The 72,089-nt window shown below is 34.4% G+C and overlaps 3 protein-coding genes and 2 long non-coding RNA genes across 6 annotated transcripts; all 5 read right to left on the bottom strand.

Annotated features, from left to right (window-relative positions):
• Positions 1–21,808: 21,808 nt before the first annotated feature.
• On the bottom strand, positions 21,809–22,503 carry LOC142238816 (uncharacterized). The gene is made up of 2 exons (XR_012722825.1): positions 22,138–22,503; positions 21,809–22,069 (listed from the first exon to the last, which is right to left on the bottom strand). It is a non-coding gene; the product is annotated as an uncharacterized LOC142238816 (long non-coding RNA).
• Positions 22,504–25,902: 3,399 nt separating this feature from the next.
• On the bottom strand, positions 25,903–27,874 carry LOC142221064 (protein MBD-R2-like). Of its 2 annotated transcripts, XM_075290583.1 has the most exons (3): positions 27,006–27,874; positions 26,504–26,898; positions 25,903–26,441 (listed from the first exon to the last, which is right to left on the bottom strand). In XM_075290583.1, the coding sequence occupies exons 2-3, from the start codon at positions 26,631–26,633 to the stop codon at positions 26,272–26,274; spliced, it is 300 nt and encodes a 99-aa protein (XP_075146698.1). In that variant the 5' UTR covers positions 26,634–26,898; positions 27,006–27,874; the 3' UTR covers positions 25,903–26,271. The 2 variants fall into 2 exon arrangements, with proteins under 2 accessions (XP_075146698.1, XP_075146697.1); XM_075290582.1 differs by having other exon boundaries at positions 26,504–27,874.
• A 2,250-nt stretch (positions 27,875–30,124) lies between these two features.
• Positions 30,125–38,058, bottom strand: LOC142221065 (uncharacterized). Its single transcript, XR_012717949.1, has 2 exons — positions 37,667–38,058; positions 30,125–30,367 (listed from the first exon to the last, which is right to left on the bottom strand). It is a non-coding gene; the product is annotated as an uncharacterized LOC142221065 (long non-coding RNA).
• A 1,171-nt stretch (positions 38,059–39,229) lies between these two features.
• On the bottom strand, positions 39,230–43,065 carry LOC142225489 (protein MBD-R2-like). The gene is made up of 4 exons (XM_075295267.1): positions 43,049–43,065; positions 42,421–43,001; positions 41,199–41,331; positions 39,230–41,135 (listed from the first exon to the last, which is right to left on the bottom strand). The coding sequence occupies exons 1-4, from the start codon at positions 43,063–43,065 to the stop codon at positions 39,743–39,745; spliced, it is 2,124 nt and encodes a 707-aa protein (XP_075151382.1). The 3' UTR covers positions 39,230–39,742.
• Positions 43,066–43,997: 932 nt separating this feature from the next.
• Positions 43,998–49,692, bottom strand: LOC142221063 (protein MBD-R2-like). The gene is made up of 6 exons (XM_075290581.1): positions 49,293–49,692; positions 48,187–49,233; positions 47,389–48,120; positions 46,167–46,299; positions 44,599–46,103; positions 43,998–44,536 (listed from the first exon to the last, which is right to left on the bottom strand). The coding sequence occupies exons 1-6, from the start codon at positions 49,378–49,380 to the stop codon at positions 44,367–44,369; spliced, it is 3,675 nt and encodes a 1,224-aa protein (XP_075146696.1). The 5' UTR covers positions 49,381–49,692; the 3' UTR covers positions 43,998–44,366.
• Positions 49,693–72,089: the final 22,397 nt, after the last annotated feature.

Below are 72,089 nucleotides of genomic sequence, written 5' to 3' on the forward strand. Positions count from 1 at the left end.
ATCAATTGCCCAAGGAAAAATAAAATGTTAATTTTGTAATAACAAGCAACAACCACCAACTTAATTTAATATCGCTCCCTGTTAAATAGCGCTCCAAGCTACTAAACACATATATGTTTATAGGCTATTTCTAAATTAATATATGTTTGCATCCAAGCATATTATATTTACAAACATTTTATGTCCCAAACATAATATGTTCTAACATATTAACATATATGTCCCAAACATGTTATGCTAGTTTATGAACATTATATGCTTGCACTCAAAAATATTGTGTTTAAAAATTTATGTTCCAAACATATAATGTTTATAGCCAAACATATGAAAAACAGTCTTTTTCATCCGTGCAGAAACCACAGTTTTTCCCTGATTTGCTTTAAATCTTGCACAAGGAGTAGAATTAAGAATCTTACTTTACATGCCGAATTTGGTTGAAATCGGTTCAGATTTATATATAGCTCCCATATACACGATTTTCCGATTTGGGCAAAAACGCCCAATATACCCACATTTCTTTATAAAATCGCCACTGCTAAGCACACAACACATTTGACGGATTTGATATGGGGATCTACAAAGTCGTTCAGGGTATAATATAATCGACCCGGCCAGGCCCGCCTTTCCCACAGGGCACTTTGGGCACGTGCTCAGTGCCCCGCGATAAATAAGGGCCCCTTAGCTCCCGCCAGATTGCTGAATTTTATTATGAAGATGTTAATGAGAAAGAGTTAGAAATGGAATGTTTGCATTTAACAAAATGCTTGAAAATTATGGCCAGTGAAAATGAGAGAACCAATTCTATGTTACAAATATATCATCTTTTGAAAGAAAACAACATTGACGACACATTTCCAAATGTAGAATTCGAAATGAGAATCTTTTTAAGCATGAAGGTTACTAACTGCAGTGGAGAAAGTTCCTTCTCCAAACTAAAAAGAATTAAAAATGAATTGAGAAGTACAATGCTTCAAGAGACATTAAGATTAAGAAGATCGCTCATATCCATAGAATCCTAGCAAAAAAACGTAGCCAAAAAAGTAGTGAAAATGTGATTTTTGGATCCGGAAGTGATGAAAAATTGGCACATAAGCGATGAATTTAACATGGACTTGTCTTAGAACGGATGTCCACACTTTCCACAGCCGTTGCACTGTATTTGCTTCACTTCTTAAGGTGTGATCCGAATTCAGTGTTTTGGATGTAAATTAAAAAATGTGATATTTTGCCAAACGACATTTTTTATAATTTTTAATGCTTTCCAACCTTTGTTTTGTACCATTTTATTAATCCTTACTCTGTTTTTAAACTATTTGAAACAAAAAAAGTTCAAATTACCCTTTAAAAATATGAAAAACGCGAGTTATAAAAAATTGAATTAAAAGAACTTCCTGAGTAGTTAAAATAAAGAACATCCTTGAAGGACATTTTTTGGAAGTGCTTTTAAAGTTCTGCCCTTAGAAGTGCTTCCAATTTTTTCTGGGATGTGATGTGCTAAAAAGCATAGAATTTGAAGAAGTGATTCACGATGTTGCCTTATCACAATGGACTGAATAGTTTAAGTGAGCCTGAAACTTTATCGGGCTGCAACTTCAACCTAACCAAACGATTTTGCCTGTCTCAAATCTGGAAGGATTCCTCTTCAAACGGCATAAATTAGACGGCAACCCTGATGCCAGTTCCCCTAACGCCAACTTCTGATGTCCATGAGAAAAGATGATTGAGTCGTAAAAAGTTATAAAAGAAGTAAGTCGTTTAAAGTTGCTCTGCTGTTTCGTGTATTCTAGTCGATTTTATTTTATCGTTACAGTTGTCGGTTTAAAGTGCCATCAACCATCCATCGATTATTATTTAAAATTTTGAATTCTTCCTTTGCTCCTAATGTTTCGTATTTTGTACAAAAGAATTAAAAAACTGATTTTTTTTGAATTTTAATATAATTGAATTCTTACATAGATTTTTAATCACTAACCTGTGAATGCTAACGGAGTTACGTTTGTGGCAAATATTACATTTATCTATTCGCTTAATGCGAGTAGCAATAAAACCCTTGTTTATCTATTGTTTTTTTTTTTTTTTTTTATTATAACAAAATAATGTTCTGTCAAAGTCATAGGGGCCCCATTATACTAATATGCCCAGGGCCTCTAAAAGGTTAAAGACGGCCCTGGAAACTTACAATGAAACTTCAAAATGTGTCTTATTGAAGACTTAAAGTCACAAAAGAACAGTGCTTGATATAAACAAAATGGACAATGTTTTTGATCAACAATTATTTTTTGCTATAGCAAAAATAAATATGTTGTAACAAAAAAGTTTTTTTTGACGATAAAAGTTTGAAATTTACGAAAAACTCTAATAAAAGAAAAACGTTTTCGGTACAAACGGGCAGCACTGACTGCACGGAAAAAAATTTTTACTACGAAACTGTAAAATGTGTCTTATTAAAGACTTAAAGTCAGAAAAGAACAGTGCTTGATATAAACGAAATGGACTGTATAGTAGAGGTGTGCACATGAGTAATATTTTACTCACGCTCACGCACATTCACGACGTAAAAATCTTATTCACGCACACTCACGAAAATGTCGTGACTAACGAATAATACCGTGACTCACGAAAAATATCGTGACTCACGAAAAATGTCGTGAATCACGAATAATTTTATGAGTAATTTAAATTGGCGACGTGTCGGAAACATGAGCATGATGAAAATCGAGAGCGTTGTCAAATTCTTAACATCTCAGGTCACTAAAATTGTAAATGAATTTAACTTTAAAACTTTCGCAGCAAATCAAAAAACTCTAACAAAAGAAAAACATTTTCGCTACACGTTTTCCAAACGTTTTTTTTTTCTTTGCGTGTACCATGCATAAATGGGTCCATATCGGAACGAACGTGGCTTACATAGCTATTTATTTAATCTGCCTTTTTATACCCCCCACCATAGGATGGGGGTATTTTAACTTTGTCATTCCGTTTGTAACACATCGAAATATTGCTCTAAGACCCCATAAAGTAAAGGGTGATTCTTTTGAGGTTAGGATTTTCATGCATTACTATTTGACAGATCACGTGGGATTTTATATATATTCTGGGTCGTGGTGAAATTCTGAGTCGATCTGAGCATGTCCGTCCGTCTGTTGAAATCACGCTAACTTCCGAACGAAACAAGCTATCGACTTGAAATTTGGCACAAGTAGTTGTTATTGATGTAGGTCGGATGGTATTGCAAATGCATATCGGTCAACTTTTACGTATAGCCCCCATATAAACCAAATTGGGCTTGCGGAGCCTCTAAGAGAAGCAAATTTCATCCGATCCGGCTGAAGTTTGGTACATGGTGTCAGCATATGATCTCTAACAACCGTGCAAAAATTGGTCCACATCGATCCATAATTATATATAGCCCCCATATAAACCGATCCCCCGATTTGGCTTGCGGAGCCTCTAAGAGAAGCAAATATCATCCGATCCGGCTGAAATTTGGTACATGGTGTCAGCATACGATCTCTAAAAACCATGCAAAAATTGATCCACATCGGTCTATAATTATATATAGCCCCCATATAAACCGATCCCCAGATTTGGCTTGCGGAGCCTCTAAGAGAACAAATTGCATCCGATCCGGCTAAAATTTGGTACATGGTGTTAGTGTATGGTCTCTAATGACCATGCAGAAATTGGTCCACATCGGTCCATAATTATATATAGCCCCCATATAAACCGATCCCCCGATTTGGCTTGCGGAGCCTCTAAGAGAAGCAAATTTCATCCGATCCGGCTGAAGTTTGGTATATGGTGTTAGTGTATGGTCTCTAATGACCATGCAGAAATTGGTCCACATCGGTCCATAATTATATATAGCCCCCATATAAACCGATCACCAGATTTGACCTCCGGAGCCTCTTGAAAGACCAAAATTCATCTGATTCAGTTGAAACTTGGAACGTGGTGTTAATATATGGCCTCAAAAACCCATGCAAATATTGGTCGAAATCGGTCCATAATTATATATAGCCCCCAGATAAATCGATCCCCAATCACACAAAAATTTTTCCATATCAAGTTCATACCGTGCAAAAGACCATATCGATTCGTAATTATTTGTAGACGTACCTATACATACCTTTTTTGTCTAATATATACCACGTATGGACTAACTCACAATTTATAAAACGATGTTAAGAAGTTTTAAGATACCACAACCCAAGTAATTCGATTGTGGATGACAGTCTTCAGTAGAAGTTTCTACGCAATCCATGGTGGAGGGTACAAAAGTTTCGGCCTGGCCGAACTTACGGCCGTATATACTTGTTATCTTTTGAAGACGTCATATGACTACAAGTGTTGCCTTTTATATTTCGGGATTGAACAACCCTAGTGTTGCAATCTGCCAAGTGACGGTTATAGTTACTTAGAACGTTTTGTCATACGAGCTCATGTCGAAATAAATGCTCTAAAAATTGGATCGGGACTCGTCAATGGACTTATATCTATAACAACTACTTGTGCTAAGTTCCACAACGATAGATTGTTTCGTTCGGAAGCTAGTTCGGTTTTAACAGACGGGCGGATTTCGCTAGATCGACCCAGAATTTCACCATGACTAATCTATCTATCTAAAGTATGAATTCGAATAAAAGCGTGAGTTAAATGTAAATATATTCTGCAATTTCATTAAAAATTACAAAAAGCATTTGCAAACTGTATAATTTGAAATAAAAAATGTTTCATTTATTTAAAAAAATTTAATTTTATGTAAACAAGGATTCATTTGATTTGAAAAAGGTTTCATTTGTTTTGAAAAAAAGTTTATTTTATGTGATTTGAAAAATGTTTCGTTTGATTTAAAATGAAAATGCAATATATTTTTTATAAATACGAAAAACTTCTTCGACTACCTAAAATATATGAAAATAAAAAAATTTATTTTTTCTACTTAAATTTAGTTTCTAATTCGCATATAATTTCATCTAAGATTGATGCACAAATAATTTCCTTTTACCATCAAAAGAAGAGAAAAATTTTCTTCTGTGCTACCTAATCGGATATTTATGTGAAAACATGTACTTGTGACCATTATTGAGGTATATAACTATTGAGTACACTAAAAAATACCAATCGATATAGAATTGGCATTTATAAAATTTATTGAATTGGATGGAATAACATATTAGCTACAAAAATGTCCTTTGAATGTCCTTTCATCCTTACATATCGCCATACAATTTCACTCACTTCAACCACACAAATACATGCATATGTAACCGGAAACACTGACATTTTCCACAATTGCAATAAATTTGGTGTTTTTCTCATTTCCTTTTTCACGATAAGGACCAGCAACTTTCCAATCTCCCCACATAATGTCCTTTTTATTGCATTTCAACTTTTAATTCCAATGGAATGAGCAAGAATTCTCCCAAATAACATCTGGTGGATTTCCTACAGCATTTTTTTGTCTTTTTGGAAAACTTATAAAAAAAATGCATTTGTAGAAGGTAAATATTTTCGGCACGTACAATTGCAACAGAAAAACGGATAGAATGACGATGGTTACTACTGCTCTACCATTAAAATGAAGCAACAATTCACCTGTACCAGTTTTCCCCCACATCTTCTTTTCATGGAAGAAATAGGAAGGTACACTCTAACAACTTTTGGACTTTGGCTGCATGGTGTGCGATAACTTTTGGGTGGTTTAGACTTCCCGGCACAAAGGCGAGGCAGCACATCAAGAAAACATCAACAACTTTTGGAACCACAAAAAACACACAACATTTACGTTTTTGGAAAGTGCAAAAGCTCCTACAATGAAGCCACTGTCAGCTCCAAGCCCATAGTATGGAAGAAAATGCAACTTAATAATAATGCCGGCAAACGTATTCAAGTGGTTTCTATTGCATTCTATTACCTTTCCTTTGGCTTGGTCTACATGGTGCAATCACTCATGCTTATACTCGTACATAGATGGAGTTCTCGTTTCGTGGTGGTATGTTGATTGCTCCTATCGAAACATGAGCAGTGATTTGCAATTTGAAATATTGCTTTGATGTTATAGCAATGGACCACTCACTAAAGGTTGAAGTAACGACATTCATTGTGTATAGTAAAATTCTATTGAATATAATTTTTAAAAAATTTTCTATGATATAAAAGAGCCGAGGAATTAGTGAGGAATGAAATATTTAGGGAGTAAGTAATAAAAGAAAACAGGGGTACACAAAAGTAAAATATGCGTAGTACAGATATATTTCCACGAACATTTAAACTACTCCCATATTAGGGAATTTAGTCAAATGATTTTTTATATACAAAAATGTAAATAATTTTCTTCTTTTTCGAGACACACAAGCTGGAGAAAATTTCTTTAAAATTTTTAAAAATAAACTAAAACAAGTATATACGGCCGTAAGTTCGGCCAGGTTAGGTTAGGTGGCAGCCCGATGTATCAGTTGCTGCCCGATTCCATGTTAAGCTCAATGACAAGGGACCTCCTTTTTATAGACGAGTCCGAACGACGTTCCACATTGCAGTGAAACCACTTAGAGAAGCTTTGAAACCCTCAGAAATGTCACCAGCATTACTGAGGTGGGATAATCCACCGCTGAAAAACTTTTTGGTGTTCGGTCGAAGCAGGAATCGAACCCACACTGAAAAACAGTGAACCCACCAGGAAGAAAACTTTCGGTTGATTTTATAAAATTTTAACTAAACAGTATTACAAACGTTGGCATCACGCCGATGTAGTAAAAATAAGTAAATAGTTTTCGACAAATTCAAAAAATTTATTAGACATAACTAAGTTTTTTCACTTCCCAGCAAAAACTAGGTAACCACATCTCATTACAATTGGCATTACCAGGAGTAAAGCTGTCATTACACGTTGTATTGCATTGCGGCGAGTTATAATGACTAACTTGTAATGACAAAAATAAATACTTCTCGGTAATTTTCGAATTGTTATTCTCAAATTTTTAGGCAGTTGTAGTTAATATAATTATTCACATAATCGAGCACTTACATAAAAAATCAAAAAGAATATGTAATGTAACGGTAATTCTGAAGATTTTTCCGTTAAGAATTTTTTTATCACAAATATTTCATAATAATTGTGTTTAATGACATTATCATATTATGTTTTAAATAAATGCTTTCTTATACCTCATTGACATTACACTTCCAAAATGCGCTTAAACTAAATTTCAAATGTCATTTGCCTTATAAAAAAGAGACTTAAAATCCACTTTTAGTAGATTTCGAACCTTATGTGAATTGGCTATTGGATATATTATAACGTAATTCACGAATCCAACTCCCTTAAACAACCTACATTTATTTCTATTTTAAGTGTGACATTAATTTGAGTGTAATCTTATTTAGATTATTTATTAGATTTTTTGTTTATTTATACAATATTCTATTTCTATTCAAGTAGTTCTCCTATTACAGCACCACTCGCCATATTTTGATCCATGTAATCGGCGATAGAAATCAATATTTTCGAGATTTGGTTGCCCAAGACAATAAGTGGCTATTTTGCAAGCTTTGGTGTATCTACGAATAAGTCATTACATATTAGGTGATTATATGCTTTAAATGCACTACTTATTTTATGGCCGAAAGTATGCCTGGGGAGAAGTACTTTCCTCCTAGGACATGCGTATGTAAATGTAATCCGAAGCGATGCCAATTAATAAGTGGTTATTAATTTTTAAATAGGCTTACCCAGCAAAAACTCTCATTACCCGGTAATCTTGTAGGTAAGCCTATTTAAAAATTAATAACCACTTATTATTTTGCATCGCTTCGGATTACATTTACATACGCATGTCCTAGGAGGAGAGTACTTCTCTCCAGGCATACTTTCGGCCATAAAATAAGTAGTGCATTTAAAGCATATAATCACCTAATATGTAATGACTTATTCGTAGATACACCAAAGCTTGCAAATAGCCACTTATTGTCTCAGGCAACCAAATCTCGAAAATATTGATTTCTATCGCCGATTACAATGGATCAAAATATGGCGAGTGGTGCTGTAATAGGAGAACTACTTGAACAGAAACGAATATTGTATAAATAAACAAAAATTCTAATAAATAATCTATATGAAATTACACTCAAATTAATTTCACACTTAAAATAGAAATAAATGTAGGTTGTTTAAGGTAGTTGGATTCGTGAATTACGATACAATATATCCAATAGCCAATTCACATAAGGTTCGAAATCTACTAAAAGTGGTCTCTTTTTTATAAGGCAAATGGCATTTGAAATTTAGTTTAAGCGCATTTTGGAAGTGTAATGTCAATGAGGTACACACAAAAAATATCAATTAATTTGATTGTCAATACAATTAAAATTATGTTTAAATTTGAGCTAACAACGTAATTTGTAAATACAATTACGATTTTAGTCACTTTAGCAACTAGTTTTGTTATATCAACAAACATTTTGTTATATCAACAAAAATTTTGTTGAACTTAAAAATTTTCTGTAACAAAAATTCATTGTTAGCTCAAAAATTATAATATTATTTTGTGTGTATAAGAAAGCATTTATTTAAAACATAATATGATAATGTCATTAAACACAATTATTATGAAATATTTGTGATAAAAAATTCTTAACGGAAGAATCTTCAGAATTACCGTTACATTACATATTCTTTTTGATTTTTTATGTAAGTGCTCGATTATGTGAATAATTATATTAACTACAACAGCCCAAAAATTTGAGAATAACAATTCGAAAATTACCGAGAAGTATTTATTTTTGTCATTACAAGTTAGTGATTATAATTCGCCGCAATGTAATGCAACGTGTAATGACAGATTTACTCCAGGTAATGTCAATTGTAATGAGATGTGGTTACCTAGTTTTTGCTGGGTACCTACAAGATTACCGGGGTTTGAGAGTTTTTGCTGGGTTGTTAAAGAAATTTTGTAGTTTGAAGGAAAAACTTGGAGTTCAAAATTGCAAGAATGTCTTTAGTGACATACGAATGCTAATGGCGACGCACAGACAGGAGTTGAGCCGTTAACAGGAATCATAACAGGAAATATACTCTGTGGTAACACATGGTAATGATCGGTTTAACGAATGATGATATTTCTAGATAGTATCTGGACCTTGAAGCTATGGAAGGTCTTATGTTAATATTTATCTTTTAGGAAAAACAAGATAATGGTCCTTATTTCTTTCAGATCAATGGAGGATGGAGGACTTAGGCAAATCTGAAGGGAGCCACCGTGGTGCAATGGTTAGCATGCCCGCCTTGCATACACAAGGTCGTGGGTTCGATTCCTGCTTCGACCGAACACCAAAAAGTTTTTCAGCGGTGGATTATCCCACATCAGTAATGCTGGTGACATTTCTGAGGGTTTCAAAGCTTCTATAAGTGGTTTCACTACAAAGTGGAATGCCGTTCGGACTCGGCTCGGAGGTCCCTTGTCATTGAGCTTAATATAGAATCGGGCAGCACTCAGTGATAAGAGAGAAGTTCACCAATGTGGTATCACAATGGACTGAATAGTCTAAGCGAGCCTGATACATCGGGCTGCCACCTAACCTAACCTAGGCAAATCTGAAAGACATTACCTAACCTTATTTTATTTTGTTATTACGAAAGAAATTCCTTTGTCTTATGGTGAAACCAATCATTCCTCATCTTATGTGAAACGTAGTATAAAAATTAATTTCATTTCTTCTAGGGCTTGTTTTCCTTTTCAGAATGTTCAAAAAAGGTTTATTATTGCTAATAACAATTTTTTTTGGTTTACAAATCCACATTTCTTTTCCAAGAACTATGCAACTGCATAAAGTTAGGGTTGTGCTACGGTTAGAATGGTTAATTTCCAAATTCTATTGCTCAGGTATACAAAATTCGTAGTCTATATCAGAAACACCAAAGTTTGTACCAAAAACGTTTGTGTCCTAATTTGTTTTTGGCTGATATTGTACGTGCTGGGAGAGTTAAGCTATTCTCCATTTTGGGGAAACACATCAATTAGAGCCCAATGGAATATACTACAAACATTCAAACTCTATTACAACAAATTACAATCCAAAGCATTCGAGGGTACAATACAGTCACCCACTAAGCATCATTAAATGCCTCCGTGTTTCAACATAATGGAGCAAATTAAGGTACATCCGATATAATGTCGTCATATTTTATGTTGTTTTACGTGGATACACATAGGAAACTAAATATACTTTTAGAAAGCAGTCTCTCATTAATAGTAAATTCTAAAGGAGTAAGATAAAAATTTTTGTTCTAGCAACAAACATTTTTAGTTTGGAATTTGGAAATGAAACCAATAATTGTTTTTAGACCTTTCACTACCACTGTGATAGAAGGTATAATACGTTTGTGCGTTTGTATGTAACGCCAAGAAGGACCAATCTAAGACCTATCCTTTAGTATATCGATCGTTTTAGAATTAAATTCTGAGTCAATGTCTGTCTGTCTGTTCATGTATTTTTGTGTGCAAAGTATAGCTCGCAACATATATCCGATCATTGTCAAATTTGGCACAGGATCTTATTTTCGCTCAAAGACAATCGCTATTGGAAAAAATCAGTTCAGATTTAGATATTTTTATATGAAAAATTTCTTTTGGCCTTATCTCCTTAAATATGCGTCCAAGAGCGAGACGTTAATTAGTGACCACCCCTAAAAAATTGAAAAAAAAAAAATTACCCAAATCCTGACGTGTTTATCAACAGATCTACTTCAAATTGCGTACATCGGAATATTTGGTGTGTCTGGGAAAACTTGCAAAATATCAACCAAATCGGTTCGTATTTAGATGTAGCTCTAATACAGCCCTAGTCAAATGTTAGTACACATTGCAATTTTTTTTTTCGTTTTTGTCGTACTTCTCTGATTGTTGTTGTTATTATTTCGAATATAAAGCATGTTTGTTGTTTTTTGGATAGAATGAGGTGTGTGGAAGACGCGAGCAAAAATTCGCAAAAAATAACGGTACATTTCCCGAGAAAAAACACATTTGTCTGATGCTTTTTAGCGTCAAAAATTATTACACACTATTTTTTCAAATCAAAAGTAATTACACATGACTTAGTTTTATGTTTTATAAAAAGAATTATTTATTTTTTATTTTTTTACTTATTTTAAAGAGTTAATATTTAGTAATTCCACCATTGGCATCAATTACTGCTTCAGCCTGGCAGGGATAGACTCAATCAAGGTTTGGATAAAAGAAAGAGGTATTTTAGCCCAAATATTTTTAATTTCTTCAATGGTGTCATCCAGTTTTCGACTTCTATCGATTATTCGGTTTTGTTTAATGAAACTCCAAACATTTTCAATGATGTTAAGATCCGGGCTTTGAGGGGGCCATGCAAGAACAGCTTGATCTACCTCCTTTAAAAACTTTGTTATTAACCATCCTTTATGGCAAGGAGCATTATCCTGTTGTAGAATCCAGTCGTTGCTTGGAAATAGGCTGTTTGCTGAAGGAAATGCATGATCGTTTAGCACATTGATATACCAAGACTGATTCAAAGCTCATTTAATTGGTACGAGCTCTCCCAATCCATAGAATGATATGCATCCCCAAAACATTACAGATCCTCCGCTGAATCTTTTCAGAGTCTGTCATGCTTTGCTTTTAAGAGTTGGGGCTAGATGCATATACTTTCTTCCAAAAGTGCCCTGGAACTCAAAAGAAGACTCGTCAGTCCACAAAACGTTGTGCCAAAACTCTTTTGGCTTATTAAGATGTTCTCGAGCAAAAGCAAGCCGTTTGGCTTTGTTGTTTGGCGTTATGTCGATCACTTTGCGGACTACATAGGTTTTGATTTCCATGCTCTTCATCTTGCGACGTAAAGTAGCTTCACTTACTTTTTTTCCAATTACTTTTTCCGAATTTTCTGCAATGCGAATAGGGCTTGTTGTTGGATTTACCATAAGGACTCTCATTAATCTTGTTTTCTCCCTTTGTCCAATAACAGGTTTTCGTCCACTTTTCTTTTTATAAATTTCCACAAGTATCCTTTTTTACTAAATTGTACACCGTTTTTCACAAGATCATACATTTTCACAAGATCTAAAGCCGAAATTCCCATTTTAAATTTTGTCACAATCTCGGATCTTGTTTCAATATTTAAATGCTTTCTTTTGACCATTTTCGTATATTAAATTAACAATGTTAATATTTTGCGTAATGCTCTACAAGAGTAATGTAAAACACAACTACTCAACTCACAAGGTAGCAAAAAACTAATGATATTGCTATTGTTTAATTACTTTTGATTTGAAAAAAAAAGTGTGTAATAACTTTTGACGCTAAAAAGCATCAGACAAATGTGTTTTTTCTCGGGAAATGTACCGTTATTTTTTTGGGAATTTTTGCTCGCGTCTTCCGCACACCTCATTCTATCCAAAAAACAACAAACTTGCTTTATATTTGAAATAATAACAACAACAATCAGAGAAGTACGACAAAAACGAAAAAAATTTGCAATGTGTAATAACATTTGACTAGGGCTGTATATCATGTCTGTTCTGGGTCACACCGCATTGTGCACCACACTATACACTTTCTACACACCACACACAAAGTTAGTTGTTCTGAGTCACACGTGTGAACACTTTTTTCGGACTTTTAATCGAAAAATGTGACAGCTGATTTTTTCTGCAAGCCATATTATTTGCAGACAGAAATTATAAACAAAACATATTTTGCCGGTATAAACATAAAAAATTAAAAGTAAGTGCGTAATTCAAAGCCATAAAATGCCTGCCGGATTTTTGTTAGCAGTGAATAATGTAAGGACAAGAGCAATTTATCAAGAAAAAGGAGACAATTGCGTGATGCTTCAAATCTATCCCTCCTCAATGTTACTCATGAACAAACGATCGCCGTGTCGTTCTCGTTTTTGTTTTTGACGGCGGAGAAGTTTTTATTTTGGTTTTGGTCAAACAGTTTTTAACATCCATACATTAAAGGAAATTTAATTATAGTGGGCATAATTAACTATTCTGTTAAGGTTTTTCTCATTTGTATTGCTTAAATATTTACAATAATATTGCAAACAAATTTTCTATCGTGGCGGCCTCCATGTGCAGAAAGATATTGGCGGTGTTAGTTTTTTTTTGTAATTTGCTCAGTGATTTGTGCACCAAGAACACTTTGCAGAATTGAAGATGCCATATTTTTCATGCAATAAATTTGGTAAAATTCACTTTTCTTAGCCCATTGATTTTGTAAAAGTTATAATTTAATTGCCTTATATTTTCAAAAAGACCTTTGATTTGTTTAGGAAAGCGGATAGTATTCACAAAAATCAAAGATAATTTTGCTTAAAACTTTTTTGTGTTAACTTTTAAAAATTGTGGCAACATTATGCTTTCGAACACACTGAAAATCAGTTGATTAAAACAACCCCAAAATTTATACACCAACCAGAGGAAATTTCGGTTCAAATTTTAGATGGATTTTTAAAATCGTGGTTTCTGACATATATAAGTGACTTTCCCAATAAAATTTGCAAACATTTATAAAAAACATATTAAAGTTTCAGAATCTGTTATTTATTTGTTATAAAAACTTCTAACTTTGCATACGATGGCTGTACACTAAGCCTACACAAAAGAAATGTTCGTGTACATTTTTCAGGTCTATGACGGTGTATAGTGTTGGCCAGAACACCTTTTAAGTGTGACACCATACGTAACTTGTACATGTGTGTACCAGAACAGACACGTATATGTTTCTCCCGATATGCACTTATGTGGTCCCAGAAACCAGAGCTATACCTGATTTGCTGAAAATGTTGTACAAGGAGTACAATTGGTATTGTCGCCAATTGTGGCAAATTTAGTTGAAATCGGTTCAGATTCAGATTTAGCTCCCATATATATTTTTCGTCCGATTTGGTTTAAATAGGTTCAGATTTAGATATAGCTCCCATATATATCTTTCGATGTAGACTCATATGACCATAGAGGCCAAAGTTTTATTCAGATTGATTTATGTGAGGCTTTGTACAGGGAGTAGAATTAATCGTGCCTGTCCTGGTACACACATGTATCGCTCTCGTGAGATGTCACACTTACGATGTGTTCTGGACTACACTTTACACCTTCACAGACCTGAAAAATGTACACTAACATTTTTCTGTGTGGGTCAAGTGTACAGCTATCGTATGCAACATTAGAAGATTTTTAACACAAATAAATAACATATTACGAAACTCTAATTTGTTTTTTTATATATTTTGCACATTTTATTCAGCAAAATCAGTTGAAAATGCCTCGAAATAAAATTTTATAAAACTATCTAAAATTTGAACGAAAAATTCTTCTGACTGGTGTATAATTTTAGGGGTAATTTTTTCCACATTCTACTGTAATTTTAGTAAAAAATAGGTTTATTTTATGTTCCTGTCCGCAAATAAAATGTTTTCTCACGTGTGAGTCATAACTTTTTGAGAGTTGTGAGGAGTGTGTGTTGTGTGGTGTACAATGCGGTGAGACTCAGAACAGGCATGACTATTAGAGCTATCCATATCAAATTTGGTTTAAATAGGTTCAGCTGTTGATATATTTAGCTCCCATATACAATATCTTTCGCCCCGATATGAATTTAATTGGCCCTAGAGGCCCGAGTTTTGCCTTAATTTCCTTCAAATTTAGCACAAAGGGTATAATTGATGGTATTGTCAAGTATGCTAAGTTTCGTTGAAATCGGTTCAGATTTAGTATAGCTCCCATAATATCTTTCACCCGATTTAGATTCATAAAATAACCGGAGACCAAATTTTCATTTCGATTTAATTGAAATTTTGCACTGAGAGTAGAATTAAGATTTTAGCATTGCGTTTCAAATTTAGTTCAAATTGATTAAGATTTGGATATGGGAGCCTATATATACAATGAGCAAAAAAAGTTGTACACTTATATGAAATAAATTGTACAACGATATGGAAAATATGAAGTAAGTATATATTTATTATACCTTAAATTAAAGCTTGAGATGTGAGCTTTAAATTAAGGTAAAAAATAAATATTCACTCCATATTTGCCATATCGTTTCACAATTTATTTTATATTGGTGTACAACTTTTTTTTGCTCACACTATATATGCCAGATTTGGGGAAATATGGTAGAAAACTTCATATTTTACACCCATTTCAACGGGATTTTACCGACCTCCCGACAAATTGACCACAACTATTTGTGGTCACAAAATAGATTTCAAGATTTCGAATTTCAGGCAAATCGGATAGTAAATACAGTTTCTAGACGCCCAAGAAGCAAAATTTGAATATCGGTCTATATGAGGGCTATACTAAAACATGAACCGATACGGACCATTTTCGACACACCTCTTTATGGTCCCAAAATACCTCTAAATTTCCAATTGCAGGCAAATCGGATAGTAAATACAGTTTCTCGAAGCCCAAGAAGTAAAATCGGGAGATCGGTCTATATGGGGGCTATATAGGCTTGCCATATGACCGGAATTCGCATGGATTGTCCCGGAATTTCGTCTCCAGGAAGTGTCCCGAATCTTTCACAAAATTTGCCAAAAATCCCGGAATTTTAATTGCTCAAGGCATATGTTTTCATTTTTGCCATATCTTAGAAAAGATAACGATTTGAAATTAAATCGCTTTCAAAAATATTTTTGTTTTTAGATTTTCATATTTTTTAAATGTAGATTTTATGACATTTATTTCAACCTCGCCACTAATAGAAACAAATCAAATGACAACCACTGTCTTTCAAATCATCAGCAGTAAATGTAAAAAAATATACGCACATATCTAACGGGTGATTTGTTAAGAGCTTGATAACTTTTTTTTTAAAAAAAACGCATAAAATTTGCAAAATCTCATCGGTTCTTTATTTGAAACGTTAGATTGGTCCATGACATTTACTTTTTGAAGATAATTTCATTTAAATGTTGACCGCGGCTGCGTCTTAGGTGGTCCATTCGGAAAGTCCAATTTTGGGCAACTTTTTCGAGCATTTCGGCCGGAATAGCCCGAATTTCTTCGGAAATGTTGTCTTCCAAAGCTGGAATAGTTGCTGGCTTATTTCTGTAGACTTTAGACTTGACGTAGCCCCACAAAAAATAGTCTAAAGGCGTCAAATCGCATGATCTTGGTGGCCAACTTACCGGTCCATTTCTTGAGATGAATTGTTCTCCGAAGTTTTCCCTCAAAATGGCCATAGAATCGCGAGCTGTGTGGCATGTAGCGCCATCTTGTTGAAACCACATGTCAACCAAGTTCAGTTCTTCCATTTTTGGCAACAAAAAGTTTGTTAGCATCGAACGATAACGATCGCCATTCACCGTAACGTTGCGTCCAACAGCATCTTTGAAAAAATACGGTCCAATGATTCCACCAGCGTACAAACCACACCAAACAGTGTATTTTCGGGATGCATGGGCAGTTCTTGAACGGCTTCTGGTTGCTCTTCACTCCAAATGCGGCAATTTTGCTTATTTACGTAGCCATTCAACCAGAAATGAGCCTCATCGCTGAACAAAATTTGTCGATAAAAAAGCGGATTTTCTGCCAACTTTTCTAGGGCCCATTCACTGAAAATTCGACGTTGTGGCTCGTTAGTAAGTCTATTCATGATGAAATGTCAAAGCATACTGAGCATCTTTCTCTTTGACACCATGTCTGAAATCCCACGTGATCTGTCAAATACTAATGCATGAAAATCCTAACCTCAAAAGAATCACCCTTTAATTTTATTTCAAATTCACATTTTTCTGTGAAATATATTTTTACATATTATAATTATCAGTTCACGGTTAGTGTCCAACTCTATTCAAGCCTGGGGGCTAATCACGGCATTCGATATCGAGAACTTTTCATCGAAATCTAAATTTTTCGGATCACGGGAGTCGATATCAAGTTTTTTTTGATCGAGAATTTTTTCGATTGGTAAATTGCAATCGTAAAACATTTTTCACTTGTTTTTCACATTGTTTTCGCCATATAGGAATAGTAAATGTATTTGTTTTAGTTCGAATTGTTGCTAATTTGTAGTAAATTTACATATAATGAACATATTTTGAATATTTAGGACTAATGCAATTGGTCATAGTCGAGTTCGGGAGCGAGCATCCTAGCTTGGCAAAGAACCATATGTTATATACAGTGCACATGCTACATCGATATCCAAGAGATTGTGATCAACCAATTACCATACCATTCCTTGACAACATAACGCTTCTGGACCACCTTGTAAGAATAGTGAATGATGAAGGCTTCCACTGGCAAAAAGTTTTAAGACGGCAGACAATTGTATAGCGATAGAATTGACGTTGACATGTCACCAAAAATTATTTTTCATTTGAACGCCTCCTTCGTAAGCCGAAATCGTCCATTGAGCCTCCACAGCTGACTTTCTAACGGTGCACGCCATTTTTCAAACCCATGTACTTACCATAACAATGTGGACTTTTATTCCTTATTTGTCGCCGAATTATTTTATATTCATCTCATCCTCCAATTAGGAAGGAATGCGGAGGAATGTAAAAAGAGATATGGGTCCATAATTTACTTTTACTTTGAAGTCTTCAAAAACATGTATTTTTCTACATTCTATTTTGTGCCGCTAACTTAATTTTGTCATTTCATTTTGTTCTGCTTCGTTTTTTGCTGTTGGCAATGCTAGAGAAATTGCATCAAATTTCAATCGAATGCCGTGATCCAAATTTTTAATCGTATCGACAATTTTTTCGATACGGTTATGAATTCGATATCGAATGCCGTAATTAGCCCCCTGTATTCCCTTCCAACATTTCAAAATCGATGTTATCCTTATCACTACCATAGACTCTTTAGTGACACTATAACAATCGTCAACTGTGATGTGAATTAAACCCAAATTCATGTCCATGGCGATACCCTAATTCCTAGTATCGAAAGGCACTACGAAAGAAGCAGCGATTGCCACTACGAAAGAAGCAGCGACAGCCATAACCGAAAGTAATTACCAGTAAATATAAGTTTAGGCTTCCGACTTTCAAGAGACAACTTGATTTAAAATCATTGCAGCCATCTTGCACTGAAAAAATATTGTCGTGAGTCCAAAGATTTCATGTCCTTACTTTTTGCTTAGCATGGAAGACGCATTTCTCTGATATAAAGTTTTTTTCCTTGTCACAAACACGATAAACTTTTTTATGAAGTCATTTTTATACCCTCCACCATAGGATGGGGATATATTAACATTGTCATTCCGTTTGTAACACATCGAAATATTGCTCTAAGACCCCATAAAGTATATATATTCTGAGTCGTGGTGAAATTCTGAGTCGATCTGAACATGTCCGTCTGTTGAAATCACGCTAACTTCCGAACAAAACAAGCTATCGGCTAGAAACTTGGCACAATTAGTTGTTAGTAGATTTGACCTCCGGAGCCTCTTGGAAGACCAAAATTCATCTGATTCAGTTGAAATTTGGTACGTGGTGTTAATATATGGCCTCAAACACCCATGCAAAAATTGGTCGAAATCGGTCCATAATTATATATAGCCTCCATATAAACCGATTCCCAGATTTGACCTCCGGAGCCTCTTGGAAGAGCAAAATTCATCCGATTCGGTTGAAATTTGGTACCTGAAGTTAGTATATGGTATCCAACAACAATGCAGGAATTGGTTCATATCAGTCCATAATTATATAGCCCCAATATAAACCGATCCCCAGATTTGACCTCCGGTGCCTTTTGGAGAAGCAAAATTCATCCCATCTGGTTTGGTACGTGGTGGTAGTATATGATATTTAACAACTATGGCAAAAGTGGTCCATATCAGTCCATAATCATATATAGCCCCCATATAAACCGATCCCGAGATTTGGTTTTGGAACCTCTTGGAGGAGCAAATTTCATGCGAGTCAGTTGAAATTTGGTACATTGTGCTATAGTTATATATAGCCATAAGATAAATGGTCCGTATCAAGTTCATAATTGTATATAGCCCCCATATAAGCGACCCCCATATTTCAATTCTGGCTCTCTACGTATTGTCTAATATATACCACGTATGGACTAACTCACAATTTAGAAAACTTCTTTCGTAGAAGTTTCTACACACAAAAAAAAATTTTGATTTCAATCACGAAAATCGCGGATTCAATCATTTTTATACCCACCACCATAGGATGGGGGGTATATTAACTTTGTCATTCCGTTTGTAACACATCGAAATAGTGCTCTAAGACCCCATAAAGTATATATATTCTGGGTCGTGGTGAAATTCTGAGTCGATCTGAGCATGTCCGTCCGTCCGTCCGTCTGTTGAAATCACGCTAACTTCCGAACGAAACAAGCTATCGACTTGAAACTTGGCACAAGTAGTTGTTATTGATGTAGGTCGGATGGTATTGCAAATGGGCCATATCGGTCCACTTTTACGTATAGCCCCCATATAAACGGACCCCAAAATTTGGCTTGTGAGGCCTCTAAGAGAAGCAAATTTCGTCCGATCCGGCTGAAATTTGGCACATGGTGTTAGTTTATGGTCTCTAACAACCATGCAAAAATTGGTCCACATCGGTCTTTAATTATATATAGCCCCCATATAAACCGATCCCCCGATTTGGCTTGCGAGGCCCCTAAGAGAAGCAAATTTCATCCGATCCGACTGAAATTTGGTACATGGTGTCAGTATATGGTCTCTAACAACCATGCAAAAAGTGGTCCACATCGGTCCATAATTATATATAGCCCCCATATAAACCGATCCCCCCGATTTGGCTTGCGAGGCCTCTAAGAGAAGCAAATTTCATCCGATCTGGCTGAAATTTGGCACGTGGTGTTAGTATATGGTCTCTAACAACCATGCAAAAATTGGTCCACATCGGTCTATAATTATTTATAGCCCCCATATAAACTGATCCCCCGATTTGGCTTGCGAGGCCCCTAAGAGAAGCAAATTTCATCCGATCCGACCGAAATTTGGTACATGGTGTCAGTATATGGTCTCTAACAATCATGCAAAAATTGGTCCACATCGGTCTTTAATTATATATAGCCCCCATATAAACCGATCCCCCGATTTGGCTTGCGAGGCCCCTAAGAGAAGCAAATTTCATCCGATCCGACTGAAATTTGGTACATGGTGTCAGTATATGGTCTCTAACAACCATGCAAAAAGTGGTCCACATCGGTCCATAATTATATATAGCCCCCATATAAACCGATCCCCCGATTTGGCTTGCGAGGCCTCTAAGAGAAGTAAATTTCATCCGATCCGGCTGAAATTTGGCACGTGGTGTTAGTATATGGTCTCTAACAACCATGCAAAAATTGGTCGACATCGGTCCATAATTATATATAGCCCCCATATAAACCGATCCCCCGATTTGGCTTGCGAGGTCGCTAAGAGAAGCAAATTTCATCCGATCCGGCTGAAATTTTGTACGTGATGTTGGTATATGGTCTATAGCAACCATGCAAAAATTGGTCCACATCGGTTCATAATTATATATAGCCCCCATATAAACCGATCACCAGATTTGACCTCCGGAACCTCTTGGAAGACCAAAATTCATCTGATTCAGTTGAAATTTGGTATGTGGTGTTAATATATGGCATCAAACTCCCATGCAAAAATTGGTCGATATCGGTCCATAATTATATATAGGCCCCATATAAACCGATCCCCAGATTTGACCCCCAGAGCCCCTTGGAAGAGCAAAATTCTTGCCATTCGGTTGAAATTTGGTACGTGATGTTAGTATATGGTATCCAACAACCATGCAGGAATTGGTTCCTATCAGTCCATAATTATATATAGCTCCAATATAAACCGATCCCCAGATTTGTCCTCCGGTGCCTTTTGGAGAAGCAAAATTCATCCGATCTGCTTTAAATTTGGTACGTGGTGGTAGTATATGATATTTAACAACCATGCCAAAAGTGGTCCATATCAGTCCATAATCGTACATAGCCCCATATAAACCGATCCCGAGATTTGGTTTTGGAACCTCTTGGAGGAGCAAATTTCATCCGAGTGAGTTGAAATTTGGTACATTGTGCTAGTATATGGTCGTTAACAACCATGCCTAACTAGGTCCATATATATGGCCCTCAGATAAATCGATCCCCAATCACACAAAAATTGGTCCATATCAAGTTCATAATTGTATATAGCCCCCTAACCTAACCTAATATCGCAATGGACTGAATAGTCTAAGTGAGCCTGATACATCGGGCTGCCACCTAACCTATAGCCCCCATATAAGCGACCCCCATATTTCAATTCTGGCTCTCTACGTACAAAAAGTCCATATCGATTCGTAATTATTTGTAGACTTAACTATACATAACTTTTTTGTCTAATATATACCATGGACTAAATAACAGTCTTTCGTAGAAGTTTCTACGCAATCCATGGTGGTGGGTACATAAGATTCGGCCTGGCCGAACTTGCGGCCGTATGTACTTGTTTTAATTGAAATGTCTTCGATCACGAAAATGATAGTATCAATCACCCAGTTTGATTGAAAACCAATACGATTTTCAATTAAAAATGTAATTGACTTTTGTAACGGAATCAATTAATTGTGTAATTGAATCAATTAAAAACGTGATTGATTTTTAACATAAAATTCAATCACAGTTTTAATTGAATCAATTAAAATTTTAATTAATTTCGCGACAAAAATCAATCAACTATTTGATTCATTCAATTAAATAATAATTGAAATTGGCTATAAATTTCAATCAAAAAATGTATATATGGCGCCCCCAAAATCGTATTTAGTTTTATTTGAAATAAAAGAAAATATGTGTTTCTTATAAAACATATTTAATATTTTATTATTTTTTTAATTATGCAATAGACAAATAAATTTGGTTCTTGTCATTTGTGTTTTGTTCTAACATAACTTACACATACAATTACTATCAATAACAACTATAGGGTGAAAAAATAGACTATATAAATCATTATCTTCCTTATCATAATAACCATGTCAGCATGTTCCTTCTAATATGTAAATGCGCCTTGATTTCCAATAAATAAGCAGCCTGTAAGCTAAATTAGTTTTTCTGAAAGTAAACAGAATAATTCGAATTTAATTTTGTTCAATTAAAAGTTAATTTTGTTACTTACTTACCTGAATAGAATATCAAGTTCAATTCTTAGTTCCAGGTTGCAGATTTATAATCTTCTTTTGCAGTTGTAGTCTTTTAGCATAAAAAGGTGCATTAAGGAGCTCGGTAGTTTAATTTTAGTACAATTCCTTTCCAAAATTTCCACACATTGAAATCGTCTATTAAAACTTGAACCAATCAAAGACAAAAATAATGGCAAAACAATGAAATATTTCGTATTATGTTTATGATACTTTGCAAATTCTGGAAATAGAAAAAAATGGAAATACATATTTTTATTACTTTCGGATATTTTTCATATTTTAAATCCAAAATAAAGAACTTTTTTACAATTACATAATTCAGCTCATTAGTTTATATACCAGATATACTGCTCTCTACTTGGGTTCAAACTGAAAAAGGCAGGTAAAACAAAAATGCAATTTAATGCCAACGCTACTTCGCAACTTCAAGGTGAATCTTCCAACAAACCCATACCGCTCTTGGTTTTAAGAAAACTAGGAGTGAAAAAAATTTATAATTTTAAAAGATCAATACGGTACCCACTTTTTTATTGGAAACATATTATTATATATTTGATAAAATGATGGAGTTGATGGGATTGATTGGTCAATTTCACGAAATAAAATTGGTCACTAAAAGAAATGAATAAAAAATATATTATTTTAGTCCGTTTAATGTAAACAGGCTTCAATGGAAAACGGTATTCACATTTCACAATTTCTTACCTTCAATAAACGTAGATTGTTTTCCATTTTTACAATACCACAAAACACAAACAGGTAATTTCAAATGTGTTCTGTCATATATTTTTTCAAACCTTTACCACGTGGCCGTTTGTTGTTGCACACTTTATTTATTTCAACCCTTTGCTATGATTTGTTGTTGCGTTCAAAATATTTATGCACACATTTTGAATGTAGCAGACAGAATGTCGCCAATCATGTTTTTCAATTTACGCGAAAAACAAAAACCCAACCGTTCGTTACGAGTTACTTCCACAGACTGATCTCTCCATCATACATTTTTTTATAAATACCCATTCTCTTGTTCTATTTTCGCTCTTTCCATTGCACAAAATTATTCAATTTCAATCACAAAGGTGATTAGATCAATCACATGTGTAATTGGAAACGGAAAAATTTTCAATCACGTTTGTAATTGAAAATTATTTCCGAATTGATTAACAAATTGATTGAATCAATTAATATTTTAATTGGAAACGTAACAAATATCAATCATTTCTTTAATTGGTTTTTATTCGAATTTGATTAAATAATTAATTGAATCAATTAACATATTAATTGAATCCGTTTCCCAATTCAGTTAAATGTTTAATTGAAAAAATGTTGGTGATAATTTTTTGTGTGTACTTGTTTTAATATATTTTCTTTTTTGGGAATTGAAAATATGAATTCAAACTTTTATAACTTTTATGATATCGTTATGACTTTTAACGACTTTTGCAGGTATATTCAGTAAATTTTTTCGCTGAATATACCATTCCGAAAATTCCTAAAGTGGGGGTATGGGTTGAGTAACATACCATGCGTTAATGCGTGAATTGATTGAAGAGTTGCATTTTCTCTTTGAAAGCAACATTTTTGATAGAGGGCTTCAAACTGAAAAAAAATCAACCCTCCAGGTAGAATTAAGGTTGAGTTAAGGTGGAATTGCACACCATGCGTCAATCAGTGCGTTGATGGAAGGGTTGATTTTTTCTATTTGCGGTAGACTATTCGAGCTTTCGATTTCAAAGAGAAATTTCAACTCTTCAATCATCGGACGCATTTAACGCATTGAACGCATGGTATGTAATTCTACCTTTACATACTATGCGTTAATGCGTCCGTTGATTGAAGAGTTGAATCTTCTCTTTGAAAGCAATAGTTTTGTTAGAGTGCTTCAAACTGAAAAATATCAACCCTTCCATCAACGCACGGATTGACGCATGGTGTGTGATTCAACCTTTCCATCAACGCACAGATTAACGCATGATATGTAACCCAACCTTATATTTTAGAAACGTGTCATATATTGTGATATGCCTATTCCTCAAATGTTTACTGGTAGGATTATAAGGAGGGTTTCTTTTTCCTGGACTTTTTCCATTCCCGGGAAAGCGGGAATTTTTTTCGAATTTCCCGGGGATCCCGGTCAAAGGGAAACTTGCTTTGATATGGCACACATTTAGACATTTGAAATCACCTAAAGCTACGGTTATAAGGCGCTGTCTGGACAACTCACAATATATATTATGTTGATCTCTTACATCAGCCATAAATCCTACTAAAATACGAAATATTTTGTAATAAAAAATTTTACAATGGTTAAAAGACAGTCTGTATAGTCGGTATAGTTTTCGGAAGAACACTATTAATATTGTGGGATTTTTTGTAACATTAAAAATCTTGGTGAAAATTAAAGATACTTATTTCGATTTCACCATCGCATAACGGGGTCACTATATGCACATGTTCGGTCAAAATTCCCAAAAGGGAAACACTATCATATAATATCTCATTCACATTACACGTCCAAAATCTTTACTTTAACTAGATTTCAACTGTAATTTGCTTTATAAATAAGGGATTTAAAATCCACTTTTAATAGATTTCGAGCCTAATGTGTACTAGGTATAAATTTGAAATTAAAGTAACTATCTCAATAAAGGTTGGAATTTTCATATGTATTTCATAAAAAATCCTTGCAATAATTATGAAATTTTGAAATTATGCAATTTCAAACGTGAGATACATATGGTAAAATATCTCGTTGTTTATAAAGGTTTACTCAGTCTATCGGAATGTTGGTTTACAGAAATATGACAATCATAAATTAGGAAGTGCAATCTTTTTTTTATAATCTGGGCTAGAACCCACGACTATATATGTCCCACAAGGCACTTCTAAAATCCACTTTAACTAAATTTCAACTGTCATTTGCCATATAAAACCCTCTATTATATATAAAATATTGTAAAGGAAATTTCCCGAGAATTCTCGCACTTCATTCCTGGGAAAGCGGGAGCGTTTGGAATCCCGTTTCCGAGAAAAACCCCTAATTATAGATCAAGAAATGTATAGACGTCTGCACACCGTAGATGGCACTTTTTCGTCTGCAAATGAGTGATTTTGAAATCGGTCTTTAATTTGCTTTCTTTACTTTGTTCTTTTGATGAAACACCAAAAGCATAAAAGTTCTGTACATCCACACCTTTTATACCCCTGACTAATACTGTGGTACAAGAAGGAACATCCCGAAACCCATCGTTTAGAACACGATCGGCTTAGAATTAAATTCTGAGTCGATTTAGCGATGTCCGTCTGTCTGTATATGTAATTTTATGTGCAAAGTACAGCTCGCAATATAAGTCCGACCGTTCTCAAATTTGGCATTGGATCTTTCTTGGACTCAAGGACAATCGGTATTGATTTTGGAAAAAATGAGTTCAGATTTAGATATAGCTGCCATATATGTCTTTCGCCAGATATGCATTTATTTGACCCAGAGACCGGAATTTTATATTGATTTGCTTTGAATTTTGCACAAGGAGTACAACTGGCTGTATCGTCACGTATGCCAAATATGGTTGAAATCGGTTGATATTTAGATATAGCACCCATATACATATATCTTTCACCCGATTTACACTCGTATGACCACAGAGGCCAAAGCTTTACTCCGATTTAAGGTGGGTACTAAATTCGAGTTTAGCCGCTAAAATCAAAACTAAATCTGTTAAGGAAATAAGGAACACCAGAGAATGTTGTTTATATTTTATATTTTTTGTCTATTTTATGTTCTCCTTGTTTGCTACTTTGAACTAATTTCTGGTCGTTTAAAATGATACCTTTTACTAAGGTTGCTACCAGCATTCTAAAAATTTATATTCTGTACAGACGAAATGAATGCAAACCACGGTATACTATGTATAGCAAATTTCTCAACTTGATATCAAAATTTGATAAGAAAATATTTTTAGGATTCCAGCTGATGTGATAACAACAACTGGATATTCTCTCTAATTTTTATTCAAATTAATTTGAACGAAATTTGGAGTTAAAAACTAAAACTACATTTAAGAATCACTAAAACGAAACAAATTAATTCTTCGTGAATTCCTAAGTCTAAAATTAAACTGATGTAATGGGATTCTTCAACGTCATTTTAGTATGTTCCAAAGCATTAAGTTTGGCAATTTGCTTCACTGTATCCAATTCTTTGATAAACGAAGCCAAAACATCTTTGGTGGCACCTAAATCGGCATCATGTAAATCTGGCAAGTCGTCCTCTTGTTCCAAGACTAGAAAAAAAGACCCAATTGATTTGAGATACAACAAACAAAAATGTTTTAAATTTGCTTACCATCAATTGCCGATTCAATTTCATTTAAACGTTGCATTACCAAATGCTGTTGTATTTTGATATGCTCCTGTAGCCGTTGTTGGCATTCTACCGGATCTATTGGAGCCTCAGGTTGTGGAATATTTGGCATTGGTTTAACTGGTGTTACTGGTTCCGATTTGATTTTCTTTGATGTTGGAGTTAAATTTAAATTTGCCTTTGAATCTCCATCGGTTTCTGTTTCTTGTGACGGCCGCTAGGAATATAATTCCATTAAATGAATGATTTTTGAAATTTATTAAAACCAAGCTGGCTCCGATTCATTGATGTTTTCTTATATGACCATTTGGAGGTGAAATTAAATTCCTCTACACTCATTGAAAAATGTCTGCTGTTATATTTTTGTACTTCATGGCCTAATAAACAACGAATTATAAACTTTTTTAGGTTATAAATTTTCCCCAGGGCATATTTAAGAACCAAAAGTAGTTTTTGGTATAGTTTTGCACAGTAATATACTCACACGCTCATAAATACGATCAGCAAACTTTTTGTTTTCTGTTATGCCTCAATTCGATAAATATTGAGACTTTTGGTCAACTGTTATAGATATTCATAAAATATTGTTTTTATTATATTAGGGTAGCTCCTATGTTGATTTTTTTTGTTTCAGCCAAAATAAAAGATGTTTTAGTGTAATCGAGCTTAGAAAAATAGCAGGAAATGTTTGCTATTCCAGCAAACAGTGACTGCTGTCCCTTTGTTTAGCAGACTTTTCTGCTGTCCCTACTAAGGAATTTCTTTGTGTACCCTTGGGTTCAAAAGCATTCAATGAGAGGCTTATCAACTCTCGAACAAGTTGGAACATGATATCGGTGAGACCCATGTTCTTGGCCACTTAGAAATTGCACTATATTTTTTTTTAGTATACCAACACGAGACTGAGTGAACAATGATACGGCGGACCAATAAGGAATTTATTATGTATTTTTTGATGCATACAAATATATACATACATACAATTTGCTTTACTTCATGATCTCAATAATTGGGGGCAATAATTTTGAATCCTGTTCAGCGGAAATTCATGCATGGATGTGATGTGGTGTTCGCAAGTCCAGGCATATGTGGAGACTTCACTCCGTTCCTCTTTGAGTTTGTTACGGCAGTTCGTATACCTCGGCAGGATGATCATTGTTGTCCATTACATTAAGTGGTGGGTATTGTGCCTGCAACTTGGTGGACTTCTATTATTCTTTGTACCCAATGAGAGGGATGAATTTAGCACATTGAGCTTATAAACTTTAGGCAATTAGTAGTTTAAGAGAATTAGTTTTGTGTTGTGCGGGCTTTGGTATGGTAATGTTTCTATTTTTTTTTTTTTGACAGACCATATGTTTTAACAGGGATGGTTAATATCAAGTATCTAGAAATGACTAATGAACATAGATAGTATGAGTGAACATGGACCAGAGATCTAGTAGGATTTAAAAAGGATGAATGTAGAATCGTCCAGTTATGGAAACATGCTTTAAAATATCCTTAATCCTTATTTTAATGGAGTGAGCCTACTGACAACCACGATATTACAATTTTTTTATTAGATAGTCACATAGTTATACCAAACTCCACCTATCGGTAATTTTACGAATTCCAGGATGAAGTTAGCCCAGTTTCGGGACTCCAAAGCCAATTTGTGTGGTAGAATGTGCTCACCATTAAGTAGTTTGTGTGACCTATCCCAAAGTCACAACTACACCCAAACTAACAAAATGTTATATGGTAGTATTTTTGGTTAGAAGAAAATGTGGAATAGACATTCATAGTCGTACCATACAGCAGTGAAGTAGTTAAAGTGAAGTAGCTTTATAGAATAAAAGTTGAACCTCAGATTTTCTGCTCACTGTTTGGAATAAATTAACTGGAACGAGGAACTATTTATCTCAAGCCCGAATTTATTTAAAATTAAGAATTTACACACCTAGGGATATTGTGGAAGATCGAAGTGATATAGTCGACAACCCCATCTGCACATATCCCGGTAAATTCGTACATAATTGATGAAGACAACATACAGTGAGTACACAAACCACATTTTTTGTCAGATTTTTCCTATTCGCTATAAAAGCAATATGATTGCGACTATCGGCTAATAGATGGTAGTACGAAGAATAACGGATAACTAGAATTTAAATGAAAAAGAACAAAAACTGCGAATAAAGAAAGTCGAAAGGTATCAAAATTTTGATACACGAATGAAAAAACCACGTGGATACTTTCAAGAAATTAAAATGAATGCGTGAACCTAAAATATTAAAAAAAATTAAACTAAACATGAAACAATTTCTACAATAGTTTTTTTTAAAACAAGCCAACAAATGATCCAAATAAAAAAAAAACAATAATAATTTGTTAATGATAATTAGCTATTAAAAGAAATGCACGTTTTTTCTCATGTAAAATAAAAAAAAAAAAAAACATAAGAGTAATTAGTCTATACGATAGAAGATAACTTTTCATTTTTTCTTTCTTTTTTTATCAAAAATATATGTAAGAAAACAAAAACAAATCAAAAGTCATTTAAATTGTCACTACTATTTTATTTAGAATTAATAAATATATAATATATATTGTATTTATTTAATATTATATATTGTCATATATGTAATTCTATTTTCAGTTATAAACAAAATCACTCGCAAATCTATTATAAGAAAAATGTGAATTGAATTTGAAATTTCAACCTAAAATGTTTTGATTCCAGTAAGGTGTTGAGTAAGTAGTTGAAAAAGGGGAGATTAATGTAAATCTCGGGAGATATCTGATACATAAAACAGGGCATTAGATGTCTCATCAGGATGGCCATTTTTGGTCATATTGTGGGTGGGCTGCCCAGGAGTCGTTGTCACCTGACTCCAAATTCGTCGCTAAATCACTGTAACAAAATTTTGACTAATTTGCTTGCCTAGCTCGTTTGAGGAATGTCCGTCTGTTTTATTTCCCTTCTTTATGAAGATACAATTTCCAAATGTTATTGTCAATTGTTATTTGTGAAATATGAACATTGTTATCGACACCTTGGCACACAGATATTATTTGTAAGTGGATATGAGCGGAAACGAATCCACGAATCCGGCGAGTTCAAGCCGCAGCAAAATGCAAAGGTGCCACCGCTCTATCAACAAACCTCGTCCCTTACAAATTGGCGCTCAACAACGTGGAACTGTTTATATGCAAAAATTTTCAAATCTTGAACATTGTTACATGTAAGCAATCCAATACCTTGTTTGAATTAGTTTGATATGATGTAAGTCCCGGAAAGCTGTCTCAGAGCTATGCCTGCGTTGCGACAGTCATGGAAAGCTAACTCAATCAATGGTGATTAATTGGCAACTGTATGACTTGAATATCTTAGTGTAAGTCGGCTCATATGATCTTCGAGTCATTGAGAATTTGCTACACTAACATAGCCCTGTCAAACTATTTTCCAACTAATCAACAAAGGCTAATACATATTAAATTAGTCTAATCATTTTTGTTAGTGTATGTTTAGTGTACTGTCGTTCCGTTTTTCCTCAATGAGAAGCATCACGAAATAAATTCTCGAAATCGTTGAAAAAAGGAAATAATAAAATCAAAAAATGTCAGAAAAAGAATTTATTTCATACAAGTCATTCAACCTAATTTATTTGATTTTGTTTTAAATCCTTTTAAATTATTTAAACGTTACAGATATAATGCACTTTGATTTTACTTCTAAGGGCTAATACAATTAGTTGAATAGAAACAATATGAAGTGATTTCAAAATACATTATAGACGATTTAGCACGAAAAACAATCTCCCTTTTGAACACAACTACAAATTACTCGACCATATGAATTATCTGAAAAGAAAACAAAATCGAAAAATATTATTAATAAATTTTTTTACAGAATTAAAAATATATATAATATAAAATATACTTGTACTAAATTTTAAAAATCAAAAAAAAAAAAAAAAAAGTTTAATGAAAGTTTAAAAGGAATATATCATACGCAATAAAACAAAGAGAGAATCAAAACAAGTCAACTATTTAAATTGCAAATTTGTCTTCAAAATTTAATTTGCAATTTTGAATTAATTATTACCTAAATTATCAATTTAATTATTATATTAAAAAACACTACAACAAAAACAAACTTATACATTAAATTATTTGGATCAAGTCTTTTTTGAAACATAATTATTTATTATTTTTATTTATTATTATTTATTTATTTGTCAAAATTAAATTTTGAAAAACAAAAAAAATAATACTACGTATACAAAAACAGAAAAAAAAATATATGTATATATATATATATATATATATATATATATATATATATATATATATATATATATATATATATATATATATATATATATATGTATATATATATATACATATATATATATATGTATATGTATATATGTGTGTGTGTATATATATATATATATATTGTTCAAGGTTGCCAAAACCAAAAACATAATAATTCATAGAAAACTGAATTTAAAGGAAAACATATTTTTTCGAGTATTTTTAATATTTTTTGTTACACGCAATTTACTATAAATTTTTTTTTTTTGAACTGAAAAACCTTTACATTCGAATTTCAAAATTTACTATATATTATCACATCAATGCATAACTAATTTTTCTTGTACGAATACTTTTTGTCTACGTTTTTTTTTTTTGTTGTTGAATTTTGATACCCGTATTTATTCGTTTCCCACCAAAAATGATACTGAGGTCAATGTCCTCCAATATGTCCAAAAATTCTGTCACGACTGTAGCAATGACTACAACAACTCCTACGACGACGACTACACTTGCTTCAAATTCAAATACCAGAGTTGGAAGTCAAGCTAATTTAAATTTAGATACCCATAATTTTTCGCACACTACTCTTGTCGATTCTGGGGAAAACCAGACCGATTTGGCTATAGATTCACGAAATACTTCATCGAACGAAGAAAGTAGTATTCCCTCGCCGGAATATAGTAGCGTAACTGCGATAGGGATAAGAAGTGAATTTCGATCTCATAGAAATGGCCAGACGGTCGGTAATGCAGGAAATATGAATAATGTTCAGAATAGTAATCGCGTTGAGATTAATGATTGTATTGTGAACGGTAGTGGTTTAGCCTTAAAGGATTATGTAACAGCCGCCGTAGGTGTTGCACAGGCTCAGGCGATGCAAGAGGTAAATGAAAACTTACGCAAAATAATTCCGGAAATTGTGAGAGAGACTATCAGATCTGAAATATCGATATCTAATGGAAGAGTTAGTCAAGTTAACATTCTACCAGGGTCTAGTAATGCTCAGCCACCGAATCTGAACTTTCCGCCACCACCAGCACTGATACAGGGATCAAATGCAGGAACGTCATTACCGACACAAAGACGTCTAATTTAAATAATAATATTCCTCAGGTGAATTTTAGGGATGATTTTCAAAATAATGTTCCGACAAATTCCGCACCACCTAGAAATGTTCCAAACTATCGTCTAGGATACGATATCCCACCGCAGGATTATTTTCAACCCACACCACCCACTGCACAGAACTTTGCCACTTCAATGAATTATTTCTCAAGAACACCAGATCAATGGAATCTTGAAAAATGGGGAATTCGTTTTGATGGGCATGATAGATCGGTAAGTGTAGAGGATTTTATATTTAGGGTTGAAACTATAAAGGAGGATTCGAACTGTCCAACGCACGTGTTACTGAAGGGATTCCATCACCTGTTGGCTGGCAATGCCTATGAATGGTTTTGGAGCTTCAGGCGCCAAAATCCATATTGCGAATGGGATTTCTTGAAATATAATCTCAAAAGAAAGTTTCAGCGTTTCGAAAGTGATTTCGAAATTCAACGTAGGATTATGGAGAGGAGACAATCCTACAATGAATCGGCTGACACATTTCTTCAAGAGATTATAAACTTGAATAACCAAATGCGTATTTCTATTCCGGAGTATGAGTTGGTTAGGATAATAAAGGACAACCTAAAAGATGGGTTGGCCCAATTAGTATTCCCAATGCCTATTTATAATATTGATCGTTTGATTGAGGAATGTAGGCGGGCTGAGAGGAACCTTTATAAGCGCAACTCTTACCGACCGCCACATCAGACTCGTAGGGTGAATGAATTGAACTCGACAGCGGATTGGAATTTTGAACAGCCCAATGAAATGACTCAAACTGAGTACCAGTTAGAGGCTCTTAAACTCAATTCAAATACGGGCAGATTGACATGCTGGAATTGTCGACAACCTGGCCACTCATTTATCGATTGTGAATCCGAAAGGCGCATTTTTTGTTACAGATGTGGTATGGATGATGTAACCACACCAAACTGCGCAAGATGTAAGGAAAACAATCGAAAGAGCATGATGCGGACGGGGCCATCATGTTCAGACCCCAAACAGCCCCAATGAGTATTCATGGTAGCTCTGAAACATCAGACACCGAAATTTACCCTGTTATCGACCGAAATGAATCACAGAATTTTGACTTAGAACATAAGGATGAGAAAAGTATCAAAATTTTCCAGAATCATAACCGTGATAGAACTACACAACAGAAATTGAAGCAAATTGTTCCATACGAGGTGCGTTTGAAAAATTATGAGATAAGGGATGAAATATTTAAAGATTTTCCCAAACCTTCAAAAGATATTTTAAAAACTAGACTCAGATATCAAAATCGAAAATCTGAAAGAAAATCTTTATCTATTTCAACTTTATCTTCTGACACAGATATACGTCCATATTTGGATGTTGAAATAAATGGATATATTTTAAAAGGCCTCATGGACAGTGGAGCTTCAGTTTCATGTTTGGGGAGAAACTGTTTCGAGAATATTGCTAAGATGAAAATTAATATTTTCGATTTTCGTTCGGTTATAAATGCAGCGGATGGTTATGCTTTAGATATTGTAGGAAAAATTAAGGCTATTGTTAAATGTAATGGTAAGTCCGAATTGATGTACTTTTATGTTGTGCCAAATTTATCCCAAGAACTTATACTTGGTATAGATTTTTGGAGAAAGTTTGGCATCAACATCAGTTTCAATAGTATTAGTTTAAATGATTTGTCCATAGAGGAGGGAAACGCTCAGAAACATATTTTAACACATGAACAACAGATTGTTCTTGAAAATATTAAACTTGAGTTTCGGTGCTTTAGCAAGTTTGGTTTAGGGAAAACTAATTTAGAGCAGCATTTCATCGACACAGGCGATGCTGAACCAAGGAAAATGCGCTATTACCCCGTCTCACCTGCTGTTCAAAAACTAACATATGCGGAAATTGACCGAATGTTAGCTTTGGATATCATCGAACCAGCCACTGACGCGGCATGGAACAACAGGGTGACATTGGTAATTAAACCTGGTAAAAATCGGCTTTGCCTAGATGCACGCGAACTCAATAAGGTTACGAAAAAAGACGCGTACCCTCTGCCCAATATAGATGGCCTTTTAAGTCGATTGGGTGATACATATTTCATATCAGCAATTGACTTAAAAGATGCCTTTTGGCAGATTCCCTTAGAGGAATCTAGCCGCCCCAAAACAGCCTTTACAGTCCAAGGGAGACCCCATTACCAATTCAAGGTAATGCCCTTCGGACTTTGTAACGCCGCCCAACGGATGTGTCGTCTGATGGATCGGGTCATTCCATCAGAACTTAGAGATAGGGTTTTCGTATATCTTGATGACCTATTGGTTGTGTCATCAAATTTCGAATCCCACATGGATATGTTGAAGACCGTGGGTCAACGACTTACTTCTGCTGGCTTGACTATTAATATGCAAAAGTCAAGATTTTGTTACAAGGAGTTGAAATATCTTGGATACATTGTCGGCGATGGCAAATTGAAAACCGATCCATCTAAAGTCGAGGCAATATCCAAGATATCTCCTCCCAAGACCCCAAAGGATGTTAGGCGATTTTTAGGAACCGTGGGATGGTATAGACGGTTTATTTCCGACTATTCTACCCTCACTGCCCCTATTACCGATACACTGAAGAAGTCCACGAAATTTTGTTTTACCCCAGAGGCTATATCTTCATTCGAGGAATTGAAAAAGAGACTAATATCCAGTCCGGTTTTGATTAGTCCAAATTTTGAAAGACCATTTTTCGTCCAGTGTGACGCCTCCAATGTGGGAGTAGGAGCGGTCTTGTTCCAAAGGGACGAAAATGGACATGAACACCCAATTGAGTTTTTCTCGAAAAAATTGAATGCGGCTCAGAAAAATTACTCCACTACTGAGAAGGAGTGCCTTGCCGTCATGTTAGCCATTGACAAGTTCCGTCAATACGTAGAACTTATGGAATTCACAGTCATTACGGACCATTCAAGTCTGAAATGGCTGATGAAGCAACAGGACTTGAATGGTAGGCTAGCACGATGGAGCTTGAGACTTCAAGGCTACAAATTTTCAATAGAGCATCGGAAAGGAACGAAAAATGTTGTTCCCGATATGCTATCTCGTCTGAGTATGGAGGAACTCTCCTTTGGCAATAATTCACTCATTGATTTCAATTCTCCTGAGTTCACAAGTCCCGATTACTTGGCTTTAATAGACACTATTCGACAGAGTAAGGATTCGTTGCCAGATTTGAAGATAGAAGACGGACTTGTGTACAAGAGAATTGAATTCAATCGAGGTGAAGTGGATGAGGAGGAAAATTGTTGGAGAATTTGGATTCCAAGCGGCATGACAGGTTCTATTGTTCGGAAATCCCATGAAGACAAAACTTGCCATGGTGGTGTAGCTAAAACCGTGTTTGACATTAGACAGTATTTCTATTGGCCCACGTTGTCAACTGATGTGAAAAACTTCATAAGGGACTGTCAGAGCTGCAAGGAAAACAAACATCCAAAACAAACACTTCGGCCAACCATGGGACATGAGGTTATAACCCAGCGTCCATTTCAGAAAATTTATATTGATTTTCTAGGACCATATCCTCGTACCCGTACTGGAAATACGCATATATTTATAGTTCTAGATCATAGAACTAAATTCGTTTTGTTGAAGGCGATTCCGAAGGCTACCTCAAAATCAGTGATCAAATTTCTTACCCAGGAAGTATTCCATAAGTTTGGAGTTCCTGAAACGGTACACTCCGACAACGGAAAGCAATTTCTGAGTGAATCGTTTCAAGAACTTATGAAAATCTATGGAATACAACATATGAAGACTGCTATACACTCCCCACAAGCTAATGCTAGTGAGAGAGTAAACCAGTCTATAATAAACAGTATAAGGAGTTTCCTCGTAAGTGATCAGAGCAGATGGGATGAAAACCTGTCAAAAATAGAATGTTCTCTACGATCAACCATTCACTCATCTACTGGTCTTACTCCTTATTATGCTCTATTTGGGTACAATATGATCACACATGCACAAGCCTATCAGATTCTGAAGAGAATCGGTGCGTTGATTGATGGAAGCGTTCAATTTTTACCCAAGGCCGACAAAATGCAGCTAATAAATCGTAAAATTAGTGAGAAGTTGCATGACGCATACGAAAGGAATGTCAAGAGCTATAACAAGCGAGCTAGGGAAACACATTTCAAGGCTGGACAGGAGGTGTATAGAAAAAACTTTGTTCAGAGCGACTTTAGCAAGGGCATAAACGCCAAGCTATGCAAGCAATGGCTGAAATGTCGCATAAGGCAACCCGTTGGGAAAAACATGTATGAGGTTGAAAATTTGAGAGGTCAACTCATTGGAGTCATACATGGTCAACATCTCAAATATTAGTCTTCGGCTGTCGATGTCCACATGATTTTCTTGATACATTTTTTTTTGAACAAATTCATATAACCATTTGGCTTAACTTTAGCAAATTTATTTTCATTCCATTTTTTTTAGTGTAACTCAATATTTTAGAAAGGTATAAATATTGGCTACCTCAAATTATAGTCGAAAGGAAGTTTTAAAGTTACTTGACAATTGTGATTGGAACTTAAGTTAATTATTATTATGGTTAATTTTTACCACGGCTGTTTATAAAATGTTATTTTTTTTAATGATCAATATTCGAAATAATTCAATTTTGCGGAAAGTGAATCATTTTCACAAAAGAAGAATACTATTTTTCTCTGTGTACGGCTATCAATACCAGATTACTATGAGTAAATGACTTCGAAATCAATAACCGGAATTTACGAAACATAATATGCGTGTTATATAAATTTCTTCCTCACAATTTTCTCACACGAACAAGTGTATTTATTTACACACATTCAATTGTAACACTGTTACAATTGACATCCATCTATGTCTACAATAATTTACTTTCAGTGTAACGCCCGGAATTTTTTCCCAAATTTTTCTGCTCCTGCGCAGTCGCAGAAAAATCTGGCTTTGTGACGGCCGCTAGGAATATAATTCCATTAAATGAATGATTTTTGAAATTTATTAAAACCAAGCTGGCTCCGATTCATTGATGTTTTCTTATATGACCATTTGGAGGTGAAATTAAATTCCTCTACACTCATTGAAAAATGTCTGCTGTTATATTTTTGTACTTCATGGCCTAATAAACAACGAATTATAAACTTTTTTAGGTTATAAATTTTCCCCAGGGCATATTTAAGAACCAAAAGTAGTTTTTGGTATAGTTTTGCACAGTAATATACTCACACGCTCATAAATACGATCAGCAAACTTTTTGTTTTCTGTTATGCCTCAATTCGATAAATATTGAGACTTTTGGTCAACTGTTATAGATATTCATAAAATATTGTTTTTATTATATTAGGGTAGCTCCTATGTTGATTTTTTTTGTTTCAGCCAAAATAAAAGATGTTTTAGTGTAATCGAGCTTAGAAAAATAGCAGGAAATGTTTGCTATTCCAGCAAACAGTGACTGCTGTCCCTTTGTTTAGCAGACTTTTCTGCTGTCCCTACTAAGGAATTTCTTTGTGTACCCTTGGGTTCAAAAGCATTCAATGAGAGGCTTATCAACTCTCGAACAAGTTGGAACATGATATCGGTGAGACCCATGTTCTTGGCCACTTAGAAATTGCACTATATTTTTTTTTAGTATACCAACACGAGACTGAGTGAACAATGATACGGCGGACCAATAAGGAATTTATTATGTATTTTTTGATGCATACAAATATATACATACATACAATTTGCTTTACTTCATGATCTCAATAATTGGGGGCAATAATTTTGAATCCTGTTCAGCGGAAATTCATGCATGGATGTGATGTGGTGTTCGCAAGTCCAGGCATATGTGGAGACTTCACTCCGTTCCTCTTTGAGTTTGTTACGGCAGTTCGTATACCTCGGCAGGATGATCATTGTTGTCCATTACATTAAGTGGTGGGTATTGTGCCTGCAACTTGGTGGACTTCTATTATTCTTTGTACCCAATGAGAGGGATGAATTTAGCACATTGAGCTTATAAACTTTAGGCAATTAGTAGTTTAAGAGAATTAGTTTTGTGTTGTGCGGGCTTTGGTATGGTAATGTTTCTATTTTTTTTTTTTTGACAGACCATATGTTTTAACAGGGATGGTTAATATCAAGTATCTAGAAATGACTAATGAACATAGATAGTATGAGTGAACATGGACCAGAGATCTAGTAGGATTTAAAAAGGATGAATGTAGAATCGTCCAGTTATGGAAACATGCTTTAAAATATCCTTAATCCTTATTTTAATGGAGTGAGCCTACTGACAACCACGATATTACAATTTTTTTATTAGATAGTCACATAGTTATACCAAACTCCACCTATCGGTAATTTTACGAATTCCAGGATGAAGTTAGCCCAGTTTCGGGACTCCAAAGCCAATTTGTGTGGTAGAATGTGCTCACCATTAAGTAGTTTGTGTGACCTATCCCAAAGTCACAACTACACCCAAACTAACAAAATGTTATATGGTAGTATTTTTGGTTAGAAGAAAATGTGGAATAGACATTCATAGTCGTACCATACAGCAGTGAAGTAGTTAAAGTGAAGTAGCTTTATAGAATAAAAGTTGAACCTCAGATTTTCTGCTCACTGTTTGGAATAAATTAACTGGAACGAGGAACTATTTATCTCAAGCCCGAATTTATTTAAAATTAAGAATTTACACACCTAGGGATATTGTGGAAGATCGAAGTGATATAGTCGACAACCCCATCTGCACATATCCCGGTAAATTCGTACATAATTGATGAAGACAACATACAGTGAGTACACAAACCACATTTTTTGTCAGATTTTTCCTATTCGCTATAAAAGCAATATGATTGCGACTATCGGCTAATAGATGGTAGTACGAAGAATAACGGATAACTAGAATTTAAATGAAAAAGAACAAAAACTGCGAATAAAGAAAGTCGAAAGGTATCAAAATTTTGATACACGAATGAAAAAACCACGTGGATACTTTCAAGAAATTAAAATGAATGCGTGAACCTAAAATATTAAAAAAAATTAAACTAAACATGAAACAATTTCTACAATAGTTTTTTTTAAAACAAGCCAACAAATGATCCAAATAAAAAAAAAACAATAATAATTTGTTAATGATAATTAGCTATTAAAAGAAATGCACGTTTTTTCTCATGTAAAATAAAAAAAAAAAAAAACATAAGAGTAATTAGTCTATACGATAGAAGATAACTTTTCATTTTTTCTTTCTTTTTTTATCAAAAATATATGTAAGAAAACAAAAACAAATCAAAAGTCATTTAAATTGTCACTACTATTTTATTTAGAATTAATAAATATATAATATATATTGTATTTATTTAATATTATATATTGTCATATATGTAATTCTATTTTCAGTTATAAACAAAATCACTCGCAAATCTATTATAAGAAAAATGTGAATTGAATTTGAAATTTCAACCTAAAATGTTTTGATTCCAGTAAGGTGTTGAGTAAGTAGTTGAAAAAGGGGAGATTAATGTAAATCTCGGGAGATATCTGATACATAAAACAGGGCATTAGATGTCTCATCAGGATGGCCATTTTTGGTCATATTGTGGGTGGGCTGCCCAGGAGTCGTTGTCACCTGACTCCAAATTCGTCGCTAAATCACTGTAACAAAATTTTGACTAATTTGTTTGCCTAGCTCGTTTGAGGAATGTCCGTCTGTTTTATTTCCCTTCTTTATGAAGATACAATTTCCAAATGTTATTGTCAATTGTTATTTGTGAAATATGAACATTGTTATCGACACCTTGGCACACAGATATTATTTGTAAGTGGATATGAGCGGAAACGAATCCACGAATCCGGCGAGTTCAAGCCGCAGCAAAATGCAAAGGTGCCACCGCTCTATCAACAAACCTCGTCCCTTACATTCTATTTCTGTTTTTATTTCCGTTTTTATTTCTATATCCTCATCCCATTTTTTAGCCCATAAATATAATTTGGGATGACATTTGTTATTCGCTATATTGATTTTAACCTTAAGCGAATGCATGAAATCCTTCAATTCTAAAAGATTGCCAGTCAAAGTGTGAGAACGTTTCAAATACTCTCCTCGTTTGTTCAACAATGCTTCATTCTGACTATGGTAATTCGCAGTAGGCAATTTACCTTCATAAAGCCAATCTTGATCATGTTTGAACTGCATAGATTTGCGAGCTCTTAAAGGATGGCGACATATATAGCACACATATTTGTCGGGTACTTGTGATTCTTTATCTATCCCATTACAGATGCCGTGTTGCCAGCATAGGCATAGTTCACATTGAATCATTAGACCATCTTCCTCGATGTAGCCACAGAGACAATTGATAATTTCCTCTTGACGCATGCGAACAATTTTAATTAATTCGCCATTTTCTTTGATGTATTGAGTGGTGGCCTGTAACGCATCGCAATCGTTTGCGGATAATGGTTGCAAAGAACTAGATCCTGAATCAGCGGTGATGGGAGATTCCACATTACTCAAAGATGTATTTGCTGGCAAATTGGATTTGCGTTTTTTATTGTTATCCTTATGAATATCCGGTGTAGCATTAAATGAGTGCCGAGTTTCTTCCAAATCAGCTACGCCACTAAAACTAGAGTCACCCTGTGTCATAGCAGTCATTGATGAAGTTTGTTGGGAAGCAGCTTTTCTAGCTGTAGCTTGAGCAGCAGTAAGATAACGTTTTGTGGTACGTTGACGATTACTTTTTCTTGATCCTGGAGTTCTCTTGGTAGGTGAAAATCTCGATTTCTTTGATAAAGGTGGCGCATCTGGCAATGAAACATTATTTCCTGTTGTCATAGAATCACCGGCACTAGTGGTAGAAGCAAAAGAACTATCCAACATTGAAGTGTTCGCTGTTGTATTGGTTGTATTCATTGCAGATATTTCTGCAGATGGTGTTGGTTTTGGATCAACTATTTCATCTTTAATCTGCTTTTCACCTGCTAATACATCGGCATCTGTTGATACTATTTCGCCGTGAGGCTTCAAGGCTCCTACACTTCTACGATGAGCTCTAGTATGCTCTAAATCTTGTTGATGTAATTTAGCAAAGAATTGTTGATTTGGTATTTGATTCTTAGGTGCCGGTTCAATAGTATCTGGATCATTTGGTCGTGTACGTTTTTCAGCGAGTTCTTGCATTTTGGGACAAGAGCCCAATAATCTGAAAATAAAAACAAGAAAATTAATATCGTATCTTTTATTCTCAAACTTCTATGCTACTTACTTGACTAGATTCAAATGATAGTGCTTCACATGAATCTGTAAATGATTTTCTTTACGGAAGTTCTTTTGACAACCCTCCTCTGGACAGCGGAAGAGATTGTCAACAATTTGAACTTTTAGGCCACCAATAAGAGCTGTAAAAGAATGAAGTATTAAAAGGATTAAAAAAGGCAAATTTTTATGATGAATCGCGTAAGGGGCTTTATATTAATAAAGTATTCATGGTTGGGTGCCATCATGGCGCAATGGTTAGCATACCCGCCTTGTATACAAAATTTTTTAGCCGATCATGGAATCGGGCAGCATTCAGTGATAAGAGAGAAATAAGCCACTGTGGTATCACAACGAACTGAATAGTCTAAATGAGCGTGAAAAAATGGGCTGCCACTATACCGTAACCTACCTTAATTTTTAATAGCAAAAAAAGTTTGACAAAATTTTCTATTGAAATAAAATGTTGACAATATTTTCTATAGAAATAAAAGTTTGATAAAATTTTCTATAGAAATAAAACTTTGACAAAATTTTCTATAGAAATAAAATTTTGACAAAATTTTCTATAGAAATAAAACTTTGACAAAATTTTCTATAGAAGTAAAATTTGGCAAAATCTATAAAAATAAAATTTTCTATAGAAATAAAACTTTGACAAAATTTTCTATAGAAATAAAATTTTGACAAAATTTTCTATAAAAAAAAACAGCAAACAAGTGATGTTTTCAAAAACAAGTGTGGATTTTAAGTACTTATTGTTACGTACTCTGAAAAAAATGCTGTCGAGAGGCCAAAGATTTAATTTACTTAAAATACAAATGCAAATTTTTCTTAACATAGAAAACGCCAATGCTACGTTTTTAAAGGACTCTAATAGCACATGAAGAAAAAAGCTGAATAAAAGAATTAATTCAAATTTGTTTCCTAGTACTCAAAACTCAAATTAAAAAAAAAATGTGTCTTAAATTTATCTTTAAATTAATTATCCGTTTCTTTGGCTCGGAATCAATACCCAAACATTGGACTAAAGACAAAATCTTGGGAATCGGGCATGCTTTTTTCTGTGTATGAATATCGTCCAATTTTGAACTCAGAGACGATTTTCCCCTCTTTTACTACTTTTTACTACGAGTAAAGCAAAGAAACACAACTAATATTAGGGGTATAATCTATCTGGCTTAAAAAATAAATAAGCCTGTAATTAACAAACAAGTATATATTTTGCTTACCATATCCATCTTCAACTGTAGGAGCCGATTGAACAACTCCAGTAGTATTTATAGGCGGTATTGTGGAAACAATTTCCTCTTTTACATCAACCGTTGGAGTTGATGTTGGCGTTGGTGTTGAACTAATTTCGGCTGATTCCAAAAGTTGTTTGGGTACCTCAGCTTCAACCTGGGTAACACTTTTATCCTCAGCAGACAAACTTGTTGTTGATGTCAGTAGTTCCATTGGTGGCAAGGGTTCTGCGACGGGTGTGTCCATATAGGGTGAAGAAACCGAAGTATTCAAAGTCTCAACCAAAGGAAGAGTCTTGTCAGCAGCCATGGTTTGTTCTAAAGTTAGAATTGATTTCGGCTTTGGTGGCTGTTGAGGAACATAGCCGGGCGTGTATACATAACAATTAAGATCTTTAGCTCGACGACGATGTATACTGAAATCATAAATATCTGGATTGTAATGAAGACCCTGTTCTTCGAGGAATGTTTTTAGATCTGCCTTGGAACGGAAACGTTTTCCCGATGGTGTAACAAGGATTACATCCCAATTATGCAATTTCAAACGTGAGATACATATGGTAAAATATCTCGTTGTTTATAAAGGTTTACTCAGTCTATCGGAATGTTGGTTTACAGAAATATGACAATCATAAATTAGGAAGTGCAATCTTTTTTTTATAATCTGGGCTAGAACCCACGACTATATATGTCCCACAAGGCACTTCTAAAATCCACTTTAACTAAATTTCAACTGTCATTTGCCATATAAAACCCTCTATTATATATAAAATATTGTAAAGGAAATTTCCCGAGAATTCTCGCACTTCATTCCTGGGAAAGCGGGAGCGTTTGGAATCCCGTTTCCGAGAAAAACCCCTAATTATAGATCAAGAAATGTATAGACGTCTGCACACCGTAGATGGCACTTTTTCGTCTGCAAATGAGTGATTTTGAAATCGGTCTTTAATTTGCTTTCTTTACTTTGTTCTTTTGATGAAACACCAAAAGCATAAAAGTTCTGTACATCCACACCTTTTATACCCCTGACTAATACTGTGGTACAAGAAGGAACATCCCGAAACCCATCGTTTAGAACACGATCGGCTTAGAATTAAATTCTGAGTCGATTTAGCGATGTCCGTCTGTCTGTATATGTAATTTTATGTGCAAAGTACAGCTCGCAATATAAGTCCGACCGTTCTCAAATTTGGCATTGGATCTTTCTTGGACTCAAGGACAATCGGTATTGATTTTGGAAAAAATGAGTTCAGATTTAGATATAGCTGCCATATATGTCTTTCGCCAGATATGCATTTATTTGACCCAGAGACCGGAATTTTATATTGATTTGCTTTGAATTTTGCACAAGGAGTACAACTGGCTGTATCGTCACGTATGCCAAATATGGTTGAAATCGGTTGATATTTAGATATAGCACCCATATACATATATCTTTCACCCGATTTACACTCGTATGACCACAGAGGCCAAAGCTTTACTCCGATTTAAGGTGGGTACTAAATTCGAGTTTAGCCGCTAAAATCAAAACTAAATCTGTTAAGGAAATAAGGAACACCAGAGAATGTTGTTTATATTTTATATTTTTTGTCTATTTTATGTTCTCCTTGTTTGCTACTTTGAACTAATTTCTGGTCGTTTAAAATGATACCTTTTACTAAGGTTGCTACCAGCATTCTAAAAATTTATATTCTGTACAGACGAAATGAATGCAAACCACGGTATACTATGTATAGCAAATTTCTCAACTTGATATCAAAATTTGATAAGAAAATATTTTTAGGATTCCAGCTGATGTGATAACAACAACTGGATATTCTCTCTAATTTTTATTCAAATTAATTTGAACGAAATTTGGAGTTAAAAACTAAAACTACATTTAAGAATCACTAAAACGAAACAAATTAATTCTTCGTGAATTCCTAAGTCTAAAATTAAACTGATGTAATGGGATTCTTCAACGTCATTTTAGTATGTTCCAAAGCATTAAGTTTGGCAATTTGCTTCACTGTATCCAATTCTTTGATAAACGAAGCCAAAACATCTTTGGTGGCACCTAAATCGGCATCATGTAAATCTGGCAAGTCGTCCTCTTGTTCCAAGACTAGAAAAAAAGACCCAATTGATTTGAGATACAACAAACAAAAATGTTTTAAATTTGCTTACCATCAATTGCCGATTCAATTTCATTTAAACGTTGCATTACCAAATGCTGTTGTATTTTGATATGCTCCTGTAGCCGTTGTTGGCATTCTACCGGATCTATTGGAGCCTCAGGTTGTGGAATATTTGGCATTGGTTTAACTGGTGTTACTGGTTCCGATTTGATTTTCTTTGATGTTGGAGTTAAATTTAAATTTGCCTTTGAATCTCCATCGGTTTCTGTTTCTATTTCTGTTTTTATTTCCGTTTTTATTTCTATATCCTCATCCCATTTTTTAGCCCATAAATATAATTTGGGATGACATTTGTTATTCGCTATATTGATTTTAACCTTAAGCGAATGCATGAAATCCTTCAATTCTAAAAGATTGCCAGTCAAAGTGTGAGAACGTTTCAAATACTCTCCTCGTTTGTTCAACAATGCTTCATTCTGACTATGGTAATTCGCAGTAGGCAATTTACCTTCATAAAGCCAATCTTGATCATGTTTGAACTGCATAGATTTGCGAGCTCTTAAAGGATGGCGACATATATAGCACACATATTTGTCGGGTACTTGTGATTCTTTATCTATCCCATTACAGATGCCGTGTTGCCAGCATAGGCATAGTTCACATTGAATCATTAGACCATCTTCCTCGATGTAGCCACAGAGACAATTGATAATTTCCTCTTGACGCATGCGAACAATTTTAATTAATTCGCCATTTTCTTTGATGTATTGAGTGGTGGCCTGTAACGCATCGCAATCGTTTGCGGATAATGGTTGCAAAGAACTAGATCCTGAATCAGCGGTGATGGGAGATTCCACATTACTCAAAGATGTATTTGCTGGCAAATTGGATTTGCGTTTTTTATTGTTATCCTTATGAATATCCGGTGTAGCATTAAATGAGTGCCGAGTTTCTTCCAAATCAGCTACGCCACTAAAACTAGAGTCACCCTGTGTCATAGCAGTCATTGATGAAGTTTGTTGGGAAGCAGCTTTTCTAGCTGTAGCTTGAGCAGCAGTAAGATAACGTTTTGTGGTACGTTGACGATTACTTTTTCTTGATCCTGGAGTTCTCTTGGTAGGTGAAAATCTCGATTTCTTTGATAAAGGTGGCGCATCTGGCAATGAAACATTATTTCCTGTTGTCATAGAATCACCGGCACTAGTGGTAGAAGCAAAAGAACTATCCAACATTGAAGTGTTCGCTGTTGTATTGGTTGTATTCATTGCAGATATTTCAGCAGATGGTGTTGGTTTTGGATCAACTATTTCATCTTTAATCTGCTTTTCACCTGCTAATACATCGGCATCTGTTGATACTATTTCGCCGTGAGGCTTCAAGGCTCCTACACTTCTACGATGAGCTCTAGTATGCTCTAAATCTTGTTGATGTAATTTAGCAAAGAATTGTTGATTTGGTATTTGATTCTTAGGTGCCGGTTCAATAGTATCTGGATCATTTGGTCGTGTACGTTTTTCAGCGAGTTCTTGCATTTTGGGACAAGAGCCCAATAATCTGAAAATAAAAACAAGAAAATTAATATCGTATCTTTTATTCTCAAACTTCTATGCTACTTACTTGACTAGATTCAAATGATAGTGCTTCACATGAATCTGTAAATGATTTTCTTTACGGAAGTTCTTTTGACAACCCTCCTCTGGACAGCGGAAGAGATTGTCAACAATTTGAACTTTTAGGCCACCAATAAGAGCTGTAAAAGAATGAAGTATTAAAAGGATTAAAAAAGGCAAATTTTTATGATGAATCGCGTAAGGGGCTTTATATTAATAAAGTATTCATGGTTGGGTGCCATCATGGCGCAATGGTTAGCATACCCGCCTTGTATACAAAATTTTTTAGCCGATCATGGAATCGGGCAGCATTCAGTGATAAGAGAGAAATAAGCCACTGTGGTATCACAACGAACTGAATAGTCTAAATGAGCGTGAAAAAATGGGCTGCCACTATACCGTAACCTACCTTAATTTTTAATAGCAAAAAAAGTTTGACAAAATTTTCTATTGAAATAAAATGTTGACAATATTTTCTATAGAAATAAAAGTTTGATAAAATTTTCTATAGAAATAAAACTTTGACAAAATTTTCTATAGAAATAAAATTTTGACAAAATTTTCTATAGAAATAAAACTTTGACAAAATTTTCTATAGAAGTAAAATTTGGCAAAATCTATAAAAATAAAATTTTCTATAGAAATAAAACTTTGACAAAATTTTCTATAGAAATAAAATTTTGACAAAATTTTCTATAAAAAAAAACAGCAAACAAGTGATGTTTTCAAAAACAAGTGTGGATTTTAAGTACTTATTGTTACGTACTCTGAAAAAAATGCTGTCGAGAGGCCAAAGATTTAATTTACTTAAAATACAAATGCAAATTTTTCTTAACATAGAAAACGCCAATGCTACGTTTTTAAAGGACTCTAATAGCACATGAAGAAAAAAGCTGAATAAAAGAATTAATTCAAATTTGTTTCCTAGTACTCAAAACTCAAATTAAAAAAAAAATGTGTCTTAAATTTATCTTTAAATTAATTATCCGTTTCTTTGGCTCGGAATCAATACCCAAACATTGGACTAAAGACAAAATCTTGGGAATCGGGCATGCTTTTTTCTGTGTATGAATATCGTCCAATTTTGAACTCAGAGACGATTTTCCCCTCTTTTACTACTTTTTACTACGAGTAAAGCAAAGAAACACAACTAATATTAGGGGTATAATCTATCTGGCTTAAAAAATAAATAAGCCTGTAATTAACAAACAAGTATATATTTTGCTTACCATATCCATCTTCAACTGTAGGAGCCGACTGAACAACTCCAGTAGTATTTATAGGCGGTATTGTGGAAACAATTTCCTCTTTTACATCAACCGTTGGAGTTGATGTTGGCGTTGGTGTTGAACTAATTTCGGCTGATTCCAAAAGTTGTTTGGGTACCTCAGCTTCAACCTGGGTAACACTTTTATCCTCAGCAGACAAACTTGTTGTTGATGTCAGTAGTTCCATTGGTGGCAAGGGTTCTGCGACGGGTGTGTCCATATAGGGTGACGAAACCGAAGTATTCAAAGTCTCAACCAAAGGAAGAGTCTTGTCAGCAGCCATGGTTTGTTCTAAAGTTAGAATTGATTTCGGCTTTGGTGGCTGTTGAGGAACATAGCCGGGCGTGTATACATAACAATTAAGATCTTTAGCTCGACGACGATGTATACTGAAATCATAAATATCTGGATTGTAATGAAGACCCTGTTCTTCGAGGAATGTTTTTAGATCTGCCTTGGAACGGAAACGTTTTCCCGATGGTGTAACAAGGATTACATCCCACTTGCCCAAGACATTGGAGCGTTGATACATATGTTTTATCCAACCTGGAGGAAGACGCCAATCTTCAACAATTACAGTAGGTTTATGATGTTCTCCAACAACAAGGAAACCTTCACGGCCAATGGGTTGGTCATTGACCCAATGGCAAGTCCATTCACCATCTTGGGGAATTTCGGGTAGGTTAAGGGAAGCTAAAAAATAAATTCAAAGATAAATTTCACAGATTCGATTATTTTTCCATGTTGATAATAACATACCCAAATCCAACTTTGAAAGATCAAGTAGTGGCCAATCTTTTTTTGTAGCACTTGATGAACGTTTTTGCTTGGATTTTGGTCCCCCACTACTTTGACCACTCGAGGGTCGTTTCACTCCAGGTGAAACTACCAAACCCAATGGTGTTGTTGGACTGTTTGTAACATCAGCGCCCTCTGTCGATGTTATGCAAATCTCTGGAGGTATTTCCGGCTCAGTTTTTACCACCTTATTCATATGAATGGCACGTACGTTTTTCACATAACCATCATCAAAGAGTACCTCATATGTATCATTACCCAGTATTTTCTTTACAGTACCAGGAAATTTACGTGGTCCTGTCCAGCGGGCCAAACACTTCTCTTCGACCGTGAAGACTGGTATGGGTTTTGTTGAAATTCTTTGACGCAATCTTGTAGAATTCATAGGAATCCATTCTTCGCTGCCTACTATGGCTGATTTCATTTTACCAGTCTTTTCGAATTTAATTAAAACTTCACGATCATCATTATCCACCTCGACAATACGAGCCGTATGCCAAACACCATCGAAATCTTGAGCCTCAAGGCGTGCTCCCGAGTTGAAGGAAGTTACAGCTTCATATTTAACACCAGGAGATGTAGTAGTTACTCCACTTTCTTGTAACGATTCATTGAGATTTTCTGTTGCTTTCTCATTCTTAAGGGCTGCGGCTTGAGCATTGAGTTCAGCCGTTTGGGCCATTATTTGTGCGACGGTAGCAGCTACAGTGGCTTTTGTATCCTCATCTACAGAATCGGTTGAAGCACTTAGCAGAGCTGTATTTGGTGGTGGAGCGGCTGGTACCGAAGAATTCAAAAATTCCAAGTCCTCTTCTATTTGTGAAGGTTCTACTTTGCCCCATGGGAACACAGTGGGGAAAACTTTGTGCTTTAGCAAAAATTTGCCACTACGTTGCGGTTGGAAGTCTGCTCTACGAAAATGTCTAGAGCATACCAAAGTGCTTTTGGTAATTTGACGGTCTGTATTTATTTTAGTGTTTTTTATCCATATAGATCTCGTATTTTCATCTGTAATATTGAAAGTCATCACTAATGTCTAGAGGGTAAATTAGTACTAGTTCACTAACCTGCTGGGAAGGAATGGTATGTTACACCATGATGTTCTGGCAAACGAGAGGTGGACAAACAGCCGGCAATACAACATTTACGGCCCATTGTTTATATTTCGTTTTCACCGCAATACGTAGTAGTGTGTGTAATTGCCGGGGTGCCGTTCACCGATTTGCTTTTTTCGATGCTTCTTCTTTTTCTTCAATGTGACGAAATTCCAATTAATTTTCACTTAATAAATTTCACTCCAAATTCATACACTGGATTGCAATTTCATAGTTAATTTAAAGATTATCACTTATTCTTCACTTGTGTATAGTTTTTATGAATATGTTCGAGAATTTCAATGAGAAATTCAAATAATTATCTTAGCATCAAAACGAATGGCGTGATAAAATTCTAATTCTTTATTTCAATTGTCAAGCAGTGTTGCCAGTTTAAAAAATTAAATACATACTTAAATGAAGACGTACAAAAACGCGTACTCCATAACTTGATTACGGCGTTGCCATTTCTAACAAAATGGAACATTTGGATGCACTATTTTAATTATTGCACCGTCATGTCGAAGCAGTCGTATACACCCAAAGAAATTTGTTATGCGCTTTACAGACTATCAGTTATTCCGGACGACAGTGCACGTGTCGAATATATCCCATATATTGTGCACATTATAAGTTAAGTCTGAAGGCATAATCGATACTGCTGTATGTTTATGGGATCGATAACACATTTATCGATTATTTAGTCATCGCCGACATGTCGCATCGATCCGACACTTTGTAAGATTCTTTACAAACACCGACATTCCGTCCGGAATAACTGATAGTCTATAAAGCGCATTAGTAGACACAAAAGAAAAAGCAAACAGTGTGCTGAAAAATGGAAAACAGTCACTGTTTGCCGAAATACCATACACTTTCTGCTATTTTTAAGCACACATATTAGTTTAACTGAAACCAACCAAAATTTTAACTAGGGACTATCGTAAAACAATCAAAACAATTTATTAATAGTGTGTTTTGTATTTTACATAAAATCTGAATACTTATTAAATTAATATCCCTGCCAACATTTTTTGAATTTGACTGCGCTTCTGAGAATCCCCACCACGTCGAAAAAAGTCGTATACGACATCCAAAACTCGTCGGAAAAGCGACGTCACTATTGAGAAGCTGTACCACGCCAAGTTACCATAAAAAAGTATCACATGAGTGCAATTATTACGTGCCTTTTTTAATAAATTTAGAACGACGCCAATAAGAGCCCCTTCAAACAATCAGAAAAGAATCATTGTGGTCAAGTAAAACACGATTTTTTAGATGTTTATTAATTTGATTAAACATTTATAAATTCTTATAAATATAAGATTTATACCACTATCACAACAGATTCACCAATATACCTTTTACAATTTTAAGTGAAATAACTATGTTTTCAGCACTTCATTATCGATTTTATTTAAATAAATTATAAGAAGTGATGGCAAAATACTTTCATTTACATTTCATACTTTTTCATACGCTTCCCCATCGCAGCGATTGTAGCAGTGTCACTTACGAGTCTGTGGTAGCGATGAGGGTGGAATGGAACTTTGAAATGCTGGCAGGGAATACACCCAAAGAAATTTGTTAGTAGAAACAGCAGAAAAGTTCGCTAATGCGCTTTACAGACTATCAGTTATTCCGGACGGAATGTTGGTGTTTGTAAAAAATCTTACAGTGTGTCGGATCGATACGACTTGTCGGCGATGACTAAATAATCGGTAAATGTGTTATAGATCCCATAAACATGCAGCAGTATCGATTATGCCTTCGGACTTAACTTATAATGTGCACAATATATGGGATATGTTCGACACGAGCACTGTCGTCGGGAATAACTGATAATCTGCAAAGCGCATGAAACAGCAAAAAGTCTGCTGAAAAAGGGAAAGCAGACGCTGTTTGCTGAAATAGCAAACAGTGTCTGCTTTACCAAAAACTTTTTTAGTTCTTTAATATGCTTTGGAGAAACATTTATAATTATAAATCTAACGAACAATAAATTATAAAATGTTTAGGTTATAACCTAAAAGTTTTATAATTTATTATTCGTTAGACCCTAAAGCACAAAAATATAACAGCAGGCATCGACTGCTTTTTTAGCAGACAAACAATAAATCTATGTTTGATCCTTAAATAGGGTTTAGGTTAGGTTAGGTTAGGCGGCAGCCCGATGTATCAGGCTCACGTAGACTTTTCAGTCCATTGTGATGCCACATTGGTGAACTTCTCTCTTATCACTGAGTGCTGCCCGATTCCATGTTAAGTTCAATGACAAGGGACCTCCTTTTTATAGCCGAGTCCGAACGGCGTCCAAATTGCAATGAAACCACTTACACTCAAAGAAAAAAAAAACGTTTGGAAAACGTTTTTCTTTTGTTAGAGTTTTTTTAATTGCTTCGTAAATTTTAAACTTTTATCACCAAAAAAATTCGTTTGTTACAAAATTTTTACTTTTTCAATAAAAAAAGTTAATTTTGAAACAACAACACAGTCCATTTCGTTTATATCAAACACTGTTCTTTTCTGACTTTAGGTCTTTAATAAGACACATTTAACAGTTCAAAATTTAATATACTACAATGTAATGTTGAACATTTTTTCGGAATCTTCCGAACATATCTAAAATATATGTACAAAAAAAAACTTTGGTCGAAGCAGGGATCGAACCCACGACCCTTGGCATGCAAGTCGGACGTGTTGTTGTTGTTGTAACAGTTTATTGTGATCTCATCCATTTCATGTTATACGCTTGGTACATCAGCTTGTTGGCAGATCAAGGAACTCTGCGACTAAGATGGGGTGTGTCCAGAGTGATCTGGTGGTAAGTCGGTTTGGTTTGGCTGGGCAAGAGAAAAGATGACGCGTGTCGTGTGGCCCTTGGTCGCAAATTGGACAAACGTCAGCTACGCTGCTATCAATCACCGATAAGTAGGAATTGAGGCGGCTGCACTTGCCTGATCTTAATTGGGCCAAAACTACCCTAGTCTGCCGTGGGAGGTCTCTTTCCTCCGGTGCTATGGGCGGTGGTCGGACTCCAAGAACAGGATTAACCTTGTAGCTTCTCACCGCTTCAGCTACAGTATCCTCATGAATCCTGTTCAAACCTGCCTGGTACGCTGCTTGATCTAGAGGCTCTCTTTTATAGCGCTGGATCTCGCGCTCTAGATTATGTATATCAACCCTTACGTTCCTGGGTGGTGGTTGTGTATCCATAAGATGGTGGTTTGGATGATTACTGCGATAACAACCCAGGAGATACTGCTTTGACAACATGTAGTTGTGTCGGACGTAGCAACCACTGCTCGTAGTCGGACGTAGCAACCACTGCTCCACGGTGCCAAACTAAATGTTTGTTTCTGTTAAATAAACTTTGTTTATTCGGTTCGTGGGTGTTGCAAGCTATGCTATATAAATATAACTTATATGGATAATTATAACAGGTACATAGTTCAGTGGTTAGTGTGTTGGCTTACAAAGTGCATGGTCCGCGGTTCGATGCTCCGTCCAGGCGAAAGGTAAAAACAATTTTAAAAATTTATAAAATCGTATAATTTCTTCTACATTGTTGGTATTACAGGAAAAGGTGTTAAGAATTAAAAAACCTCGTGGATGTGGGAAAGATGAGAGGGAAAATGCAATTAGCAAGAAAACAATATATATTTTTTTTTGAGTTTGTCTTTATGAAATTGGTTTTACATAAAAAGAATAAACGTTTATCACAAACAGTATATATTTTTCTTCCAAATACACTTCCTTACAGCGAAAAGCAAATGAGAAACGAACTTTGTTTGTCTAAAATTTCGTTTGGGAGGAAAGAATTATTTTTTTGCGTGTATAGAAGCTTTGAAACCCTCAGAAATGTCACCAGCATTACTGAGATGGGATAATCCACCGCTGAAAAACTTTTTGGTGTTCGGTCGAAGCAGGAATCGAACCCACGATCTTGTGTATGCAAGGCGGGCATGCTAACCATTGCACCACGGTGGCTAAATAGGGTTTGGGTAACACTTTATATGAAGAAAATCTTAACTTAAAGAAAACAAAATGACTATACTATATTAATGAAATTTATTTCTTTTGTATTTGAAGACACTTTTTTCCGGATGTACTTTTCAAAAATAATATATATGTATTACAACGTAAATGATTTAATGCAAATTTTGTCATGATTTAGAAATGTGTGGTTTCTGTTATATTTCCACGGATTGCGTACAAAATTCTACTAAAGACTGTTATCCACAACCGAATTTACCGATGGCAAGGTATATGGAGGAGGCTGTGTTATAGAAAATTGTATTGTAGTCCTAATTATTTTTATAATTTTTTTTAAGTAAATTTAATGTAATTCTTTATTTTGAGTATCCCTGTAACCGTATATGGCCATTTAGGCTTGGTTGTAAAATGAGTTAAATAAATAAAAAAAAAGTCTGAATAAATACCCACATAAGCCTGTTTAGCTCTTGATCTTTTATATATAGGAGTCTATAGATATCAGGTGTCTACAAAAATCAATTTTAACCAAATTAGAGGGCCAAATTTTCGACCAAATCAGATTAAATTAGTTTCTTCATGAAGATATGGATATATTTTTTAACGGTTATTGGAGGGCCTATACGAACATCGCCTTCCAGATTTGAATCGGATCGGATGAAATTTACTTTTCCAATAGTCTCCGAAAATCAAATTAGAGATCGGTTTATATGGGGGCTATATATGATTATGGACCGATATGGACCAATTTTTACATGCTTTTTTGACACATGCTTTTTTTGTCACATCTTGGGTTCGGTTTATATGGGGGTTATACCTCATAATGGTCTATTATGGCTCATTTGCAATATCATCCAACCTATATCAATAAAAACTACTTGTGCCAATTTTCAAGTCGATGGCTTGAATCGTTCAGAAATCAGCGTGATTTCAGACCCGATTATTGTATCCACAAACATTAGGTATAAAATTTGAACTTGCAAGTTTTAATAATTTATTATATTATGGATTTCATCCAAAATATAATAATATTGACCATTTCAATCAAACAATAAACATTGAATCAAGCAACATCATTTAATATAACTATGACACAAGTTACAAATGATATGTCTGACATTTACCATGAAATAAATCCCACCTCAACTATCTTGCCAAAATGGAAGTCCTTGCATCAAGGCAATATCGATGTCTACTTTAGCTCAACCAAAAAAGCATTTAACTATTCTCTGAACGATAGAATTTTGAATGATAATGAACTTGTGTCATGTCTCCGTCTCCCATGAAATATTACCAAACAAATGAAATAGCTATATGTGATTTGGCATAAGTATTGGCATATTATCTACAATGTTTTATTAAATGGTATGCCAATAGAATTTGAATATGATTATTTAGGAAAGAAATACATATTGCTACCTTCCATCAACCATGCTATGCTGTATTGAAATTCATAATTTTTCAGAAGAGGGGATATACATTGATTATTACATTTTCAAATGGTGTAGAATACAAATTACGAATTCGAATTAGTTTTATTGGCGATAATCCAATCCATGGGCTTTAATAATTTAATTCTTGCTAAAGCCTACAAACTTGTAGGGAAAATATCGGTTAAATGTAGATAACATAGATTTCCAATAGGTAAAATGAAATCGATAACAGTACCTTACAAAATTTATACTAGCCAAAAAGCTCATTTCATTTCTAGCAAAAATTAGAAACAAATGGAATTGACGTATGTGTTTGATATGTTATTAGCATTTCTTCGAGTGAAGCAATTTCAATATAAGAACAAGCAAGGAAAGTCTAAAGTCGGTTGATTATATACCCTGCCCCACTTTGTACATTACATTTTCTACACCAGGCCAAATCCTTCAAATTTGTTAGGTTCTATATATATATATAAAGGTTTATGTTCCCATATACATATATTAAAATCTGACCCGATCTGGACAAAATTTTACTTCTTCAAAATCTATAGATTCAATTTAAATTGATAAACGCCCTACTGCGAAACACAATGTCAGCAAAAAAAAAAACAGTGTGAGAAATATTTAAATATTAAGCATTTTGTTTTGCAATTTCGCAAAATTACAATTATGGTTTATCGGTCGTTAATTTGTATTAGAGTTATGGAAAAAATTTGAGTCAGATTTAAAAGTCTTCGACTTAGCTGTGGTTATTTCCCAAGGAAATATTTTATTCCTATAAAAAATTTGTCAACATTTTATTCCTATAAAAAAATTTGTCAAAATTTTATTTCTATAGAAAATTTTGTCAACATTTTATTTTTATAGAAAATTTTGTCAAAATTTTATTTTTATAGAAAATTTTGTCAAAATTTTATATCTATAGGAAATTTTGTCAAAATTTTATTTCTACAGAAAATTTTGTCAAAATTTTATTTCTACAGAAAATTTTGTCAACATTTTACTTCTATAGAAAATTTTGTCAAAATTTTATTTCTATAGAAAATTTTGTCAACATTTTATTTCTATAGAAAATTTTGTCAAATTTTATTTCTATAGAAAATTTTGTCAAAATTTTATTTTTATTTATATACAGAAAATGTATGAAGTATCACGAAGTACAACTGTGGCAACCGTGTTTACAATACAATGGTAAAAAAATATATATTTAATATTGAGGAGTTGACAAACAAAATTTTATTTTCTTTAAAATTCAGTCTAAAGGAGCTCTTGACAATAATTTTCAATGGAATTTTTGTTGAAATTTGGTGAAAAGTACTTTTTTGCTCAAAAAAATATCTTTTGTACTTTCTTACAAATTGTATTTTCCATCCCTGATTTCAACCATATTCGGCATGCAAAGTAAGAATGGTAATTATACTCCATGTGCAAAATTTCATTTAAACCGGAGTGAACTCATATGAACCTCTGTGGTCATATGAGTCTAAATCGGGCGAAGGAAATTCGCCTTGTATAGTAAGAATGTTAATTATACTCTATGTGCAAAATTTCCCGTACATCTGGCTTCTACGGTCATATACGTGTATATCGGACGAAAGATATATATGAGAGCTATATCTAAATCTGAACCGATTTCTTCCAAAATCCATAAGGTTCTGACCGAAAACACACTGCAACCTAGACTTTGATCACAAAAATGTGTTCCCAGACAGACGGGCATATCTAGATCGGCTCAGAGGCCGACCCTAAGCACCGTGTATATATCTCGTCTCCCTCTTGGTGTTGCAAACGTATGCACTAACTTATAATACCCTGTTCCACAGTGTATGTGTACCTAACCTAACCTATCTTATAATACCCTGTTCCACAGTGAATGTATAAAAATGGTACTTCTACCCGTTAGTGCTACGTTAACTAACTAACTTCTAGACTACCATCTTGCCCATATATATTCCATATTCCAGTTAACAACTGAATATTTTTCGGTTAAAGTTAACCGGAGAGAAGATATTGCCAAATGACAGTTAAAGTCTAACAAGTCGAGCAATTAGTTAATTATTTTAGTTGTTTTTTTTTGGGTGCAACGGTGCAATGCTCGCCTTGCCTCGTGGGTTTAACCCCAGTTTCGACCAAAAAGCTTTTCAGCGGTCGATTATTCCCTCTCAGTAATGCTAGTCACATTTCTGAGTTTTTTAAAGCTTCTTTAAGTTGTTTCAGAGCAATGTGTAACGCCGTTCGGACTCTGCTATAAATAGGAGGTTCATTGTCATTGAGCTAAACATAGAATCGGTCAGCACTCAGTGATAAGAAGTTCACCACTATGGTATCACAATGGACTAAATAGTCTAAATAAAATATCGGGCTGCCACTATACCCAACCCAACCAAATCCCTAGTTAAAATTTTCTAAAAAAAAAAAAACATAATTTTCTTTCATAGTTGGTTCATTTTTTTTAGATGCAGCACATTATATATAAGAAAGCCGTTTAAAAAATAATAAAACTCCACCCTCTTGTGGTGTTTTGTTTTTATTTTAAATCAAAATAAAATTATTAAAATTTTTATATAAATATTTTAAAACTATAAAGGGAGATTTTTGAGTATATGTATTCCTATAAGGAGTGTTTATATACAATATGCTTATAAACAATAATTACCTGCAAGAAAAATAAGAATGTACGACCGAATGGTCGGCCAGGCGGAATCTTATGTACCCTCTGTCATGGATTGTGTACACAGTTCTATTAAAGACTAAAATCCATAATCGAATCATTTAGGTTGTGGCAACAATTGTCGATGGCAACCTATCTTAAAACTTCTTAACATTGTCAGATTAAATACATATAAACGTTACTTAAGTTTTAAATAATTATGAACCCTTATGAACCAATTTTTGCAAGATTATTAGGAAGCATGTACATCACGCACCGAAATTCGAATGAAATTTGCTCTTCCAAGAGACTTCGGAAGTCAAATATTATAATCGTTCTATATAGGGGCTATATAAATTTATGGAGCAAAGCAAAAAAAAAAAGTTTGGAAAACGTGTACCGAAAACGTTTTTCTTTTGTTAGAGTTTTTGAATTTCTTCGAAAATTTTAAACATTAATCAACAAAAAATTCGTTTGTTATTTGGTTTTTTTTCAGTAAAAAAATTATTTTTGAACCAAAAACACAGTCCATTTCGTTAATGTCAAACACTATTTTCTCACTTTAAGTCTTTAATAAGACATATAATAATGTTAAACATCTTTTCGGAATCTTCCGAACATACTTATCTGGATGTAAAAAAAAAAAAAAAAACAAAAAAAAAACTTTTTGGTGTTCGGTCGAAGTAGGGATCGAACCCACGACCCTTGGTATGCAAGGCGGACATTCTAACCATTGCTCCACGGTGTCCAACTAAATGTATGTTTCTGTTAAATAAAGTTTGTTTAATAGGCTCGTGGTCGCCGAAAACGATGCTATATAAATATAACTGTTTGACTGTTGATGACAATAACAGCTACGTAGCCCAGTGGCTAGTGTGTTAGCTTACAAACTTTATGGTCCGCGGTTCGAATTTCCGTCCAGGCGAACAGTATAATTGAAACAAGTATATACGGCCGTAAGTTCGGCCAGGCCGAAGCTTATGTACCCTCCACCATGGATTGCGTAGAATCTTCTACTGAAGACACAATCGAATTACTTGGGTTGGGGTAACACTTGCCGATGGCAAGGTATCTTAAAACTTCCTCACACCGTCTTCTAAATTGCAAGGTAGTCCATATGTGGTATATATTAAACTAAAAAAGGCCAATTTTTTATAGAAATACAATTTTGACAAAAGTTTCTATAGAAATAAAATTTTGACAACATTTTCTATAGAAGTAAAATTTGGACAAAATTTTCAATAGAATTAAAGTGTTGACAACAATCTCTATAGAAACAAAATTTTGACAAAATTTTCTATAGAAATAAAATTTTGCCAAAATTTTCTATAGAAATAAAATTTGACAAAATTTTCTATAGGAATAAAATTTTTACAATATTTTCTATAGAAATACAATTTTGACAAAATTTTCTATAGAACAAAAATTTTGATACAATTTTCTATAGAACACAAATTTTGAAAAAATTTTCTATAGAACAAAAGTTTTGACGAAAGTTTCTATAGAAATAAAATTTTGACAACATTTTCTATAGAAGTAAAATTTGGACACAATTTTTAATATAATTAAAGTTTTGACAACAATCTCTATAGAAATAAAATTTTGACAAAATTTTCTATAGAAATAAAATTTTGCCAAAATTTTCTATAGAAATAAAATTTTACAAAATTTTCTATAGGAATAAAATTTTGACAAAATTTTCTATAGAACACAAATTTTGAAAAAATTTTCTATAGAACAAAAATGTTGACAAAAATTTCTATAGAAATAAAATTTTGACAAAATTTTTTATAGAAATAGAATTTTGGTAGATTTTTTTTTTGCTCGAGTGGCAACCACGATTATGAACCGATATGAACCAATTTTTGTGTGATTGGGGATCGGCTATATATAACCACAGACCGATATGGACCAATTTTGGCATGGTTATTAGGGGCCATATACTAACACCACGTTCCAAATTTCAACCGGATCGGATGAATTTTGCTTCTCCAAGAGGCTCAAGAGATCAAATCTGGGAACAGTTTATATGGTGGCTATATATAATTATGGACCAATTTTGGCATGGTTATTAGCGGCCATATACTAACACTACGTTCCAAATTTCAACCGGATCGGATGAATTTTGCTTCTCCAAGAGGTTCCGCAAGCCAAATCTGGGGATCGGTTTATATGGGGGCTATATACAATCATGGACCGATGTGGACCAATTTTTGCATGTTTATTAAAGACCATATACTAGCACTATGTACCAAATTTCAGCCGGATCGGATAAAATTTGCTTCTCTTTGAGGCTCCGCAAGCCAAATCTAGGGATCAGTTTATATGGGGGCTATATATAATTATGGACCGATGTGGACCAACTTTTGCACATAGATGGCATCACTAGTATTAAATGCATATTACTTTTATATAGTACCAAATGTCAAATGATTCGTGTCAAAATTTGACGTCTGTAAGTCAATTAGTTTGTGAGATAGAGAGTCTTTTGTGAATTTCGTGTTTTGAAATACGGTGGAAGCAAAAACTTGGCTTGATAATGAGTTTCCGGACTCTGCCCCAGGGAAATCAACAATAATTGATTGGTATGCAAAATTCAAGCGTGGTGAAATGAGCACGGAGGACGGACGCCCGAAAGGGTGGTTACCGACGTAAACATCAAAAAATCCACAAAATGATTTTGAATGGCCGTAAAATGAAGTTGATCGAGATAGCAGAGGCCTTAAAGATATCAAAGGAACGTGTTGGTCATATCATTAATCAATATTTGGATATGCGGAAGCTCTGTGCAAAATGGGTGCCGCGCGAGCTCACATTTGACCAACAACAATAACGTGTTGATGATTTTAAGCGATGTTTGCAGCTGTTAACTCGTAATACACCCGAGTTTTTCCGTCGATATGTGACAATGGATGAAACATGGCTCCATCACTACACTCCTGAGTCCAATCGACAGTCGGCTGAGTGGACAGCGACCGGTGAACCGTCTCCGAATCGTGGAAAGACTCAAAAGTCCGCTGGCAAAGTAATGACCTCTGTTTTTTGGGATTCGCATGGAATAATTTTTATCGATTATCTTGAGAAGGGAAAAACCATCAACAATGACTACTATATGGCGTTATTGGAGCGTTTGAAGGTCGAAATCGCGGCAAAACGGCCCCATATGAAGAAGAAAAAAGTGTTGTTCCACCAAGACAACGCACCGTGCCACAAGTCATTGATAACGATGGCAAAAATTCATGAATTGGGCTTCGAATTGCTTCCCCACCCACTGTATTCTCCAGATCTGGCCCCCAGCGACTTTTTCTTGTTCTCAGACCTCAAAAGGATGCTCGCAGGGAAAAAATTTGGCTGCAATGAAGACGAATTTTGACAAAAAAAAACCCCTCGAGGAAGTGAGAAAGATGTGAAGGAAAACGAAATTATTCATATTTTTTTGAGTTATGAATAATCTTTATGATTCTATTTTTTCATCCTGTAAAAGATTCAACGTTTGTCACAAAAACTATATACTTTTCCTACAAACAAGCTTCCTTACAGCGAAAAGCAAAGGGTAAACTTATCAGCCAACCTGTTAGTTTGTAGTACAGAAAATAGGTGATAAAAACTAAATAAAGCTCGAGGAAGTGAGAAAGATGTGAAGGAAAACGAAATTATTCATATTTTTTTGAGTTAGTCTTTATGATACTGTTTTTACATCCTGTAAAAGAATCAACGTTTGTCACAAAAACTATATACTTTTCCTACAAACAAGCTTCCTTACAGCGAAAAGCAAAGGGGAAACGATATTTATTTGTCTAAAACTTCGTTTGGGAGGAAAGAATTATTTTTTTGCGTGTAGGTGTTTCAGTATATTAACAACTTTATATAACTACTTTATATGTTCCAGAACATTTTTTTTATTTTTCGATAATATGTCAATAGAATTTGAATTGCGTTAATTGTAATAAAACGAAAATAAAAGCGGAAACAAATTTAGAGTCGGTAATAAAATTTCAATGTTCAAATCATCTCCACATAATTTCAACGAATATAAAATTTATACTTTTTTAGTTTTGTTTTGCTGCCCAGGAATTGAATTTTAATCTTTCTTTTTTGTACACAGAAGTTTTAATTATCACTATCTGTTTGAGAATTCATCGAAGCTTTGTCTTGCAATGCTGTGCATATTAACAACAATTAATGAATTCATTGTTGGATAAAGAAGTTTTGGTGTTGGCAAATATCAAAGTGAAGTCGGTACAAAGTCTTCACTTTGATGACAAGTCACCTGAAGTGTTTGTCCGCAGACAACTGACGTCCCACCCGGATGAAACAGAATATATTGTCCGCATTATGTCACATAAATTCACGCACGTCGGCTCTTTTATATGCAAAAGTACAAAAGACATAAAAGATGCCAAGGTGATTCTCATATATAATTGAACATTTATTACGAAAAACTATAGAACATATTGATATTTGCTGCGTTCAGAAAATAAAGACAATTAAAAAATTGACTCTAAAAGTCTGGTATGTAGGTTTTGAGAAATGGGGAGCATTGCGATAATAGCGCAAGACATTTTGATCCTCCCGAAAAAAAAACACTGCAATACTGAATAGAGAGAAATACTTTCAATACCAATGAAACATATTTGAAACCATTATGGATCTTTTCATTATTATAATGAATTTTCTGTTGGGGAAATGATTCGTACTATTAACGAAAAAATTCGAAATGTTATTGGCTCAATTTTAATGAAATTTACTTTATGTGAAATTCTGCTAGAGTAGCACAATGAGCTTAAGAAGAAATAGTTGTCTATATGAGAAAATAAAATTATAACCATATATGTGTGATCATTTAACAATTCACAAAAATCTATAAAAAAAGTAATTCATAATTTTTATAAGTAAATATATATGGCACGCATTGTCGACATGAATTGCAAATGTGGCGCTTTGAGCTAATGCGTCTCCATTGGATCAGTTATGGATATTGGCCTAAAATAATGCTACTGAAGTAGTGTTAAAAATTACAGATAAGTGTCTAAGTACATACCTTGGCCGTATGGAGAGCCTTATTAGTTTGAATAAAACAAAAAAAAAAAAAAACAATTTTAAGCCATGAAACCTTGGCCCCTAAAACCATAAATGCCTACTTGAATTTTTTTGAAATTGCGTTTTTGTTTTTGTTAAATACAAGTAGATATTAATTTTATGCAAAAATGCAATATTACACATCATTCGAATCTTAAAATATTTAAAATACAATAGACACAAGAGAGCTCCAAAAACTTAAATGCTTGTCAATTGACATCTAGCATAATCGTATTATTGATTGTCTATAGGAGATTAGGTAGTATTGGCTGCTGAGTACTTATACAGCAACTGGACGTTGAATAGTACTGTTATACCCAAAAAACGCTATATGGCAACACAGAAAAAAATATTTTTTTTAAATTTACTTGTACTAATTTATTCAATCATCAATCACTAATTTATTCAATCATCAATCACTAATTTATTCAATCACAGAAATGATAGTATCAATCACCAAACGCACAGTGGTTCCCAATTGTTTTGGAAATAATTCTGTAACTTTTGAACGGATAAAGATATCAACATAATTTTCTCTTTGTGCTAATGTGTTTTCCTCTAAGTTTGTGTGTCCAAGTGCCGAATGTAGTCCTTGATACATGCAAAAAAAAAAAAAACTTTTGGAAAACGTGTACCGAAAACGTTTTTCATTGTTAGAGTTTTTTGAATTGCTTCGAAAATTTTAAACTTTTATCACCAAAAAAATTCGTTTGTTACAAAATTTTTATTTTTACAATAAAAAAAGTTATTTTTGAAACAACACCACAGTCCATTTCGTTTATATCAAACACTGTTCTTTTCTGACTTTAGGTCTTTAATAAGACACATTTTACAGTTCAAAATTTAATATAGTACAATGTAATGTTGAACATTTTTTCGGAATCTTCCGAACATATCTGGAATATATGTAAAAAAACAAAACAAAAAAAAACTTTGGTCGAATCAGGGATCGAACCCACGACCCTTGGCATGCAAGTCGGACGTAGCAACCACTGCTCCACGGTGCCAAACTAAATGTTTGTTTCTGTTAAATAAACTTTGTTTGTTCGGTTCATGGGCGCCGCAAGCTATGCTATATAAATATAACTTATATGGATAATTATCTATTGACAAAGTGCATGGTCCGCGGTTCGATTCTCCGACCAAGCGAAAGGTAAACAAATTTTAAAAAATTATAAAATCGTATAATTTCTTCTACATTGTTGGTATTACAGGAAAATGTGTTAAGAACTAAAAAACCTCGTGGATGTGAGAAAGATGTGAAGGAAAATGCAATTAGCAAGAAGACAATGTTTTTTTTTTTTGAGTTAATCTTTATGAAATTGTTTTTACATCCTGGAAAAGAATAAACGTTTATCACAAAAAGTATATACTTTTCTTCCAAATACATTGCCTTACAGCGAAAAGCAAATGAGAAACGAAAGAATTATTTTTTTGCGTGTAGTTGGTCACCTCGAGCATGTGCAAATATTTATTATAGTTTGCGAGATATGGGCTCCTCAATTTATTTTTTTTTTGCAAACTGTGTAACGTCAATTAAGGAATTAAGTGATCCATTAATTAATAATAACATTAAGTTATAATTAAAAATACAATAATTTTTGTGATTGATTTTTGCTTTGATTAGAATCAATTAGACTTTGAATTGAACATTTTTTTTAATTCAATTATAATTTTAATTCGAAAACTCTGTGAATGGTATATAAACTACTATTCGTGAAACGTGAAAAATATGATTACCACAAAAATCTGGGGTGTTTCGAACCCCCCAGATTTGTCAAAGGCTTTAGTTTTGTGAACTGTAACTGCAATATTTTCGCCATTTTGGTTTTGTGTCAATTTAAAATAGTTTAGAATTTCTTAAAATTTGTAAATTTTACCACAAATGAGCCTACCATAACTTCGTATGGCGCTGTAATTTAGAACAAGGAAAAAAATATTTGTGTCCAACAATTTTTTTTAAATATGTGGAAAATGTTTTATTTATTTTTGTGGTATCGGCGTTTGTAATACAATTTAGTTAAAATTTTCTAAAACTAATCCATAACCTGAAAAAGTACGGACAGTGAAGCCCCGAACTCAATAGTGTCAATTAGTTAAAAATATGAAAAAATGTTCAAGAAGGATGCTGCGTACATTGAAAAACGGATGCTTTCAAGTTCTAAGAGACACACGATATTACAAAAAAGAGAGTCCTCGGTGAATTTTCGAGACGAGATAAATTTCGCAAATGAAAACAATTTGTAAAATCCCAAAGTTATAGTGTATAAGAGAATTTATATATGACCGTAAGTCAGGCCGATCTAATCTTAAATATTCATCACTATGGATCAAATATTATAATTTCCTTTGAAAACTCCTCGTCGTAGTGGGTTACTTGATAGTATATAGAATTTCATTTGTATTAGATGTAACATACTCCCTCAAAAATATCGTTTTGAAAAGGTGCTATTCTCCAAGATAAATGTAAAATTGCCACATATGGACACTTCATAAGATTCTGGGTTTACAGTAACCATTATTTGTCTGAGTTCTTTAGGAATCAGAAACTTCTCGTTTAAGCTTGCCAGAAAATCAGATGAAATAATGCCTTTTAGATGATTTGAGATCAAAATTCTGTAGATTTAATTTGAATGAGCTCGATTAGTCAAATCGTTGTATAGTTTCGGGCAATTTGAATGGTAATTACGCCTTCTATCCACTCAAGAGGTTAAATAGAGAGACCGATGTATATGGGGGCAACATAAAATACGTAACGAAAAAATCAAATTTTACTTCTGGATTTTAAATTTCAAGCAAATCGGATAAAAGATGCTCTCGACAGCTTTATAAGAATATGGACAGATTAAAGTTGTGCACGTGAGTAATACTCACACACAATCACGACGGAAAATTTTTACTCACGCATGATTGTTTTAGTAGCACTCACACTCATTCGCGAGTGTCGTTACTCATTCTGCAGACTTAAAATATCTTCGCCGACCGCTCACGCGGGAGTTATGATAATTTCGAGTTACGTGCACACTTCTAAGCCAGATACACACCATACTGGAGCGAATATTTATCCTTGACTTTGGTTGGCCAAGACAATATTAGGTGGGCTACATCAAAATGTGGACCGATCGAAACAAAATTTGACACAGGTCTTTATGAACTCGAAATGCTGCAATATCAGACAAATCGGATCAAAAATGTCTAGATGTCCAAGAATTCAAATCGGGCTAACTGGAGACTATATCAAAAGATATCTCTAGATTTACAATTTCAAGCAAAAATTGAGGTATCCAGTTGGTCAAGAAGTCCAATCTCCTTACGGCAAGAGACGTAGGGAGAGGTGGAGGTTCTAAAAATTTCAAAATGATGAAAAATCGTTATTTAACAAGTTGGCTGATAAGTCCCCGGTCTGACACATAGATGGCGTCGTTAGTATTAAATGCATATTATTTTTATATAGTACCAACCTTCAAATGATTCGTGTCAAAATTTGACGTCTGTAAGTCAATTAGTTTCTGAGATAGAGCGTCTTTTGTGAAGCAACTTTTGTTATTGTGAAAAAAATGGAAAAAAAGGAATTTCGTGTTTTGATAAAATATTGTTTTCTGAAGGGGAAAATACGGAGGAAGCAAAAACTTGGCTTGATAATGAGTTTCCGGACTCTGCCCTAGGGAAATCAACAATAATTGATTGGTATGCAAAATTTAAGCGTGGTGAAATGAGCACGGAGGACGGTGAACGCAGTGGACGCCCGAAAGAGGTGGTTACCGACGAAAACATCAAAAAAAAATCCACAAAATGATTTTGAATGACCGTAAAATGAAGTTGATCGAGATAGCAGAGGCCTTAAAGATATCAAAGGAACGTGTTGGTCATATCATTCATCAATATTTGGATATGCGGAAGCTCTGTGCAAAATGGGTGCCGCGCGAGCGCGTGTTGATGATTCTGAGCGGTGTTTGCAGCTGTTAACTCCTAATACACCCGAGTTTTTCCATCGATATGTGACAATGGATGAAACATGGCTCCATCACTACACTCATGAGTCCAATCCACAGTCGGCTGAGTGGACAGCGACCGGTGAACCGTCTCCGAAGCGTGGAAAGACTCAAAAGTCCGCTGGCAAAGTAATGGCCTCTGGCCGCCATATAATAGTCAACAACTATTATATGGCGTTATTGGAGTGTTTGAAGGTCGAAATCGCGGCAAAACGGCCCCATATGAAGAAGAAAAAAGTGTTGTTCCACCAAGACAACGCACCGTGCCACAAGTCATTGAGAACGATGGCAAAAATTCATAAATTGGGCTTCGAATTGCTTCCCCACCCACCGTATTCTCCAGATCTGGCCCAGCGACTTTTTCTTGTTCTCAGACCTCAAAAGGATGCTCGCAGGGAAAAAATTTGGTTGCAATTAAGAGGTGATCGCCGAAACTGAGGCCTATTTTCAGGCAAAACCGTAGGAGTACTACCAAAATGGTGTCAAAAAATTGGAAGGTCGTTATAATCGTTGTATCGATCTTGAAGGGATTTATGTTGAATAATAAAAACGAATTTTGACAAAAAAAATGTGTTTTTCTTTGTTAGACCGGGGACTTATCAGCCAAATAACAATCCTATTAAAATTTTTATATTTTTATATATATACAAGTATACTAGACTAAAATGCAGTTTACATTTATTATAAATTTTAATTGTTAACAATATTGGTGATATATTTTTTCTGCGTAGAGGAATACAGAAATATCGCCTGCATCACTAAAAGACATAACCACTTTTCGAAAATTTTCTATCTGGATAGACCTATGGCCCACACCACTCTAGTTTAGAGGTGTGCACGTGACACGAAATTGTCGTGACTCACGAAAATAATAACGGCGTGAGTGTGCGTGAGCGTGATTAACCAACCAAATGTCGTGCGTGAGAGTGAGTCACGAAATTAATATCTTCGTGAGTGTGCGTGAGTAACGAATTTCGGAAAAACACGCTCACGAAAATAATCCCGCTTACGAACATAAAATGCTTACGAGTTCAATTCATTTATAATTTTAGTGACATCCTAAGTGTTAAAAGTTTTATAACGCTCTCGATTTGAATCATACTCATATTTTCAGTCAGGTTCTATAGGTAAATTACTCATAAAATTATTCGTGAGTCACGAGGTTTCTATTGAGTCACGATATTTTTCGTGAGTCACGACATTTAAAAGATTTTCGTGCGTGAGTGTGCGTGAGTACAAATTTTCTTTTCGTGAGCGTCCTACCAAAAAATTTCATGCGTGAGTGTGCGTGAATAAGATTTCTCCGTCGTGAGTGTGCGTGAGTAAAAGATTACTCACGTACACACCTCTACTCTAGTTACATATCAACAATAATAACCCAGAAAGATTTATGATGCCAGGGTACCACTATCCTCAAATATCTTACATATTTATCACTAATCACTGGCCCATTACTGTATAACATGAGACGTGTTTTGTATTTAATTTTCAAAACCGAGATATTATCATTGCATCCATACATATGTAATATATGAGATCCCTCTCAAATAATTCCCATATTTACAGACATTTAAGTACACAGAGGTACACATGAAAGATAAAATTGACATTTCCTACAGCATTCATGCATCGTCACCAGAGAGAAAGTTACGGCATGTTTTTGGGGTGCTGTCATTTGATTTCTCAAGTCGCGATAATGCAAATATTGTCAAATTTCTTATTTGTTAACAAATAAATCTGGAGATGATGCGGTACATTAACATTGTTTACCGCAATAATTAGCTCTATGTCGAAACTGAAAGTTTGTCGTTTTGCGCAAGAAATACGCAAAGTATTTTATGGCACATAACAGAGCATATGCCCACTCCCTAAATGAAAAAAGTGTTATTAAATATTGAATGTTATAATTGAGGGCTTATTTGTAATGAATTCACAGAGACCTAATGACATTTATTTACATCATTTCCTGATTAAAATGAATCTAGTTTTGTTATACTCTCCATCATAGGATGGAGTCAACTGGGTCATTCCGTTTGTAACACATCGAAATATTGATCTCAGACCCCATAAAGTATATATGTTCTGGGTCGAGGTGAAATTCTTGGTCTTTCCTAGCGACGAGCCTTCATCCGTCTGTCTGTTGAAATCAATGTCGGCGACTTCTGCAAGAGCAAATTTCCCCCGATTTAAATTTGGTACATGATGTTACTAGACGTTCTCTAACAGCCCGATGTATCAGGCTCACTTAGACTATTCAGTCCATTGTGATACAACATTGGTGAACTTCTCTCTTATCACTGAGTGCTGCCCGATTCCATTTTAAGCTCAATGATAAGGGGCCTTCTTTTTATAGCCGAGTCCGAACGGCGTTCCACATTGCAGTGAAACCACTTAGAGAAGCTTTGAAACCCTCAGAAATGTCACCAGCATTACTGAGGTGGGATATTCGCCACTGCTAAGTCGAAAACTCGAAAAAATGACAAAAATTTTCCTATTACTCTAATACACATCTATCGACCGATAAATCATAAATACACTTTTGCGAAGTTGCCTCAAAATTGGTTCAGATTTAAATGTTTCCCATGTTCTTTTTTGTAACAATGTGCTTCATCCCAGGGCATTAGCCGACTTAAATTTTGATTCTAGAGATTTTGTAGAAGTACAAAAAATTGTCTCCAAATCGGTTAAGATATAAATATTTGCATATGGGAATATAAACCTTCATGAAGGAGTTGAGATGGTAAAACAAATTTTGGTCTACAAAGCGGTGAAGTGTATAACATAGTCGGCCCCGCCCGACTTTAGACTTTACTTAATTGTTTAAAATGTGTTTTGTAGAAAATAACATCAAATTCTTGAATAATTTTAGATTTGATTGGATTACAACCTATGGCATCCAAAAGGCCAACAAAGCCATCACACGCTTCACGAAAGTGACTCTGCTGCATTTTGGCCCATTCCCAGTGAAGTGCCGTTTTGAGATTATAGACACTTCGGTATTTTTTAATGCCAACCTTACTCTCCATAATGCCCCAGGTGCAAAAGTTCAACGGATTGAGATTTTCGTGGCCATTGTTTTTGGTTGTGGGGTGCTGAGTACGATGGTGCTGAGACCTATTGGAATGTTTATGGTCTGCGGCCGAAATGTTTTTATCTCCAGGACTTCAATTCTGTCTTTAGAACAATTTCCCGATAATAGTCGACATTCATTTTGTGCTCACGATCGGTGAATATGAGCGGGAAGCAACTATCGGTTAGTACAGCCGCCCACACCATTACCATCTGTGACGCTTGAATTCCCGTGGCCAATGAAAGGTGTACATTTTCTGTTGACCTCTTTGGCACACAGAAAAAAATTTCACCAAAATATTTCCTATTAAAATTTAAATTGAATTTTCAAAAATATTCAACTAAGATTTTAATTGATTCAAAAATTTTTTTAATTAAAACAAATATTAATGATAAATTAAATTTTTAATTAGATCAATTAATTTTTTTAATTCACTTCGATAATTGATACTATAATTTCTGTGTTTGAAGACATTTCAATTAATAACAAGTATATACGGCCGCAAGTTCGAATATTATGTTCCCTCGACCATGGATTGCGTAGAAACTTCTACGAAAGACTGTCATCCACAAATTTCAACTCACTCGGATGAAATTTGCTCCTCCAAGAGGCTCCAAAACCAAATCTCGGGATGGGTTTATATGGGGGCTATAAATGATTATGGACTGACATGGACTACTTTTGGCATGGTTGTTAAATATCATATACTACCACCACGTACCAAATTTCAACCAGATCGGATGAATTTTGCTTCTCCAAAAGGCACCAGAGGTCAAATCAAATCTCTTCCAAGATGCTCCGGAGGTCAAATCTGGGAATCTGTTTATATGGGGCCTATATATAATTATGGACCGATATTGATCAATTTTTGCATGGGTGTTTGAGGCCATATATTAACATCACGTACCAAATTTCAACTGAATCAGATGAATTTTGGTCTTCCAAGAGGCTCCGGAGGTGAAATCTGGTGATCGGTTTATATGGGGGCTATATATAATTATGGACCGATATGGACCAATTTGTGCATGATCATTAGAAACCATATACTAACATCATGTACCAAATTTCACCCGGATCGGATGAAATTTGTTTCTCTTAGAGGCTCTGCAAGCCAAATCGGGGGATCGGTTTATATGGGGGCTATATATAATTATAGACCGATGTGGACCTATGTTTGCATGGTTGTTAGGGACCATATACTAACACTATGTACCAAATTTCAGCCGGATCGGATGAAATTTGCTTCTCTTAGAGGCTCCGCAAGCCAAATCGGGGGATCGGTTTATATGGGGGCTATATATAATTATGGACCGATGTGGACCAATTTTTGCATGGTTGTTAGAGACCATATACTAACACCATGTACCAAATTTCAGTCGGATCGGATGAAATTTGCTTCTCTTAGAGGCCTCGCAAGCCAAAATTTGGGGTCCGTTTATATGGGGGCTATACGTAAAAGTGGACCGATTTGGCCCATTTGCAATACCATCTGACCTACATCAATAACCACTACTTGTGCCAAGTATCAAGTCTATAGCTTATTTCGTTCGGAAGTTAGCGTGATTTCAACAGACGGACGGACAGACATGCTCAGATCGACTCAGAATTTCACCACGACCCAGAATATATATACTTTATGTGGTCTTAGATCAATATTTCGATGTGTTACAAACGGAATGACAAAGTTAATATACCCCCATCCTATGGTGGAGGGTATAATTAATTCAATCAATTAATTTCATGATTGAATCCAAAAATTATTTTTGTGTGCAAGTACACTCAGAAAAAAGTGAATTCTCTATGGCACTAAGCCAATTTAACTCTATTTACTATTTTTTGGGTGTAAACTCGATCAATATGCTTGTTCACAATCTGTCGGTAACTGACAACTTTTGTGCAAGCGAAGAAACTTCTTGGCTCTTACCAGTCTAACCTTTTTTATGTACCCAAGAAACAGCGAATTCACAGGAAGGAACATTTTGATTAATTTTAGAATGTTTAGGTTAATTTTAAATAAATTAAATTAAACTGTATAAAAAACGAAGATTAGAGAGATTACAAATTCAAGAAAATTTATTAGACGTAATTAATTTTGTTCATGTTTTTGACGCTATTGTGGTACAATTCACAATTTTTGAGAAATTCTGAACTATTTTATGGGAAATACGAATTTAGTAAATATTTATGCTTTGTAAATAATTTGTAAATAATTTTTTATCGTCTTTTAGTTCATTTAACTATCACACGCAAAAAATGATTAAAGTCAAGAAAATTTTCTCAAAACATAATAATTATATGAACTAAAATAGAGCTAAATTGGCTTTAGTTCACTTTGTATTTTGAGTGTGAACTTTTGCACTTTTTGGAACTTCAATGGCTTTAGTTCAAGCTCACTTTTCATTTTTTTTTCATCGTTCTCGCGATATGTTCTATCTCTTTTCAAAATGTATGGAATGATCTAGAAATTTTGTTTAAAATCACGTAGAACGTAGAATTTTTTGTAGCGTATAAGAATATTCCTCAGTTGAGGAATAAGTTAAGGTCGGACAAAGA

This window comes from Haematobia irritans, chromosome 1 (assembly GCF_050003625.1).
Source record: "Haematobia irritans isolate KBUSLIRL chromosome 1, ASM5000362v1, whole genome shotgun sequence".
In the NCBI taxonomy this organism is placed as follows: Eukaryota; Metazoa; Arthropoda; class Insecta; order Diptera; family Muscidae; genus Haematobia; species Haematobia irritans.

What these genes read in the sequence shown, in the direction of transcription:
- LOC142221063 (XM_075290581.1), bottom strand. Translation starts at nt 49,380, where the DNA reads ATGGGCCGTAAATGTTGTATTGCCGGCTGTTTGTCCACCTCTCGTTTG. An exon ending in ATACCATTCCTTCCCAGCAG is followed by an intron (nt 49,234 to 49,292) that starts GTTAGTGAACTA and finishes TCAATATTACAG; the next exon opens with ATGAAAATACGAGATCTATA. An exon ending in TATCATTTGAATCTAGTCAA is followed by an intron (nt 46,104 to 46,166) that starts GTAAGTAGCATA and finishes TTTTATTTTCAG; the next exon opens with ATTATTGGGCTCTTGTCCCA.
- LOC142221064 (XM_075290583.1), bottom strand. Translation starts at nt 26,633, where the DNA reads ATGCCAAATATTCCACAACCTGAGGCTCCAATAGATCCGGTAGAATGC. An exon ending in AATTGAATCGGCAATTGATG is followed by an intron (nt 26,442 to 26,503) that starts GTAAGCAAATTT and finishes CTTTTTTTCTAG; the next exon opens with TCTTGGAACAAGAGGACGAC.
- LOC142225489 (XM_075295267.1), bottom strand. An exon ending in TACAGTTGAAGATGGATATG is followed by an intron (nt 41,332 to 42,420) that starts GTAAGCAAAATA and finishes ATTCTTTTACAG; the next exon opens with CTCTTATTGGTGGCCTAAAA. An exon ending in TATCATTTGAATCTAGTCAA is followed by an intron (nt 41,136 to 41,198) that starts GTAAGTAGCATA and finishes TTTTATTTTCAG; the next exon opens with ATTATTGGGCTCTTGTCCCA.